The sequence below is a fragment of the Mytilus galloprovincialis genome, chromosome 9 (assembly GCF_965363235.1).
Source record: "Mytilus galloprovincialis chromosome 9, xbMytGall1.hap1.1, whole genome shotgun sequence".
NCBI lineage: Eukaryota > Metazoa > Mollusca > Bivalvia > Mytilida > Mytilidae > Mytilus > Mytilus galloprovincialis.
Genome location: NC_134846.1, coordinates 43,681,997 through 43,754,085, shown reverse-complemented (window position 1 = coordinate 43,754,085; position 72,089 = coordinate 43,681,997). Strand labels below are relative to the sequence as shown.

Here is a 72,089-nt window from a genome sequence, read left to right as displayed (position 1 = left end):
ATGGCGGAAGACAATTTAACGATGGCGCAAGATAATTTAACGATGGCGCGAGTCATTTGACGATGGCGCAAGACATTTGAACGATGGCGGGGCGCCATCGTTAAACAGGCCATGGAGATCCCTGGAATCATTTAAAAAATGGATCCTAACCTCCAAGTGATGAATACTCAATGAGATTCAACCTATTGAGACTCTTAAGGATTCAACGCAAGCAAAATAACTTAAAACCGATAAAAAAATATTGCGTTTTGCATCTTCTACTTAACCAATAGGGTTATTGCACCTAAAATCAATCCCAAACATTTTTTTTCCTTTTTCAGCTTTTTATTGTTAAACTTTTTGGACCATGACTCTTTATAGCAATCACAACTTTACTTTGAAGTATGGAACCTGGTAGTAAAATTTCATCGAAATCCATACTATATCTAATACACACATTAGTGTTCTGAAACATGCAAAATTAACGTTTTTTTTATCCCTTTTTGGTCTTTAATTACTACACAAAACTGTGTGTTTAAATTTAATACAGATCTTTACAGCAATACTCAAGTTATTGTCTGTGAATCTCATATTTTTATAGCTTAGACCGTTGCATTTGCTGTTTGAATGGTTGTGCACTAGTGATATTTGAGGCCCTTTATAGCTTGCTGTTCGGTTTGGGCCAATGCTCTGTGTTGAAAGCTGTACTTTGACCTATCATGGTTTTGATTTTGCCATTTGATTTCTATTTTGAATTTTCCTTTGAGTTGGTTATTTTGTGATTTTACTTTTTACCTTTACAAATTGTGACTTGGATGGAGAGTTGCCTCCTTGGTATTCATACTACATCTTCTTACATCAATAGGCCCTTTATTCCCGAGCAGCTACTATAATAACCCCCAAAAAATCCCAACCTCTCTATGGAGCCGTGTGCTAAAGTTAAATAGAGACCCATACACTTATACTTAAGTTATTGCCTGCAAACCAGAAAAAAGTTGTTTTCATCCCATTTTTATTAAACAGTATAGGCCATGACCAAATATAATCATTCAAAACTGTACTTTTGAAGTACTGCACCTTGGGGTAAAATTTAAGACAAATATTTACTCTTAAGCCCAATAATTATCCTGAAATACGAGAAATGTTTGTCTTTTATTCCTTTTTGGCCCCTAATTCCTAAACAGCTACTTCAATAAATCCTAAAATTAATCACAATCTTCTTATTGTGGTGTGGACCCTTGTGATAACATTTTGAAAAAAGAAATATCTCAAATAATTATCTTAAAACCTGATAAATAATTTTTTATCCCTTTCTGGCTCCTTATTGAGTTATGAAACCTTGATCTACAATTTCATAAATATCCATGAACTTATACCCAAGATATTGTCTGCGAATCAAAATGTCTGCAAACGCACACGCAAACAACACCATCACATAACACTACCGCAAATAAAACTTTACGGTCGTATACAAATTAAAGATACACAAACCATGATGTACTGTGGACTATGTGAAAATTTCCTTTCAAAATAATTTGTGGTTTTAGACTAGTGAACAAATAGTACATATTCGATATATTATGCATACACTATTTGTGAAGAAAAATAAAAGATTAATAATTGTATTATGAATAAATGATTAAATGAAACACTTATTAAGATCAAGCAAAATGAACTGTGGACATAAACTGTCTACTTTCTTCTATAGAAATGATAAACTCGATGTTGTGAAAAATAAACTAAAAATGTGTACAAAGTTTCGTACGAGAAATTCAACAAGAAGTGTACACTTGCATTTGTTAAAAAACAATCTTTAAGTTTTATCATTCTTTAAATCAAGCGCGTGATTGACGAGAAATTACAAACACCTGTTAAGATATTTCGATACTTTGAACCTCCCTTATCACGAAAATATACTTAATATTTTCGTGATAATTTTCGTGATAATTTTCGTAAATATAGCTCTACATGCAGACTTCTAATACTTTCAGGTATTTCACATCCAATTTTTTATGGAAATATTCTTTATAAAGCACAAAGGTGTCAGTATTCACCTCAGAAACTTACAAAACCTTTGAATAGACTTATTAAGAAGGGATATAATTACGATACTGTTGTCAAGTCATTAAAGATTGCATATTTTGGCGTTAATATTGAGTCACTGATAAGGTCTTTGCATCGGAACTAAACACATTTATTCTAAAAACAGTTGTTGGCATGACACGGATTATGTTCTTCTCATATATGTTATGATGGTATGATACTAAACCCCTAACGGGAAGGATTGTGCCTGATGTTCATATGATGAAATCATAATCTTTCAGTCAGTTTAATTGAAGTCTGGAGCTGGCATGTCAGTTAACTGCTAGTAGTCTGTTGTTATTTATGTATTGTTGTCATTTTGTTTATTTTCTTTGGTTACATCTTCTGACATCAGACTCGGACTTCTCTTGAACTGAATTTTAATGTGCGTATTGTTATGCGTTTACTTTTCTACATTGGTTAGAGGTATAGGGGGAGGGTTGAGATCTCACAAACATGTTTAACCCCGCCGCATTTTTGCGCCTGTCCCAAGTCAGGAGCCTCTGGCCTTTGTTAGTCTTGTATTATTTTAATTTCAGTTTCTTGTGTACAATTTGGAAATTAGTATGGCGTTCATTATCACTGGACTAGTATATATTTGTTTAGGGGCCAGCTGAGGGACGCCTCCGGGTGCGGGAATTTCTCGCTGCATTGAAGACCTGTTGGTGACCCTCTGCTGTTGTTTTTTATTTGGTCATGTTGTTGTCTCTTTGACACATTCCCCATTTCCATTCTCAATTTTATTAACAAGGTTTTCAAAATGAAGTCTTGCTAAAGAAAATATTGGAGGCACGTATTTGATCATATGGTACTACATGTTTGAATGTTTATTGGAACATGGTCACCGGTGATAGGAAGTCAAATAAGTATCACTTTAGACTTACCTATTTACTTTTTTGTGTCCACACAATTTGAGTCTTACCTTCGTCTTTTAACTTTGATCTATACCAATGATATATATCAATCAGTTAAATTTAAACTATAATCGCACCTAGATACTATCTTACCTGATATAGGTAAACAATTCCTACGTCATCGCTGCAGTTTTATTTATAGATCTGAGATGGAAATTTCCACTGAAAATTAACATGAATTATACTTTCATTGATTATATTGAAAAAAGACAAGACAAACAAAATCAAAAGTTATGTTCATATTCATAACAAGCATTCTATTATGAACTTACATCTGAAAGAAAAGACACTATGCCAACTTATCATCATTTTGTATTTAAGAATTGAATGCTTCTTTTTGTAACTTCATTCGGGTGTAAAAGCGTTGACCCAAGTACATTTTTCCGAGCTTCATACTAAACATGTGCGCACGGTCAACGCTTTTACAACCCTATGAAGTTACAAAAAGAAGCATTCAATACTTATAATTACATTTTTTAGCTATAATCATGAAAACACGAATTTTATAATTGTTTTATTTAATTCAGCTGTGCACTTTATTGTGGAACCACGTGTTATCATGAATGAAAAGTTTTATTGAGTAATTCAATTGCTTAAGGAATAACACGTGATGTGCAGTTAGTCAATGAGAATGAAGTATTATAATGAAACATACATCTAATGTAATTATGTCATATTAATAGATTTAGTGGAGAAGTTTGATCTAATTAACGATCATTCCAAATTGTCTGATATTCGAAATGTTTAAACTGCATTAACCAAAAAGTATGCCCTTATCATACAATAAGTTATGTGCACTCATAATCAATTATGACAAACAAAATTTGTCTGTCCCTCTGTTATTTTTCGCCTCTCTCTCTTACGGTACAAATACTCTAATAAGAAAAAAATATGAAAAAAATTAACACGCTCAATAACTTTACAATTATAAATTCCAATTTCACGCAAATAAGAATAAAACTTGTTATATATAATAAATCGTTCATACCTGTCTATTAATGTACAAGAACCATCAGGTGATAGTTACCTAACAATATCGATTGGTACACATTTAAAATGTACAAACTAGTTTTGAACAAGTCAAACTTAAATTCAATCATTTTACCAATCAGTTGCGTCAATAGTCAAAAGAAGTTTATTTATCAAACATATATATGGGGTGACTTATCTTGCATACTTTTACGACATAAGCATTGATAAGAGGGGCAACATATACCAGTGGGACAGTCAAACTCATAGATCGAAAATAAACTGACAACGCCATGGCTAAAAAGAAAAAGACTAACAGACAAATAATAGTACACATGACACAACATAGCAAACTAAAGACTACGCAACAAGAACACCACCAAAAAATGTGGGTGATCTCAGGTGCTCAGGTACTAATATTGTTTTTGAATATTTTCAGAAACTTTTAATTGAGATTAATTAGCAGAAGACATATGTATTCAAACCTTATCGATATTCATTTTACGATTGAGACCTTGAAATTATTTTCATTATCCTGCTAAAGTGTTTAAAAACACACTTGGAGGTTTGTTAACAGTCACTGATTTTTGTTGTTGTTAATTGTTCAATCCTGACAATGGATGTTCTAGAAATAGAATAAAATAAGAATAAAATAAGAAAATAATCTTACCGTTTCAATTTAGAAATGCTAGTTGAAATGTAAATATGAACTCATCAACATTTTAAATTGACCTGTTAAACTGAAAATGGTAATTTTACACATAGCTTTGTCACGAAGCTCCCAAAAAATTATTTGTAAACAATCAAAATCTTTGATATTTATGATATCATGTAGACTGATACTATATATATAAGCTTAAATCTTAGGCAATAAGCTAACGCCTAGGCAATTAGGCTATTGCCTAAATAATGCTTGGATTTTAACTTTAATCTTGAAAATGTTAAGGCCTAAAATGAAAATGAGAGCATATATAAAGAAATTAAGTTAGAATGCATTTTTTACATAATGAAATGACAACTGAGTTTTGAATATCAATGACATGAAATATAATCAGAATTCGAATATTGATTTTAAATATCATTGAATGAACCTCTTAAGATATATGTAAACTTGTTGGATAGTTGTCTCATTAGCAATCGTCCTACATCTCCTTATTTTTTTTTAATTAATATTACAGTTATTCCTTAAAGATTTACGCTTAATGCCTAATTTCATTTTTTACTGCTAACATATATATAGGACATAAAAAATCATTCAAATAAAAAAATTAGGTACAAGGTGATACATTTAAATCAAGATAGTCATTGAAAAAAGAACAAGTACATAGATGATCAAAAAGTTCCAAAATACTTTTGTATAAATAAACTCAAAGTAGTAATTTTATAATGCTTTCAAGTTCTCCGAGACTTGCATTTCAATCAGGTGAATTGATCAAGAGGAATTTCATATAAAATGTACATAATTACAAAACAAGTTTATGTTATGTAAAGGAATTACTTATTCCATTCACTGGAGTAAGTATTTTAAACACTATGCATAGAATCATCTAGTGTCTGGAATCTTTCCTTTATTTAGACGATAATTTAAATTATGGTTTAATAAATAATCTCTGATATTCGGTTGAATCACCCTATGTGAAAATTCCCTTGAAGATCAATATAAAGTATAATACTTTTATTGATGAAAATGACTGAGGCATATCAATTTCCTCCAACATAATTTCTATTCACTTCTTATTTTTTACACATTAAAAATCTATACACCCTATAAAAAAAATAAACAGTTTTAGTCATTCATTAGATCTTTGAATTGTATTATTCAATTTTATATATTTGAACAATGTTGACAGTATTTTCATATAGACTTGATTCAATTATGAAAACGTTTGTTTGACATAAGTTGAGTGCAAAACACCTTATATGGCCGACAATTTATGCGCAGAAAGTAGAGACGAAAGGAACAAAAGTGAAAACAAAATAAAAAAAACCAGCAAAACGCAAATGTTGAATAGCCATACATATTTTTCATACTTAAACGATGATTATTTAAATGTATATGAATTTAAAGTTATATAACTAAATTGTACCGTACCTGTGCATGTCACTATCAAATTATTGTAATGTCATTTCATTGACATACTTGCAGATTTTCAGAAAATTGTTTGGACACGTCATAGGTGGAGTTAGAAATTTAAAAAAAATCGATTGGCAGAACAGTTAACACACAGAATATATCAGAAATTATCATTAAAATCAGATGAAAAGATTAATTTATTTTACAAACATAATGAAAGTTTTCGGATAAGTAAAATTGTTTTTTTTTATTTAAAAAAATGGTGGTTTGTTTTCGGAGACGTCTAAGTTTGTACAATCTTCCAGTTCTTGTGTTCGATGAATGGGGTTTCCTTCGCAAACAGTTCAAATTTTTGTTTTGAATTGTTGTTAAATTTTCCCGTTCGTATATTCTTGTTTTAAATCTTCAATCAGTATCAATATCAAGGAATATTCCAAGATAAGATACAAACCTTCTAGCTTGTTGAGTTTCCTCAATCTCAAGCGAACTTAGTGATTGAAGAGGCGATCAATTACTGAAATGAGGATAATTGGATAAAAGGACATCAATATGTTATGAAAGTAACATCAAAACTATTGTCTTTTGTCTTTGAGAAGCATTCGTATGAGATCTGCTTCGTGTGAGTACAAAAACAAATCAGACAGTATTAGAATACCGATTACATATTAGAATATCAATGAAACAAAATTTAATATCACGCATTTTTAAATCATCCTTGATGTATTTGTTGTTGCAATGAATATGACTCTTTACAAAGTAAGATTTGTATGCCTTTAACACGGAATATTTATTTATTGTATAGAAAATTACAGATTATTGAGAAGGTGTAGTATATATTTGATTCAATATGAGGATTTAAAGTACAATCCATACTGCAAAATTGTGATGGAAAATGTTATCTTTATAGGTATTTGAATTTTGAACAATCCAAATGTTATTGACAAAATAAAATAAATATAAATCATAGTAAAATATATACAAGCCGTATTACTGTTACTGTATAATGAATGTTAATAAAAACTCAGTAGAAAGATTGTTAGTCATAAGTATACGATCCCGGCTGTTTAACTATGTTATTCTCGTCTCATTTTCTTGTATGTATGAAAATCCTTTTTGGAATCATTTACAAACACACGTTTCCAATTCCATTGCCGATTATGTGTGTCTTACCATGTATATTTATATTTTTTATTCTAGCTTAAGGATAAATTTATGTTGAGGAATAAAGGCAACTTGAAGTGTTCTCTTTAAAATTCAGTTTAAAAATGTCGTCATTTTTAACAAGTTCTTTACACTGTTTTGCTGCAAAAATTGATATAAAATGAGAAAATGGGACAAGCAGGGCTTTTGATCTCCACTTTCAGACGGGGATGGCCATAATTCAACTTCTGTCATGGCATGAATACTTTATTTTCGCTACCTTGCTCATTTTGTAGATTTGTTTTGAGACTGTGAATACATATGTGAGATATTTTTAGGGAAACACGGTCGTTTGAAAAGTGGTAATACGATGAACACTAATATGAATGCGTCGTTCTGCTTTTGATGTTATGTGTTACAAGATATATAAGTACAATGCTTAGTTCTTTACATTCATGCTTTTTTATATAATGAACTAGTTAAATAAAAGATATACGTTAGTTAGACATATTATAAGAAATAACTTACTTTACAACTGGATGGTTTTTATATTAAATATCGTTAGATTATTCTTAACGCATTGATTTTTTAATTTTTAGTTTCCATTTTTCCGTAATATATAAATATAACTGAATGTGGAAACTTCCAATATAAATCTTCTAATTGGAGACCTTTCAACAAATTAAAAGCAATGCATACATTGAACAAAAGAAAACAAAAACACAATGAAATAACAAAAAGCAAAATAACAAAATTACCGAACTCCTTGGAAAAATTATAAACTGGCAGCTCCTAAGCAAGTGACAAAATAAAAGGCTGGAACACATCAACAGAATGGATAACAACTGTCATATTTCTAACTTGGTACAGGCATTTTCTTATGTCGAAAATGGGTGGATTAAACCTGGTTTTAGAGCTAGCTAAACCTCTGACTTGTATGACAGTCGTATAAAAGTCAATGGGTAATTCTGTATAAGTCATGTTTGATATAATAAAAAGACATATGCTGAAATGACAGAGACAATTCCCCTAAGAAAAACACAATCGATCAAGAAGTATATAATAAACATTGCACAGGAGAAACACAAGGTAAACAAACATGTAGTACGGTAGTTATAAATAGAGAGGAATGTTACAGAAAAGAGAGTGCAGGATAAGGGCACAATAGCGAGCAGTTAATTTAGGAAAGGAAGAATATAATTCTATTGAAGAATGATCAGTTATTTCATGGATACCAACCGTGGGTTCAAAATATTGACTTATATGAGTACATTTTCAGAAAATGTTGTAATCACATTTTTTTTTAAGAAATACTTACAATCTATCATGCGATAGTTATTGACGTTCTGAGGCATAACTATATATATTTATAATCATAACAAATATATACTGTCCCGTTGTCACTCAATGTGACCAAACATTCATACGATGCGTAATATTTTGACTTTTCTATGTCTCAACTACTTGAAAAGGGACTTCAGTTAATTGAAGGAATCAGTAGATGACTACTTCAGAAAAATGGTACATTGTGATCCAGATTATCCTAACCATGCATTCAGAAGTACTTCAAAGTCTACGATGTACCATGAGCACACGGTTTTCTGACACTTAAAAAACAACCCGGTACCGATGATGTATCCTCTCTCCACGACACATATGGTGAATTTTTACAACTGACAAAGCCTCAAACATTATTATATCTATAATCAAAAACCAAATATATAGAAAGTCTAAGATCTCGAATCCTAAACCAAAAAAACAAAACAAAAAACAAACAAAACACGATCATGAATTATCCTTTAATTGCAACCGTGATGCAAATCAAATGTTTTATCTAATACTAGTATAATGAATTTTCCTCTATAATTAAAGTCTTAGGAGAACATTAAACCATTTTGAAAAATGTTGTCGTCAAAATACTGCCTTCCAATGCATTTGAGGTATAAATGGAAAATAAGTGATTCACTGACAGACAATTCAAAGTAGGTCTATTGACTTAGTCGCAGTAAAACCACTGCCAGTGTTATTTATTTCCTTTTAAAATTGACTCAATTACTAACATCTTCTGTCATCTAACTATAAAGAAATCTTTTTCATGTTATATTCTGCATTTTTTTTAACAAAAATATATTACATGTCATGTGTTGAACAGAAAATGATAATCCGGTGCTGAGTTTATCTGTCCTATTGGTTTGGTTAGCTTCTTTTCTCTCTCTCCTGGTATTGGGTTATTCTGAAAGCAGAAAATACTTGCTGAAGGTTATTATTATAGTATTAATGAATGGGTGATTTTATAACGGGCCCTGTTATATGTCCAAGGTCTGTAATAATAGCCGAGGAAGTCTGTAATGGCCCGAGGCAACGCCGAGAGCCATTACAGACATCCGAGGCCATTATTACTGACCGAGGACATATAACAGGGCTATTATAAAAACACCCATTTCTTAATAAATTTATTAACCAACGGAACAAAAGTGTATGTGTTGCTGCCAACTTGATGTACTTTCTACTCTTTTAATGACAGTTTAGTTTGAAAAAAATAATTTGTACTTCACCATCATAAACTTTTGACAGAAGTTATGTGTTGAAAAACAGGATAAACCGGATCCCTATATTTGAAAGTCGGCGGCCATGTTAAATTTATTATATTTGATATTAACACAGTTTTTCTGTAATGGCCCTGTTTTTTTCTGTAACGGCCCTGTTTTTCTGTAGTGACCCTGTTTTTCTGTAATGGCGCTGTTTTTCTGTAATGGCCCAGTTTTCCCTGTAATGGCCCTGTATTAATGTCCAGTTTATCTGCAGTAAGCCCAGTTAGGGTTTATAATAAACAGTCATATTTGGCATTAATGTACTTAGTTGGTTAATAGTACATTATACGAATATATTGGAATTAGAATTGTTACAGGGTTTGTACTTAAATGAGCAACATGAATGGAGCCAGGATCTCCTTACCATTCCAGAGCACCAGTTTTTGTTAAGGTTCGTGTTGTTAGGTCTTTAGTTTTCTATGCTGTGTTTTGTGTACTATTGTTTGTTTGTCTGTCTCTTTGTTTTTTTACTTTATTATTCATGGCATTGTCATTTTTGTTTTCGATTTCGGAGTTTAAATGCCCCTCTTGTTTCTTTCACTCCTCTTTTATAATTAAAAGAAATATAATGTCATTTAAAAGATATGTGCGGTATTTTTCAATGAGAAAACCCAACTACATACTAATACCACATTCCCACTAGGCAACGACCTCACTACGATATTTAAAAAAAAATCAAATTTTGACGATCGAAGCGCAATCATGTAGGTCGCAGTGAGGTCGTAATACGGTCGTGGTGAGGACTTAAAGATTGTGATGAGCGTGGCCAACTTTGAACATGTTCAAAACAATCATGAATAGGGTCGGGGTGAATTAAGCTCGTAGTAGAAGCGTATTTAGAGCGCAGTAAGGTCGTGGTAAGATCGCAAAGGTTACTGTACCATCGTAGCGAGAGTGTAGCGAAAGCGTGATTCTTTTTGAAGATACTGCGCTTCGATCTCACAACAACGTTACTACGACCTTACTACGACCATCACATTCTCACCTCGATCCATCAATGCTTCCATTACGACTATACCACGTTTACACCACGTTGTTCAAGACCATACTTCGATTCTGGCACGCCCATGCTGTCCTCATCACGCTCTTCTTAAGACCTGACTACGTTCATACTACCACCATTATGCTCAGTATAATTTCATATGAAATATATAAAAGCTCTTCAGGTTTAGTTTTTCTGTATGTTATTTTGACCTCTCGTCCTTTGTCTCCAACGGCTATAAAAAGTCCGACATTTCTGCTAGATCTAGATTCGTTACAATCATAGCTCCCTCTGCCTCTACATCTACTCGAACCACTACGCCCACGTGATCTGGTAGATTTGGTGGCATGGCTGTGTTGTTTCCGAGAAATCTACGTCTTAATCGGAAATATAAGGAATGGAACAGTATATATATGGAATACGGTGTTGACGTTATTGCTGAGAACGTAGTAAGATCGCGGTATAAGCGTAGTATAATCGTGGTAATAACGTGCTATAATCGCAGAAGCGTGGTAAGATCAAGTTGCACTTGGATATCTCGTCGTACGGTCGTCACGAGAACGTGATGAGCGTAGTAAGATCATGATAATCGTAGAAAAAGCATTGTGAGAACGTGGTTTAATCGTAGCGGGATCGTTGTAGCAGCGTAATGAAGACGTAGAATCATCGTGAAATCAGCGAAAATTAACATTTTCATGCCGCTCATACCGCGACCTCACCACGATTTTGATTAATTTAAGATCACATTGAGCGTGGTACGATCGTGGTCTAGTGGGACTGGGTCTTAACTTAAAGACATTTAAAGATCAACATAAATTAGTCTTTCCTTTTCATTCCTTTATTTTAATACGTGAAGTTTCAGAGTTGTAAATTTGTCTTCTTATATGTTCGAAACACTTTAGTGTTGAGATGCTGGAATATGATTCGACAACGGTTAAATGAAATATTAACGCCATTAGAAGTGCTACGTCTGACTTCCGGCAAAATTTTGATGTCTTGGTTATGCTACTTCAATAGAGAAATCCATTCAAATGAAGCGATATCTGATGAAACAAAAGAAAATACAGATATAATATTGTGTGGCTATGTTTGCAGTGTCCGTTGCAAAAGTTATATGTGTCACTTTACCTCAGATCGTTGTAAGCATATATACGACTGTCATACAAGTGAGAGGTTTAGTTAGCTACAAAACCAGGTTCAATCCACCATTTTCTAAATAAGAAAATGCCTGTACTAAGTCAGGAATATGACAGTTGTTAGTTGTTATCCATTCGTTTGATGTGTTTGAGCTTTTTATTTTGCCATTTGAGTAGGGACTTTCCGTTTCGAGTTTTTCACAGAGTTCAGTATTTTGTTGATTTTTTATTTTTCATATTATATATACGCTTTTTTGTATTTATTCATTTAGGTGCCATTAAAACAATCAAGTTTTACTCATTCATTAGGGACAATGAATATTTTTTATACCTTTTTCCGTAAAAAAACTGACACAACACAGTTTCGTGTAAAAATAATAATTAAAAAAAATATATATATTAGGATACGCTGTAAAAAAAATCAAAAATCTGTCGGTTGGAGATGATTAGCACAATATATCTTCAATTCTTGTGGTTTTAATAAAATTGTAATACATTATAACTTAAAACATTAGGTTCTTTTTTTATATATATATTTATCTTACAATACAAGGCTAGTAAATTATTTGATACATGTGCAAGTGGTTAATGTCAGATATAATAGGGAATTCTGTTTTATTGTATTTTACTTTTAATACTCACCACATGATATAAGATAAGATCTGCTAAAGTTGCATGTTTGAATTCAAATGGATCAGAGGGGATCTGATATCCGTTCTCTATTCTATCAACTATGTAGTGCCTACATCCTTCTGATGCTTTATACGATATTACATAACCCCAAACTTTATCACTTAGTCTAACTAAGTAACTTCCCATGGGTTCACTTATTAGTATATTTCCAGCGTTCTTTCTATGAACAATACCTGAAAGTATAATGACAAAAAATATTTCAGTTTGTCACAGCCATGTGGGATTCATTCTGTGAGTAGAATATTCTTTATATTTATGGAACATGCTTGCAAACATACATAAGAAAACTTTAAATCGATTTGTGTAAGCGACTGTTGGTTGTTTATCACCCAGTTACAAATATGTTATCCATTTGCAAGGTGAAATAATCAAATCGTCAGATTCTGAAAAGTGGTATGATTCTATTGCAGAGGACTAATTTTGATTGTCACTTAAAATGAGTGATTAAAGATGTAGGCATCAATTTTGTCTTTCAACTACATAGGTTGTTACAAATGTTTGTTAACTGTGCAGATAAACTCAACATAGATACTAGGATTACAATTTTGTATTTGAGCCATACAAGCGTTTCGATCACAAAAGACTCATCAGTAACGCTCGATTTAAAAAAAAAGTTAAAATGGCCACATATATATACGAAGTTGAGAAGCATTGAGGACCAAAAATTTCTAAATGTTTTGCCAAAAACAGCTAAGGTTATCTTTTACTGAGGTAGAAAAGCCTTAGTACAATCAGTTTTAAGGAGATAGATGATACAGAATTTGTACTGTCTCAATATGCAGATGATACATCATTGATATAAGATGGCTCGCCAGAATCGCTCAATGCATCTCTTCGGGTTCTCCAATTGTATGCTGAAATCGTGGGACTTAAGATTAATATAGAAAAGACAAGTGTAATATGGATAGGTAACAAAAAACATAGCCAGGATAAAATTTGTGTAAAGTGGGGATTAAAATGGGGCTCCAGTATATTCAAATTGCTTGGAATTACTTTTTCGGACCTAGATAGAATGATTTATTCAAATTATAGGCCAGTTTTAGATAATATAGACAACACTTTGAAAAAATGGTCAAAACAGTATCCCACCCCCCTTTGGAAAGATTACTATTTTAAAAATTTTGGTCATATCTAAATTAAATCATCTGTTTCTATCCATCCCTAGTCCAGATGAGAATATGTTACGTAATTTAAAAAATGAAATGTATGCTTTTATCTGGGATAATACACCAGGTCAAGATCTTTTATGTCAAGATTATTATAAGGGTGGGTTAAAAATGCTAAATTTAAAAGCATTTATACAGGGACTAAAACTTACATGGGTAAGACGGCTGTATAATTTGAATTCAAAGTGGGTAAGATTAGTCTCTATTGTGGAGCAAATACATTTTATTGAAATAAGTTATATTTGGCCGATGAAAAGGTCATCAAATAATTTTGGCAAGAGGTTTATGATGCTTTGAAAACCCTTAATCAAATTAGAAAACCAAGATGTATTGATGGAATGCTATTGTATTCTTTATGGAAGGTAGAAAACATTGAAATTGGTGGTTCAAGAGTCTACTATAAAAACTGGGCAAATGCTGGAATTTGGATCTTAGATGACTAGGGCAAAATTATGTCATTTCAAAATTTCCAACAATTATATCAATTAAGGCCAAATATTTTACATTATTATTGAATAGCACACTCGCTTAATGAGTGGTTAAACACGATCAATATTAAGTAAAGGAGAAAATTCAAGCAATACTACCTTTTAACATAAGTATTTTTTTTAATCAAAAAAGGTTGAAAGGACATTTACAAAGTATTGAATGAGAAATATATTACTTTTGTTGCAAGGAAAATGGGAGAACCATGTTAATATGACTGGTATTAACTGGAAAAAAATATACACTTCGTGTGCAAAATATACTAAAAGCACTAAGCTTGGCTGTGTCCAATATAGAATTATCCATAGAATTTTGGGAACTAATTCACTACTTTACAAGATGTAAATATATAGAAGCAACATATGTACATTTTGTAAAGTAGGACCAGAGACCATCAAACATTTATTTTGGATCTGTCCGATGGACGCCAGTCTCTGGCATGCACTAAGCATCTGGATATTTGAAATCACAAATATTGAACTGCCTTTGAATATTAGGATTATTCTATTTGGTATCTACGAAACTGTTTAAAATTGAATTTTGTTAAAAATAAGATTATTATACTTTTAAAATACTATATTTACCTAACAAAACTACAAGAAGTTTTGCCAAATTTAAATGCTTTAAAAAACTATTTAAAGGACACATGAATTTAGAAAAATCCATTTCATTTAAAAACTTCTTTGTAGAGGAATATAACAAATACTGGAATCCCTATGCCCCTATTAAAGAAGGTTAAATTTTGATATCTACCACTTCTAGATATTGCAAGAACAATTAAGATTCCAATGTGATAAGATTATTATTCATTTTCAACCTATTATTGCACCATCATATATATCCAATTGTTGTTTTATTATTTAATACTGCCTTTATGTAAAAATGCCAATCTGTATACCTTTGTTCATACATGTTGTGCTAGTCTATTTGTTACAATAAAGAAAATTCGTTATGAAAAAATAAAAAATAAACAATTAATTTCATTTTTTTTTGTAACAAGTTAATTTCCTAAATATGCCAATATCAAGGATAATTCATGTCAACACAGAAGTACTAACTACTGGACTAGCGAAAGAAAGCCGCTATACCTACATCTCAGTCAAAATAGTCAGTACCTCAGCATGTGTTTTACTGTTTCAGGAAGTAGTACAGACGACCATATCAAAAAAAGGAGTAAAAATTTAAGTAGAGTGGTTCCCTGTCCTTTATTTGATTGTCTCAGAAACCTGTTTATTGCAAAGCAGATAGCCCGTCTTAATAAATGTGTGTCAAACTAACCAATTTTAATATAAATCTATCAGTGTTTTTATAGTTTTGAACATGTGAATATGACTATTACTATATATAGGTATTTATTAGCTTGGTGCACGTTTCTCAAAAAAATTAACCCATCTCCAAGTAATAATTTAAAGATAACAGAAGAAAAAAAGTTCATATCTCAAACGATTGAAAATTATACAAATCCTGCACGTGGATAGGGATAAACAGATTATTGTAAATACATGTGTACATTAATTAGTAAAACGTTAAAATAAGAAAATAGATTATTATTGCAATTTTAGTAAATGGTGCATACAGATTATGCTATAATATTTTTAAAATGAGGTTTTTAATTTTTGCAAAACTTCAGACATCTAATATTTTCAGTTCACTTAATATGGAACTCAATGCAATTTTTTATATGCTTAAAGTGAACATGTTCTGTGTACCATGAAACCATTCTGCAGGTTCATTAGTTTGTGGATCTAAAACTGCACTCCGGTTTTTTTTCTTCATCACGAAACCAAGCAATAATTGCATCTTTGTGTTGAGGTCGAAATGGACGACCTATCCTTTTATGTTCCTTAATTTGCTCTGCCTTTCTGTAACAAAAATAGTATTCATCCATTTAAAGTATATCAAAACTATTCTAGTCAATCTAACTAAAGCACAAAGATATGTTGATATGTCCAATTACACTACATTGTGTCTGATCTTTATAGATATATTTATATTTATTCAAAGGGAAACTTAAAAACGTAAAAAACACATAAAAAGAAGTATATGTATATAACTTATCATAGATATCAGTATTAAACTTGTGTACGCCAGACGCACGTTTTGTCTACAACCTACTCAGTGACGCTTGAATAAAAAAATTCAAAATACCAAAAAAAGAACGAAGTTGAAGACCACTGAAACCTCTACCTGCAGTGGCATAGACGCAGTAGTTGTATATAAAATCACCTTATAAACCAGGATTTGGAATTTGAAGTCGAACACGCGTTGCGTTAACAAATGTGAGGCTCTAAAAAAATGTCAAATAATGTACGAAGTTAAAGAGCATTTGGGACCCGGAATTTCTAAAGGTTTTGTCTAAGGATGTTAAGGTAATCTATTCCATTGGTAAACAATCCTTATCAGTTTGTAAAATTCAAAGTTTTGTAAACAGTTAATTTTTTAATAGGACCATATCAATGATAATTCATGTAAATACAGAAGTACTGACGACTGGGCTGGTGATAACCGCGTGGATAACCACCATCAGTAGTGGCATTGACCGTACTTTATATATAATCATATAATTAATACTTTTTGTAATTCCATAGTTTTACGTAAATGTTGAAAACGAAATAAAAGTATTAAAACCTGTGAGAACTGCTGAACTCTGAGGAAAATTCAAATCGGAAAATCCATAATCAAATGGAAAAATTGAAAGCTCAAACACACTGACATAACCACAAACTAATACATTAAAGACACCGCCGATTCAGAAGCATCACGCCGGTTAAGCTATGTTGAAAATCTTGCACATGAACATCAAATACAGGACATTTTAAGAACAAATGATGGGTTGAATCTGGTTTATGGCAAGACAAACATTCCTCTTATATTTGATGTGTTTCTCTCGGTTTTAGCTTTTTTCTAATTTGATTTATAACTTTTCAAAACCGGAATACTATTGTTGCTTTTATTTATATGACAATGTTAAAAATATAAATCGTCCATACCTGTCTATCAATGTCTATTAATATGCAAAAATTCGTCAAATTATCACATTATTATAGAAACTATAAACTGAATAGAGGAAGTGTATTTAGCATATGTACATACCGTTTAAAAATTTAGTCACACACCTGTGTCAGTTGCTAAATTACAATAAAACGTACTAGAAAGTTTTTAAATCACATGTATAGTCATTTATTTTACATTGGTTCATTGATTTAGTTTAAATGTTTTTATTTCACTTTTTGTTAACTGTTTAATCAACGAATGCAGCTATATTTTGAAAGATTGTATGAATAGTTTCTGAGAAAAGTCTTATGGAGTGAGTGATAAAGCATATGGAGATTGGTCAACATTTCTTATTTCAGAAAAAAAAATCTATATCTTTTTAATTGTGAAGGTTTGAGCATGTTACTGAAATTAAATGTGAAAGTCTTTTTGCAGCAAATAAATGTGGACTTAAGATGCATCGAAAAGGGAGTGAAAGAAATCGTGGTGCGATTTTTAAAACCTGACAGATTACGAAAATGATGCATATCGTAATTAATATACATGTATAACTGGTTGAGGGAAGGATAACCATTTGAACTGTACTGCAATATGTTACAAAAAATGAAAACAACACTGTATTAACTGCATGCGTCTGAATCGAGATGTATAATTTTACAATATTATATTAATAATTCGTATATTTCAACTCATTTGATTCGTTCAGGAATAGTCACATGTTAAATTATATTTCCGAAGGTAGATAGAAAACGGCGGATAGCAAAAAACATATTGCATAGCCAAAAGCAAATTGCATGGCAAAAACCATATTGCACGGTTATTTTTAGAATATCTAAAAACCTATATACTTTGTGACGTCATGTATGAATTCATGCTATAGTTAAAAGATTTAGAAAAAGATATCTATGATCCATTATTTGAAGTAAAAGAAATCTTCAAATACATATGATGTAAAAAAAAAACCCACTCCAAAACATAAAAAGTAAATGAAATAACAACTAATATGTTGTTATTGTATAGGACAAATTATGATATCTATAAAATATTCCAACAAAATCAAATTACAATTTTGATATCAATATGGTCGGATATTAATGATATAACAATCATAGCCTATGTATGAGGTCAACACAGAATATTTCGACCCAAAGAATTATTTCGACATCGGACTTTGTCCACAGTCAATATACTTCTTTCAGGTCAATATATCCTTGTATTGATCTCAAACAAAAGGCTATAATTGTATAATATTCAGCCGAATATATGAAATCCAAAGATACCGAAACATTTGAAGAGCTATATGACCAAAATGGACCTAACAATGGCCAAATCCGTTTAAGTTCAGGGTCAGATGAAACGTTAGTTTATTTGTAGTTCCAAAATTATCAAAGCACAATTTTAGAAACGTTTGAACGGACACTACACATTTTGTCCAAAAGAATAACAGCTTAAAAGAAATATTCCTGGTGCAGAAAAAATTGTTACCGTTTATGTTAGTACTACCACTGGGTGGATGTCTCTCCTCGTTGGATGATAGTCGCCGAGGGTATCCCCATCCCAGTAGCTAGCACTTTGGTAATGGTATGAACATACATATGTTGTTTTATTAAAATTTGCTTTTGTAAAATATTCAAAATTAAGGAATGTATCTCCCTCATAAAAAACTCTGATTCCTTTCCTTTTTGACCTTTTTGGTTTATAGCTCTTAATACTTTTAATAAGCTTTGCATTTTCAAATATTTTTGGCTCGAGCATTATGGAAGAGACATTGATTGTCGAAATGCGCATCTGGTGCAAAAAATATGGTACCGTTTATGTTATCAACAATGCGTACCTTAAGAGCGATAAATAATTCAGATCAGTCTGAAAATTTGAAATATTATCCAGATTCGAAACAAATTCAAGGAAAAGAGGCCCATTTATGACAGATGGCAGATAAACATGCCGAAATATCAATTCAAAAAAATTTGTGAGTTTGAAAGGGGCCGCATTGCAAATTTCGAGATTACAAAGCAGGGGAGCACAATACAAAAACCGAAGTAAAAAAAAAATAAAAACGAATTCAACGGCATGAATTTTTTTTCGAAATCCTTGCATTATAACTCACTCTTTCATTTTTGGGTCTACTCCGTCACGGCGAGGGAGAGGACACTACTTCCCACTAGTATCTTAGAAAAGTAGGCACCCTTACATTCATTAGGTTAGGGTACAATTTATGAAGTCTGTTTAACTAACCTTTTTTTTCGAAGAAAATAATGTACGTAGTGGTATTTAATAATTTTATGTCTTGCATTTAAGCCTTTTTTCTAAATATCTTCATTAGTTTTCTTTCATTTTATGTTGAAAGTTGATCTTTTAGTATATTTTTTTTCAACTTTTTTTTATTTTTTTCAAATTTTGATTATTTCATTAATGTTATATATGTGTAACTCAAATAATGGGGAAAAAACAATCTGCTCACGTATACCCAGTATAAATGAACATTCTCACCATCTTACTTTTAATTTTAGTTTACTCATTTCCTTATATAACTTGGAAACATATCTAGCAATATGAGATAAAATGAAACACTTCAAATATACTCGAAACTGTTGAAAACATCTTTTTTTTTTACATATCAACTTTACCAAACCGAATTAGACAAATATAATGTTACCGCTGTGTTCATGCATATAATGCTTCATGTTTTGATTTAGTATTTTATGATGTTGAAGAACCGGTTGAAAGGGTTGTGGCTTAAAGACACATTTTATACATCCACCAATTAATGTTAAAGATTGCTTAATATTGAATGAAAATCAATATCCTGGCTAAATACACATTATCACTATATCATGCCCTGTATTATTTTAAAGTTTTAGTTGTATGAGGAGTAAGACGGACAATCCTTGTACCAACCAGCATTATTCAACATTGTGTCAATTGAAAAAAAAATAATAAAGACAGAACATCTACTTGTTAATGTCTGTGTCATTTGGTCTCTTGTGGAGAGATGTCTCATTGGCAATCATACCACATCTTCTTTTTTATATCTCGAGAAATTGTTAAGTAAAGCAAAATCTTTATAATACGCACACCTTTAGTAAAATGATAGTATACCCTACATAAAATACCTTTTAATGTTAGACCGTTGAACCTTTTAATGTGAGACCGTTGAACAGACATGTGTATGATAGATAAGAATAACCACGATAGCTATTGATTTTATTTTTTACATATTAATTGATGTCTGCTCCTGCATGCTTTTTTTTATACATATAATCATAGACAGAAGCAAAGATTTGTATTTAAATGCATGTTTAAAAATTTAAATGTAGGATTTCGTTAATTAAGATAAAATGCATGTATACATCATGATATCTCAAATGTTAAGAGCATAAGCTATGATTACTATATTTAATTAATTTATTAATTTTACCATTTCGGTTGCATCGAACCTCCATGAAAATGATGCGTGCCAATACAACAATTCTTTTTTGTCGATATCTACATTCTTTTTGAGTAGAAGCAATATGAAATGATTGTCAGAGTTAGGAATATGACATTGACCCCATTTTCTTAGTTTGGACACACGTACCTCAAATAAAAGGACTGTAGGTATCACCAGCCAAGTAGTCAACACCGAACACTTCGGTGTTGACATGAATATCAGAAATGTGGTAATTTTTATAAATTTCCTGTTTACAAAACTTTGAATTTTTCGAAAAACTAAGGATTTTCTCATTCCAGGCATAGATTACCTTAGCCGTATTTGGCACAACTTTTTGGAATTTTGAATCCTCAATGCTCTTCAACTTTGTACTTGCTTGTCTTTATAAATATTTTGATATGAGCGTCACTGATGATATTTATGTAGACGAAACGCGCGTCTGGCGTACTTAGTTATAATCCTTGTACCTTTGATAACTATTTACACCAAGTGGTCGATGTCACTGCTGGTGGACGTTTCGTTCCCGAGGGTATCACCAGCCCAGTAGTCAACACTTCGGTGTTGACATGAATATTAATAATGTGGTCATTTTTATAAATTTATCCTGTTTACAAAACTTTGAATTTTCGAAAAACTAAGGATTTTCTTATCCAAGGCATAGATTACCTAGAGCGTCACTGATGAGTCTTATATGTAGACGAAACGCGCGTCTGGCGTACTTAATTATAATCCTGGTACCTTTGATAACTATTTATACGGATTATGGTTTATGAGTTACAAAAATAAACCGACAAATTTATTTGGTAAAAGTATATAACTCCTGTAAGATTTCACCGGATTGCTTCGATCCAAATCAGCCCAAAATAAGAAAAAGAATTTTGTCGATATGATCATGATTATGGAGGATCTGCACATGATACACAGTAGACAGGGAGGTAACTTGTTCACGGAAAATTGATTGGCTAAATGGGGTCAAATTTAAAAGCGCATAAACTGTATGATAAAATAAATGAAATAGCTGAGCGACATATATTGCACGTAGAAAGGTAATGCTTATTGGAGATACGTTGAAAAGGACATAATAAGCTAATCTCAAGATTTGTAGAAATGTCGGAAAGCTTTGCCTTTATAATATATATGTAAATATAACACTGGATTTATTTTTATTTTTTATTATTTTATTTATTTTTTACATTTTAGTTTATTTTTCTATCTTTCCCATTGGATCCTGGGAGCATTTTTTATATTCGTTTCAAAGCAGTTAGCTTAAATTATGCTTTTTGCTGCTTAAGACATGTTTAACTTTCATTACTCTAATGTTATATTTGTAATTTGTGTTAATTTGTTACGTGTAATACATTGTTTCACCCAATGCTCGTTTTATAGTAGGTTCATAGTAAATGGAAATTATTATCTTCAAATTTATCCATCAAAAAATGTATTGCTTGGTTTTAAGTACATGCATTGTGTACCTATTGACTGACGATATCTATAAATTTTAAATATAGATTTACGATCTTATCATCCAGTATTTCTTTAAAAAAAAATATCATTTAAACAATTTAACACCAAATTAATAATCTATGTAGTTACTGTTCTTGACAAAAGTATGCTATGCAACTAAAAAAAGCTTGGTTTTATATTTTGAAATTTTTATATAGAAAAAAGTTCATAATTTGTTGGAAAAATATCTATGAAATGATGAAAAATCTATTTTGATTTTTAATTGAAGTACAAGTGCAGAGATTCATGCCAGTGATTATATATACTTGAAAAAAATGAGTTTTCGAGGAAATTCAAGAAATGCGACAAGAAAAACAGAAATCTATACCTATTATACACGATATATCATTTTTAGTATTTCATGAGTTTACAAAATTATAATTGGAGTCTCGATATAAAAGCATACTGAAATTAAAGATGTGAATATATTTAAAATACATGTGTAAATGGTGGTCGTGCGTTTTTGTTGTTGTGCAGTATATACATATACGCGAACATATGATCTGTTTTTACAGGTAATGATATATTTTCTATAAAAACTATTTAAAAAAGTAGAACGAATTTAAATGATTATTCGGAACCTAAAAGATACAATAACATTGCGTTCTTTTAAACTTCCGCTTATGCTAGATTATGACTGAATGGTATTTTGGAAGAGAGAGATAGGTAGGAGTATGTGGTTCATAAAATTTTGTTCATACTAAAAACACTTTAAATAATTCTTCAATTTCACTAAATTGATGGTGTTAGAAATGGTAAGGATGACACATAACCGAAAGAAGCATAGCTGATATTAATGTACATTGCTTTGTTTTTGTTGTTTCCTGTTTGATACGCTTCGATGCTACTGTTTAAGAAAATATCATATACAAACCTTGTCCTTGTCTTACCTCCAGAAAAAATATGTTGTTGACCCCGCAGATCAAGCTCCAAACAACATTTGTTGTTGTTTTAAAACACATTAAATAAATGAGGCATTGACATTTCATTAAGAAGCTCATCATATACCCCCATGACACTTACATGTACAAAAGAGAAAATCGTAGATATTCATAGGTCGTCTTTAGAATTTGAACCAAAGATGAAGAATTTGATCTCTCATCACTGTATTGGATACCTTAACCATAAAGGTATCCTTTCAATTCTTGGTCTACATTTCTGAGTCTTTCAAGTGCTCCATGAAACCTCTTCCAAGGCTAAACTATAAACATCAATATTATCAGCAATCAAAGCCGGGCTTCAAAGTTTTTTTTTTTATTCAACAACAATATTGCTCGCTGTTAACAATTACTTCACTGACACAGCTATCTCAGTGAAGGTCCCTGTTTCATTAGTACCAGAAGTTCAGGTATTCTTCAGGTAGATAAACTGCATATTGTTAGTCGTTAACAAAATATTGTAAATATTACATCAATAGATAAATAATGCTATTCTAATTATATTAAAGTATTTATATCATCTGGCGTTATTTTCGGAATTTCATAGTTCATTTGAGTTTGGGATGACTTCTATCAGTTTCCATGTGTTTCCGGATAACGGTTTTTTTCAATCAATATCGAAAAAGATTGTAATTATCTTTTATCTACATCATTATTCAGGTAAGACAGCTATAATTTGAAAGAATAATAGTCGTACAGTAATCAAAGAACAACTATGCTTGTTTTTTTTTTTGTAATGTATAATGCCTCGTACCAGATTTTAATATAAATATTGTAATAACTGTCTATCAAGCATCATAAATAAATACAAAATTAGATAATAAATTAATTAATACACAATGATAACATTACAAACCATGTTATCAGTTCAAACAATTCAAATACACTTAAATATTTTTCCTAATTTTCCTTTTCTTTCATGGTTAAAAAAATTGTTTTGTAGAACGAGCCTATTTCTAAGCTCAGTTTTAAAAACAGAAAATACATTTATATTCTTTGTTCTAAACTCTGACAAATAGTGGATTTTGTGAATTGAAAATATAATAACTGTAAGAAAAAAATTAATATCATTTATTTTGTAACCCCAAATCAAATGTTTTAGTGTTAAAATGTGTTTTCCAAGTTTAACTTTTTCTAACAGATTAAATATGTCTTTCCAAAATTTATCAAGAAAGTGGCATGTAATAAAAAAGTGTTCATAATCTTCTGTAATATTACAGTGATTACAGTCTGAGTTTTGGCATATTTTCCATTGTTTTGATAAAACTTTGTTTGGAAGAATAAAATGTAATAGTTTCCATCTGAACATTTTTAATTTATTTTCTTTCAAATAATTATGAACAAATTTTAGTATGTTTTGAGCTTTATTTTCTATGTTCTCAAAATTTAGTAGTCTCTTCCATTTGTAAAAGCCAATGGTATTTCTTTATCTTGTTCTAATAATATTTTGTATATTTTACTTGTTTCTAATTTATTCATATTTTGTTTAAAGTTATCTTTGTTATAAATATACACAACATTATCTGTTAGTACATTAGTTGTTCTTGAACATTTTTCAGCTAATATTTTAACCCATTCTTTTGGTATAGCTTTTTTTTTAATTTTAAAAATTCAGTAATCCAGTTTGTCTTTTTATTAAGCTTTTGTCTAATAAATCTTTCTGTTATATTTCCAGATTCATCTATGATATCATTTATGTATATTATGTTGCTATCTATCCAGTTTTGGAATGATAATGTTTTTTCTTGAAATTTTAATATTTCTTCAAAGGTTATATTATGAAACTACATGTTTTTAAGGTGGCGTGATGTGGATACTTTAAAAAATCAAAAAGATATTTTAGAGTGCATACAATTTAAGACTCTTTCGTCAATAAATCCTCCGGGTGCGGGAATTTCTCGCTACATTGAAGACCTGTTGGTGACCCTCTGCTGTTGTTTTTTATTTGGTCGGGTTGTTGTCTCTTTGACACATTCCCCATTTCCATTCTCAATTTTAATAGTATTAAAACATTTGAATTTTCTACACTTTACACAAATATTCCGCATCAAAACTAAAAGACCAATTGAAAGAGTTGGTCCTGCTTTGTTTTATACAAAATGGCAAACATAGATACAGTTATAAATCTAGTCTTACGGGGGGATACATCCGACTTTGTAAAAAATCACTCTGATTCAAACAAAAAATTCTCTTAATCTGACGCTTTATTTCTTGATTGACAACTTATCTATTACGTTTTTGAGGACGCGTTTTTCAACAAACAATGACTATGGAAACCAACTGTGCCCCTCTTCTTGCCAACTTGTTCCTTAATTCACACTGGGCTGACTTAATACAGGAACTTCTGAAGCAAAAGGGAAGAAGTAAGCAGCATCCATTAACTTTACTTGCCACTATATAGAAAATGTTATGTCACGAAATCATTTGTTGACCAATTTGAACGCAGCTATCCCATCGAACTTGAGATAACGGATACAACAGATACAGTTAATAAGCCAGATGTCTTGATTAAATCTAGAAATTTACAACAGGGTCGGTTAAAAACAAGACAATTGTGAACTTTCCATTTATATATAGCAACATTCTAGCAGTGCCTGCATACTGAGTATACATCTTCAAGTCGCTACGATATTCGAAGGCTTTTTGTCCTACCATGCTTTCTTTAAGAGAGGATTGCTGTTAACAAAGAAGCTATTAAATCAACAATTCCAAGTAGAGAAATTGAAATCATTCCATCGCAAATTCTTACTCTTTTCACGAATGTGACCTACCGAATTTGACTTATTTACGATTTTCTACTAACATGTGGACCAGGATATAGTTACCTTTCTAGAGAACTTGAAGTCATCTCCAGGTTTAGGTAGAGATTCTTTTGTTCAGTCTTTAGTTATAGGTACATTAATGTTACCTGATAATACAGATTCAATAAAAGTTTTAATTCCGTATTTGTTCTTGAGCCCCTCTTTTTTAGTGACCTTTTCACTGTGTGACTTTCATGCGTCACGTTTAGAATTTTCTAACGTTCAATAAGAAAGCTTGCTAAAAAATTTCGACAATAGATCATTTTCCTTTTTAGCCATGGCGTTTTCAGTTTGTTTTTGACTTATGAGTTTGAATGCCTCATCTGATATCTTTAGCCACTCTTTTAATGATAATTTGTCTAGTATAAACAGACAAAAGGGATTAAGATAATGAAATTTGCTTTTAGAAATGTTTACCTGTGTTAATTGTAAATATGTCATTGTATAATGGAGAAAGTAAACAGATTGATAAGCATTTCGTATACGTCTTTGTCCTTCTGGTTTCTGGTTGTTTAGGGTTGTCAATTGCAGTATGGAAGTCTTACAGGCATGTAATTGTGTGAATAAATTACTTTGTTTGTTTATCGTGGTTATTTGTGATCACTTAAATTGTTAAATTCGTGATGACTAGAAAGAAATCTAAAACTAAAAGGCTTTTTGTTACATTACTTAGATGTCTTATAATTCCTGTTTGATTGACAGACAAAAATTAAGTTGTATAAATTTCTAAATAAAATTAGGAGATTCGGTATTAATTCTAATACTTCCTATCAATCAAAGATACGAATGCAAACAACTTAACCGTGCAATCATTTTAAGAACGAATCGCGCCTGTGTTTCACACATGATTTACATTGGTCAACGATTTAACGATATAAACAATGTGGACAAAGACAAAAACTTTTTAAATAACGCAAATATAAATAAACTGTTAAATTTGAGGAGTCAAACATTTATTAAAACGTAGTCTTATTGATAAAAGTACACTAATACTACAATTTTCTTATTTGCCATCATACGTTTAACACATAATGTGTCCTTTTTGTCGTTTACCTCCTCCAGTGGACAATTTCTAACATACCACCATTTTGTTTTCTTATCTTTAGCATATAATCTAAACGAGAATGTCCAGTAACTCAAATTACCTTCTCGTAGCTGCTATTGATTTTGGAACAACATATTCTGGTTATGCATTTTCCTTGAAAGATACATTCAATAATGATCCGATGACTATCCATACGAATCAGGCCTGGAATGCAGGAGGAAAACAACTGCTATCATTAAAAACACCAACATGTTTGCTGTTAGATTCTAACAAACAGTTTGACTCTTTTGGATACGAAGCTGAGGAGAAGTATGCAGAAATTGTGATGGATAACGACCAAGACAACTATTATTATTTCCACAGATTTAAGATGTGCTTGCACACAAATAAGGTAGTGTTGAATTTTAATTCTATTTGAGAAAATATTTGGGGAAATACTTTAAACTAGGCAAAAGTGAGAAAACTCCTAATAGTATTTAATTCTATGAAATAAGTCATAAATAAATCGCATGCTTCGAAAGCATTTATTCTGGATTTATCTTCATCAGGAAAGCTAAAACCAAAAAAAGTCCGAATGGTATTAAGAACTAACACAACGGTTATGACAGAAAGTATGAAGTCTTAATACAATGGATTTACTACAAAATTACCATTATTAATCTAAGCACTTGTAAGGAAAGGCTTGGTTGTGAACATCTTACATTATAAAATGTTGTCTTATGTCTGATGTGTCTCCCGTCTGTAGTTGAAGGCTGGTGTTAAAGATGCAAAAACAAGCGTCAATAATTTTTGTAACAAAGAATCTGACAATATAATATTCAAGACTTTGTATGTCCGTCAACTAGAATTTGTTTTTACATTCCAAGGGAATTTAAAGTGCGATACTTCATTCTACCAACGCTAAACTTTCAGATTATACCACCAGTACCAAGCGGTTACGTTATAATCTTTTGATCTCAAAAGAGTACCATGACAGAGAACCACATTTATACAATTTATACTAAACATATTTAAAGAAAAAGAACACTATTTTTCAGTACGTGTGTTGTTTATTTCAGAAGATCTCATTGGAAATGTTACTAGAGGACATAACAGGGAAATCTATATCAGCAATTGATGTTTTTGCATTATCTATAATGGCACTGAAAAATCATCTAATGGCATCACTAGAAACGCAAGGTACAGGAGTAGAGTCGAATGATATTAGATGGGTTTTGACTGTTCCTGCCATTTGGACAGATAATGCAAAGCAATTTATGAGAGAAAGTGCAGAAAGGGTAATACATGATGTACTGTTGTATATTTTTCATATGATAAAGAAAATGTGGCATGAGTGCCAATGAGACAACTCTCCATTAAAGTCAAAATTACGATTTTCAACACAGACCCTTGGCTCACACCAAACAGCAAGATATAAAGTTTGTGTGACTGAAAGTCATAGTTATGTTTTTTGAAGTTGACTTTATAGTCTATATGTATTGTAGTATGACAATGACTTGTTATATTATTACATATATGTAGGACTCTAAAGTGCGATGATCACGCTAAAGTGGGATGGTTGTTAGTTCGCTAAAGTACGATGGTATATCACGCTAAAATGCGATGGATCAAAAGGGTGAGATTCGAGGGATTAAAATATCGAGGTAAAAAAAAGTCTTTTTACAAATGATTATTGGTGTAGATTGCCGTCCGTTCGTCCGTCTCTCCCGCTTCAGATTTAAGTTTTTGGTCAAGGTAGTTTTTGATGAAGTTTAAGTCCAATCAACTTGAAACTTAGTACACATGTTCTCTATGAAATGATATTTTTAAATTTAATGCCAAATTATGGTTTAGACCTCAATTTTAAGGTCAATTTAACACAGAAAATGATAGTCTAAGTTTCAGGTTAAAGTTTTTGGTCAAGGTAGTTTTTGATGAAGTTGAAGTTCAATCAACTTGAAACTTAGTACACATGTTTTCTATGATATGATATTTTTAAATTTAATGCCAAATTATGGTTTAGACCTCAATTTTAAGGTCAATTTAACACAGAAAATGATAGTCTAAGTTTCAGGTTAAAGTTTTTGGTCAAGGTAGTTTTTGATGAAGTTGAAGTTCAATCAACTTGAAACTTAGTACACATGTTTTCTATGATATGATCTTTCTAAATTTAATGCCAAATTATAGTTTTGACCCCAATTTCACGGTCAACTGAACACAGAAAATGATAGTTCAAGTTTTAGGTTAAAGTTTTTGGTTAAAGTTTTTGGTCAAAGTAGTTTTTGATGAAGTTGAAGTCCATTCACCTTGAAACTTAGTATACATGTTCCCTATGACATGATCTTTCTAATTTTAATGCCAAATTAGAGTTTTTATCCCAATTTTACGGTCCATTAAACAAAGAACATGATAGTGCGAGTGGGGCATCTGTGTACTATGGACACATTCTTGTTTTAAGCTTTTATCTAAACGAGAGAGAGAAATGCGATGTTCGCTGACTTTTCTTCTTTTTCATAGTGACCGAACAAACATGTTATATTTTCCTTCAATATACAAACTAATGTTTTAGCGGACTAAATCAAATTATAATTTATGCATGAAAACAAGTACTTTTATTTTACCGACGTTACTTTGCAATGAAATCGACAATATGTTAACGGGAACTGCAAATTAAGCTGCAACATAAATAATGATTCAAATGTATCTGTTTGCTTTCAACAAAAGCAGGATACATGATATCTATGCGAATACTATTTTGTATTTATATATTAGTAGTAAAATGGTTGACTGCAGGATACAAGATCTTTCAACTACATATATTACATATTTAATTGAAAACACGCTGCCAGTAAACTGAATCTATTTGATGTTTATATATAATATTGGTTAAAGTGTAGCTGTAATTTTAGGTGCACTCTGTCAATTAAAGTCAGAAATAGAATATAGTAAAAAAAGTTTTGTCTTTTTAAGTTTTCAGTTGTAGGTTTTTCCAAAGGTGTACAGGCAAATTTGTTTTAATAGAAGGACTTGTAGAACTCTGCTGGATGATTATCTCTTTGGCAATAATACTCAATCTCCTTTTTTAAAGGAATCATGATACCTCGAATCGATAGGCAAATCTGATCGATATTTAATTATTTGACCAATTACAGTAAAATAAAATTTCACAGCAATTATTCTTTTCTTTGAAAGGCTGGTATACCAAAGGCTAATCTCCTCCTCGCATTAGAACCAGAAGCTGCTTCCATATATTGTCAATACCTACCTACAGACAAACTGGTTGGTATAGAACCAGGATTCACAATGTCAGAAATAGGGACCAAGTATATGATTGTAGATCTTGGAGGTGCTTATAAAGTTTCATATTATATTTTGTTACCACTTTCACGTTTATTTGTACTGACGGAATTAAAAACAAAATATAAATCAAATACAATCATTTTTAATATTTTCAATAAAATAAAATCAAGAAAAAAATCAACGAAAAAAACTAAAAAACTTAAAATCTAACAAACTAAACGCAACACAAAAAAAACCCAAGCAGAAACAACAATATTAACAACAATTTGACTATAATCATCGTCTTACGTATATACATTGTACAAATGTCGACAACTTCTTTAAACGAGGGTTTCTTGAGTTTTTGTCTATGAACTTTTACCGAGTCTCAGAATCTAAAGCTTTTTGTTACGCCCAATTTCTGATAACAAATGTGTTGAGTAAATATTAAATGTGTATATATTTACAGATCATAAAATTGTGTTTCTTTAATGAGCGATATTGATGAAAACGGTTGTGAACGAATCTTCATAATTTTAGGTGGAACAGCAGACATCACAGTACATGAGAAATTGTCAGACGGTTGTTTGAAAGAGTTATGCCGTGCTACAGGTGGCGACTGTGGTGGAACTTGTGTTGATTTAGAATACATACAAGTTTTAATTAAGATAGTTGGTGCTCCTCTCATTGAATTGATGAAACTAGAAAACCCTGAATCATACCTGGACTTTCTTAGAGAATTTGAAACAGCAAAAAGAAACAAACCTACAGACAATAAAAAAGTGAACATGATTATACCATTTACTACTTTAAATACGCTTTGTAGAACGCATCTGAAAGAAGACTTCAAAACTGCCATTGTATCATCACCGTTTTCAGATTCCATAGTTATAAGGGGTGATAAAATACGTATTGATGTTAATGTCTTCAAGAAAATGTTTGCAAAAACAGTTGAAAATATTCTCGCACTTATTCAGGACATTTTTCAAATGGAAATCGCACGTTCAATCAATCAAATTCTTCTTGTTGGTGGATTTTCTAACTGCGTTCTTGTTCAGGAAGCTGTGCGACGAGAATTTTCCAATTGCCGAGTTGTAATCCCATTTGACCCAGGTTTGTCAGTTTTGAAGGGAGCTGTTTTATTCGGTCATAAATCAGACGTAATTTCATCTCGCATAAGTAGATTTACTTATGGAATATCATTCAATCCTAAATTCGACCCAACGGTTCACGACAAAATACATCGTCGATTATCAGATGGCGTTTGGCGATGCAAAGACGCATTCGATAAGATATTAGAAAAGGATTCCGTTATTCCAATTGGAACAACAATACGAAGAAAATATACAACACAAACAAATGTCAGTAGAATATGGTTTAGGGTTTTTGCAAGCGAAAATTATAATCCGGTTCATACCACCGATGATGGTTGTTCTTTCCTTGGTGACATTGCTATTGACATTTCTGATTCGTCAAGTCGCCAAGTTTTAGAAGTAGGATTTACATTCGGAAACACTGAACTTAGTTTGACTGTGATTCAATCTGCCACTGGAATCAAATGTGATGCACAGTTTACATTGGTTTAAATGCTTTACATTAGTAGAATGAATATTTTTCTAAAAACAGTCATTTTGATTTCAATATTATTTCAAATAGATAAATAGATAACAATTAACATTTTTCTGTCGTTTAGAGCATAAGTTTTGTAAGATACTTTTTTGGAGGTTAATTCAACATGGTTTAGACTTACAATGACTTCAGTACTGCTAAGTCATTTTTGAGACTATTCGGAGCTCATTGATTTGATGAATAAAACGCAACTTATAAAATCTCTTATAATAGACTGAAAAGATCATAAATAAACTCCTTTTTTTATCATTACAAAATTAACAACATTGGATGTTATTGAAAATGATATGGAAGGATAAGCATAAATGTACAATATTAGGTCAATGAAAGAAAAATGTAAACTTTTTGTATGAGGCTGAAACGGGGGAAGGGCAAGGTTCTACTGAGCACAGTTTTGCGCCGAGTACATTTTTTTTTACATTGATCTAATAGTGTTTTTATACTGCAACTTATACTAATACATTGATAGGTTATTAAATCATAACACAATTGTCAATTTTATTTGCATCCCTTAATAAACCCCTGATTGCGGAGAAAGTGTCAATGATGAAATTGACATTATACAAAATATAGCTATGTTACTATATTTAGGAAATAAACACAACTAGTTGCTGTATAATCGATAATATTTGCTATTACTACTACTACTACTTCTACTACTACTACTACTACTACTACTACTACTACGACTACTACTATTACTACTACTACTACTACTACTATTAATGATAATAATAATTCAACATGAATTATTTAGTTTTTTTAAGTACTAAATAAAGAACTAAATAGAAAGCGATGTTTGAACACCTCCCTGGCACACATTCACAAAAGGACTTTCTATCCTAGGAATATATATGGGAATATAAATTCTCATATTCTTTTAAATCGTTTCTTTGGCCTTTGTATTTTATTTATTTCAGCATTACTGATGAGTCTCTGACACGCGTCTTGCGTTCATAATTTAGCCACGGTATTTACCATAGGTTTATACACAAGGAAAATATTGAATTTTAACATAGCTTTGAAGAGATCTGTTATTTATTAGATTGGTTCATTTTTGTTATTATGTTTTGCTCAATTTCAAGTGCATGTCACACAACGGGTGCCACATGTGGAGAAGGATCTGATTACCCTTCCGGAGCACCTGAGATCACCCCTAGTTTTTGGTGGGGTTCCAGTTGTTTATTCTTGAGTTTTTTATGTTGTGTCATGTGTACTATTGTTTGTCTACTTGTTCTTTTCATTTTTAGCCATGGCGTTGTCAGTTTATTTTCGATTTATAAGTTTGACTGTCCCTCTGGTATCCTTCGTCCCTCTTTCATAAGGAATCTAGAATTAATTTTAATAATTACACATGGCACTCATAATTAATAAAGATGAATTTCTGAATTTTGGTTAATTTAGAAAGGATGATTGCATCTGAAATTGAAGAGGTTGAAAATAGGAGTGGTTAGTGGCTGTGGTTGACAATGGTCATAAAACGAATCGAGTGTTTCAGGAAAATTGAGCCTTTGCCATTCGTAAAGCTATCAAATGCTAGATGGTAAATTGGAACAAAATGATTCAAACCATAATATAATTTGCATAATTTTTCAATATATTTTTATTGAATGCAATTCCATTTGATATTTTTTTGGGGTCGCTAAAAAGCGCGGAACACTAAATATATAAATAGGTAGAATTTTGAATCTTTTGACTACTTTTTTTCTATTAAAAGAGGGAAGAAAGATACCAAAGGGACAGTCAAACTCATAAATCTAAAACAAACTGACAACGCCATGGCTAAAAATGAAAAAGACAAACAGAAAAACAATAGTACACATGACACAACATAGAAAACTAAAGAATAAACAACACGAACCCCACCAAAAACTAGGGGTGATCTCAGGTGTTCCGGAAGGGTAAGCAGATCCTGCTCCACATGCGGCACCCGTCGTGTTGCTTATGTGATAACAAATCCGGTAAATAGTCTAATTCGGTAGGTCACATTCAGGAAAGGGAAGGGGATTGTAGTTACGACGTAAGGAACATATCCGATATCATTTGTGATACGGTTATTCCATAACGGTCAACCAACTCGTGATGGTGTCCGTAAAATTTACGAAGGGATGATTTCAACTTCACCATTTGGAACTCTTGGTTTAATAGCTTCCTTGTGAGCAGCAACCCTCTATTAAAGTATTCATATTGATCAAAAATGAGAATTGCTTGTATGACAATTCTAAAATGCTAATCCCTAAACACAACCATTATATTAAACCTTTCATTTTCACATCATCATGTGGCGTTTTGACAGGAGTTACAGGTCACTTGAAGAACAAAACTACTTATCCTGTCGAATTTACACTCAATTTTTGTATGATTATAAGTATGTCTATTTTACTTTAATCATTGATTCTTAATCCCCTTCTAAAAAAACAGTTATCACACTATCTTCTCATTATTGTCGAATATATTGTTTTGACAAAGAACTAAAACTATTTAAATACTATTGTGACAAAAATTTATTAAAGAACTTGAACTAAAGTGTGTATCCTTGTGTTTGTGCTGTGTTGTTGGGTGTCCAAGTTTCAGGTTGTGCCTTTCACTCGTGCACGCACGACAAAAGCCATGTATACTCTTCAACAGGGTTACCCTAGAAACCTACTGGTAGCGTGATTAAGGGTATCCGTGTCACATAAGTAAATAAATGGATCCTTGTGCAGTCTGAACGAAGTCATGTAAGTGAACATGAACACGTTCTTATTATTAAAATCACACGACTATCGTTACAAGTATAACAAATGTACATCTTACTCCAGGCTCAACACTACGGGTCTCATATCTACTCTTCAAACGTAACTGTCCTCTCCTCACTATAAATGCTTTCCTCTTATCTCAAACTCTCTCTTTTATATAGCTCCTACAAGCCCGGATACAAATATAGACTATCAGTGGAACTTAACTCCGGGTATAACGTGCTTTCGGAATCTCGGAGGTCCGGTAATGCAGGCTCGTAGTGCTCCGTACTCCTTACATAAATTTACTAGGGCACCATATGCAAATCAAACTTGTCAAACAAAGAAATTTAAATATAACTCTTAATTAATATCTCTGATTACCTCTAACTGTATTAAATGGCAATTTGTGAAAATAAAGATGTATGTTAACCTGATACAATTACATAGCACACTTGAACATGGTTGACCTAACATATAAAAATGTTACAATATTTTATATGATTTTTTGAAAACATAGTGTTCATGTGAAAACTAAGGAGTGTACAGGTAAAAATCATCTTAATTCTTTTATTGACCCAGTTCTAAATATAGATAATTATCTGCATTTAAAATTATAGTAAACAACTTTGTTTAAAGCGTCGCCGCAGTGGTGTCTAAGGGTAAACTACTCTGAATTTAAACCGAAAGTAAAGTAGTACGCATTATTTTGGTTTGTCTTTTTCAGCATGAAAGGAATATCGAATACTCAGCAATATAGATAAAGTGGAAAATTCGAATTCAGCTTTTATGTTATTTTTGGATATCAGCAAAATTTGTTTTCTTATACTAAGGGATATTAACACGTACACAACAATATGGCGCAATATATTACTGAAGACGATTGCTACCTAATTGTAGCAGCAATTGACTTTGGAACTACCTATTCTGGGTATGCGTTTTCGACCCGAAGTGATTTCAAGAAAAATCCTCTACAGATACAAGCTAATCATGCATGGAATGCCGGGAGCAGACAACTCTTGTCACTAAAAGCACCAACCTGTCTTTTACTTGATTCAGACAAGAATCCGGTAGCTTTTGGATACGAAGCAGAAAACAAATATGCTGAACTTGTCATGGATGAAGAGCATCATGATTATTACTATTTCCACAGATTCAAAATGAACCTCTACAATGCAAAGGTACTGGGCAGCAAAAATAATTTATCCACTAATTTTTAGTCTGAACAAAGATTTTAACGTACCTTGTTGAAGCACACAGACACGAACAAATTTTGAATGAGTATGAAGTTAAGAAATATTTTTAATCATATATCAATAAAAAAAATATACTGCTAAACATTATAAATATTTAAATTATTGTGACAAAGTAAATAAATAACGACAACAGTAGTATAACGCTGATCAATAGTTAATAATCGATTAAAAGCAAAAACATAAATTTGAGTCATAAACCAAAACCGATGGAAAACATCAACCTTAAGGAGAAATCAACACCCTAAAAAAATAGGCCTATGCAGGAATACAATATAATTCACACAATAGAAATATTACATTCATTCTATTTCTGTTATTTCGGAAACTTGATTTTTTTTATCAAAAAATATATTGCTTAACGTTTTTACTCGGTCTATATAATAGTTCAACGACATTTGATACGTTGACTTATCTAATATATGAATGATAATTGCAATCAATAAAAAGATATATGTACCTTTGATATGAAATGACCAACTGATGAGGAACAACTTCTTTAAGTTCAAAATGTCGTCAGCATATGTAGCAAAAATTGGAATTTTGTATTTATCAAAAGCCTACACACAAAATACAATTGATGCTGGTTAAGCAATGACAATTAATTGCATTTAGAATACAGCCAGTATGTTAACCATCTGAAAGTTACTCCTAAACAATAAAAAAACAAAACGTTTTGAAAGCACTAATAAACAATGATCGATGTTTGTTCCCTGTGAAATATTCCGGAATACTCGAACCTAGTAGTCTTTGTCAAACTGATGCCATCAGAGATATGAAGGTATTTGCCTTTTGATTTTGGAAAAATAAATGTCAAACCAAAATGACTTCTCATGATTTTTTAAAAGGGTTTATAATGACCCCTTCTGTAGCCATTTTTTGTAAGAATTTTTCAAACTTCTATTGTATCAAAACTACAGATATAACGAATAATAGAGATAGGCCATTTTGTACATACACCAAGGGGAAACTTGATGCAAAACATTATTATTTACTGTTTCATATCATTTAATAGAAAAAGAGTTTTTGTGGCAAATAAACCAAGATTTTTATAGAAAATCCACAGCCTTTAGTACAGAGATTTTTGTTATAAAATTTGAAACATAGATTACTCACTTGCTTTTCTATGATGTGCTCGTGTTTACAAAAAGTTCAAACCAACCTGTAAATTCCAAAATACCTCGTGCTGAGTCACTAAAGTCGAGCACACTCTAAAAGTGTACTTGATTTGGTCCATATTTTTATTTGTTTTAACCAATAACTACATTAATAAACGCGTTTTAAGGAAATCAATGCTAGAACTGCATGCAATAATCCTATATCTATCCGTCATCAAATTGCCAAATATGAGAGTGCCAGGATAAAGGCTGTGGATTTTCTATAATATTTCCATATGCTTAGCATTGAATCAACACAAGGGTACATAATCCTTAAGTATATATTCATATAATATATATATTTATATTTGACAGAATGTAAGCAAAGAATTGATCATAGAAGATATAACTGGAAAGAGCGCCTCAGCTTTAGACATATTCTCTTTGTCAATAAAAGCTCTAAAAGACCATCTACTTAATTCTATTAGACAGCAGCTTGTTGATATACAAATGGACGATATCCGTTGGGTTCTTACTGTTCCTGCCATATGGTCTGATGGTGCCAAGCAGTTTATGAGAAGGGGCGCTGAAATGGTATAATGAATTTCATATTTTTTTTATGAATAACTATTAAGATTTTACATATGCACATTTCATATCAGGTTAATGTGCTTTTTTTTTTTAGACTTTTGCTGGTGCCTGAGCATATTAGTCAATAATTGAAAGATATCAAAAAGACATTTAAGGAATGACTGTTATATTTTTTCTGTCTATGAAGAAATAACATAAAAAATTTGGTGCACACTGAATAACGCGCGTAGCGGGTTATTTAACAGTGTGCACAACATTTTTTATGTTATTTCGAATAGACAGAAAACATATTGCAGTCATTTTTTACAATTTAATTCTAAATTCCATTTTAAACCGTAGAAAACCATGAAAAAACGTTGATTATGTCACGGTCACATGACTAAATTATGTCTATGGGCTCATAACAGAATAACGTCAGCCAATCAGAGGACGCGTTACATCCAAAATTAAATTATTCAAAAATATCAGTCGAAAATAAACTGACAACGTCATAGCTACAACGATAACCCGAAAACCCAGACAAACAACAGTACACAAAACATAACATAGAAAACTTTACTACTGAGCTAAATATATAAACATTTGAAAACAGTTACTTTACTTATAAATGAATCCAATTGTTCAACATATATGTTAGAAGGATTGACAAATGCAAAAAAAAAGAAACAAAAAAAAAAAAAAACAGAACAAACAATATCCTTTCATTCACATTCAGATAAATGGCAATTGTTGATAAAATTATAAACTTGAACTTGATATGAAAAATAGGATATTATGTTTCCCATAGCATTTGGCAGACAAAGCAATATGACGTGGTCTGTAATATGATAAAAACAATATTATATAATTCAAAAATTTTGAATTGTAACATTATCATTCACGTAATCTCAAATTTTAACAACCAAATCACTTTTATGTTTGAGTTTTATAAAAGGCAGAAGACAGCATGGGAAATTCATTCGAGAAAAACTGACAACGCCATGACAATGAAAACCGGAAGACGACTAAAAGACAAAACGTTCACAAAACAATCAATAAATTATTAAAGATTGAGAAATACGAATCCAATTTAATTCTGGTGGTGTTTTTTTTTTAATATTTCTATTTAGGTTTTAAATAACTCTTTACTGTCGTGACAATGCATCATTTCAATGAAATTCTAAAAGAAAGAAAACTCTAAATGTATTTGCTATTGTATGCGACTACATTGATTTTTGTATGAAATTATTTTCTTTTGATTTGTGCAGCGTTTGAAGGACGTTTGCTCTTCTTGTTTGTAAATTTTTGTCAGATATTAGACATTATCCATGTAGTGTTGTTTAAAACAAATTTCCCGCTAACTCCTTTCTCTTTTCATGATTTTATTACATATAGTTAAACTGCCATATTTGAAAATCATATAAAATTATTGTTAATTTTTGGCATATCTTTAAAAGAAAAGGTGCCAATGTTGAATGTTTGAAAAGTCTAGAGAGAATTATTTCCCGCTGATTGTTTAATGGCTTATATCTACAAAAGAAGCAAACAGATCCTTCATTTTTTATGCTTATTTAGTTACTTTATTCATATACTATCCATTCAAAACATTTTTTTAAAGCGTATTATTAGGAAAAGAGCAGTGAAAAACCTTAAGCAATATTCGTAACAGATAATATGATCTTATAACTCTAAGGATGCTAACTGAATCATTATCAAATTCATTTACAGGCGGGGATATCATCGAATAAACTACGAATAGCCCTTGAACCTGAAGCTGCATCGATATACTGTCAACATTTGCCTACAGAAAAACTAGAAGGAGCAAAAGGATTTGCAGTCGCTACCGTTGGGACAAAATACATGGTTGTTGATTTAGGAGGTAACTACATGAAGTAATAACTGTCAAATTTTTTTTTTAAACAATGAACGGATAAATCTGATCTATGACACAATGTAAATACAATATCAATGCAAAAGGGTTAGATGTAAAACAATATCAGAAAGACAACTATAACCTTGTACAAAATGGCATTAAATTAAATTACATTCACAGGTAAATATACTGACCGGCTTTGGAAACGTAGCACTTTCTTTTCCATTTTCCAATATGCAATATTATTAATTTGGTATACACTGCACCATCTGATTTGGTCTTTGTGCAACTCATTACAGTGTGTGTTGGAAATTATGCGGGTGACAATTTATGGCTTTGGATGTTTTTCTGCAGTCGATTCTTTGGCATTTCACTTTGTGGTAAACATTTATGGCATGAATCTGTGTGCAATGGCATTCGGCAATTGGGTTTCTAGTAGACATTGCGGTCGTAAATATGATGATAATCTGTCGCAAATGACGTTGCGTAATCATATTATATTGACATTACATTTTCACTAAATGTTGATTTAGTCATTGGTGATCATCAACAAATCCCGTAAGCAGGCATCGTTGACGAAAGAACAGTAAGACGAGTTTCTGACGTAAAATTGTCTAGAAGCAGCACGTTAACGTTTTTTTCTGTATGGGCTAAATTAGTTTTTTTATTCCTCAGTCTTGGAAATATGGAGAGGTGTGGTCATGGATTGAAATAACTGTTTCACGAAGAAGAAAAAACTGATTGTTTTTTATGGGTGCCAAATTTCGCACCATGAAATGCGTGCGACTTCAATTATCTAGTATGTTCAATAACCACAGGAAAGTCAGATGTTGAGTTTATCTTAAAAGGAAGAAGTAGAGTAAGCATGAATAGTAGTTGAACGATGATTACCCATGATTTGGTTAAAAGATCAACAAAATGAGTGTTGCGTTCTTAACGTCAGTCTGTATATAATAATTCGAATTCGTTGTAAGTATAACATTGAGTACAGAAATATTTGTAGCAAAACAAATAAATTGCTACATATTCAGGAGGACATCTTTATCCAAAGGCCAACACATTGAAAAGGGGAGTCAAAAGGTTCCAAAGGGACATCCGAACTTGTATATCGTAAACAAACTGACATTGCAATGGCTAAAAACGAAAAACAACCAAAAGACAAACAACGGTACACAAAACACAACGTAGAAAACTAGAGACTTAACAACACGAACCTAACCAAACCTCGTGGGTGATCTCAGGTGTTACGGAAGGGTACACGAACCCTGCTCAACATTGGCTCCAGTCGTGTTTCTCATGTAAGACCAAACCTTGTGATAAGTTTCATCCGCTTCCACCACCATACTCAATATGACCTCCATTCTTTTGAAAATATGCTGAAGTGATGTAATCCCAAAAACGAAAAACTTATTAAATAGTAGATCGAACATCATACCATGTCTTTTCGTAAATATGTGTTATGCTTTTGGGTATTATATATTGTTGAAATTGATACTTAAAATGTATGTTCCAGTTTTAAAGGTTTAAAAACGAAAAAAAGGTATAATTAAAAAAAATAATGAGTGTATTATAATTTGTTTTAGGAGGGACGGTTGATATTACAGTTCACGAAAAAAGAAACGACGAAACCCTTAAAGAGATTTGTCGTGCCTCAGGTGGGGAATATGGAGGAACAAGTGTTGACCGAGAATTCATGAAAATGATAGAGAATATCATTGGTACTGAAGCGATGGAAGCTTTCAAAAGAGAAAGTCTTGACTCCTACCTCGACTTATCCAGAGAGTTTGAAAGCAGAAAAAGAAATCTTTGTTTTAGAAAATCGGGGACAATAAACATGACGATCCCGTTTACAGTTTTAGATCAACTTTGTGAAGAACACCTGAATAAAAATTTTCAATCCGCTATTGAGTCGTCCAAGTTTAGTTCAGATATTTCAATAATTTCTGACAAAATACGTATAAAGGAAGATACTTTTCTTTCCTCATTTCAACCAACTGTTGCCGGCGTACTCGAAATAATTGATAAAATTTTAAAGAGAGAAGGTGTTGATGGTCTTTCACAAATTATTCTTGTTGGAGGTTTTGCTGAATGTACCCTTCTTCAAAAAGCAGTACAATCTACTTTTCCAGATCAAGATGTAATTGTTCCAACAAATAGTGAGATGGCTGTTTTAAAAGGAGCCGTAATATTTGGTCATCAACCCAACGCCATTTCTGAAAGAATTGCTAAGTATACCTATGGATTCAGTAAACGGAAAAAGTTTGATCCACTGAAGTATGACCGGAGTCATTTAGAAATAATAAACGGAGAGGAGAAATGCAGTCGTGTATTCGATTCAGTAGTGAAACGCAATGAAATACTTCCTTTAGGCAAAAAAGTAACTTCAACAGCAAAATGTAAACAAGAAGACAACGGATTGTTTACACTTAATATCTATCAAACAGAAAGAGAAAATCCCATGTACACTGACGAAGACGGTTGTTCGGTATTAGGAACAATAACAGTACAATTAACAGGCACTGGTACAGGTGACACAATCAAAGTCGAGTTGATTTTCGGAGAAACCGAGATAAGAGTTAAAATCAAGGAAACAGCCACTCATAAAAAGTGCGAGGCGACAATAGAAATGATATAACGAGTATTTTGAATTAAAGAGAAACAGGCAAATAATGGTAGTATCAATGAAAAAAATAATACAAAAGAAACAAAACTTGTTTTAAACTTATTGTTTTTCTCTCACATTTGTTTCGACATACTCAAACATGTATTTGCTCTGAACGTCATTGAAAATTTACAAGCTTTGAATTTGATAATTTTTGGATGTGTTTTACATTTACTATAAACATCAATGATGTGTGAATAAATTTGATATACAAGATGCTGAATATACAAACGGGTCATAAAAAATGAAAAAGTCGAAGACAAACCGATAACTTAATGACAAATAAACCCGCGATAAACGAAAAAAAAGACTGAAAGTTATGTGTACAACTTAATCATCTAAAGACTGAAAATTACTAAACCAACTAAAACTATGATTGTTTTCTTATGCTCTGTCAATCGAGGAAGGCAGAATTTACTTCACATATGTCATCAATCGTATTCCTCATTGTAGGCGACATTTTGGTGATGCATCTAATTAAGTGATTTCACAATCAAGGAAAAATACATAGGCATACCTAATTAACGCAACAGAAGTATACCGGTATTCAAAGTCATAAATCGATTGTGAGAAAATAAATCTGGGTTACAATCCAAAACCAAAAAAACGGTGATATAAACCATATATAGCCCAAAAACATGTATTATAACTATATCACCTAAACAGGCTATTTATTAAAGATATTTTGGACAGGTTTTTGTGATACAACTATATACAAGGTCGAGTAAAAGCTGAAATATCTGTATAAAAGAAACCAAATGACAAAGAAGTAAACAACTTTGGGTCACTACACGTAATACAACTGCAATATACGACTTTGTATATTTATTCAAGCACCTGATTAAATATACATAATGCAGTTACTCTTTTTATTAAATATTAATTATTTTTTTACTATAAAAATGTCACAGCATATACCTTGATGACACATGTCAAATTAGTAAAACGCTACCAAATAATTTAAAATATTAATAAAAATTTGGTTTCAATATTTTGCTAAATTGACCAACAGCTATACTAAATTCTAGGAAAAGCTCAACATATGGATAAGTAACTTGCCTTCTGTTAAACATCTTTTTAAATCTATTGATGCCTTTTTTTGTTTAAAATGATGTTGGGTTGCTGCTTTAGTATATCCTAATTTCAATCACTACCGTTTGCGCCATTTAAAACACGAATGAAATTATTAATCTTATTTGATAGAAAGAGGGATTTAGGATTTCCGGTCTGCGCGTGCATCTTTCATTCATTTGTCCGTCTCGTTTAGAATAATATTTTGCTGTTTGAAAGGTGAAGTGTTTTGTTAGGGAATTTACAATGAAGATTTGGTTAAAAAAAACTTGAAAACTAATACGCATGTCAAGTATGATATAAACATTATTTGTAAAGTTAATGTTTCGAACCAGATTTCAATATTTACTGTTCAGGAATTGTGATACTGATGTAGCTCTGCTGGTGTTCTATTGTTTTCTCTAATATTTGCACAGATTTAGTCTTGGAATGGCAAAAACGTTTTCCTATCGTTGTCGACGTTGTTGTATGAAAATCATTGGTGTTACAATGAGAGCATTTACAAAAAATGCTTTCAAATGCATCTTTTGTGGATGTATCGGCTTTTTTGCTCGATAAAACGCATGCCCTCAGTGAACTCCTTTTCTTCAAGAACGTGTTTTTACTAACTAATAATAACTATTTCAAATACACTTTGGTGCACTTAAAAGTTAGATTTGAAAGAGAAAAAAAAAAAAACGAATTGATATACTTTACAGACTGATACCAAGTTGAAATTCGGCAAACGAATTGGAACTCTTTTGCATCTACTGTACGTGTTTTTACTTAAATTATGGTATGGTGCTTCGAGATATGTGTAAATTTTTAAATTATAGACAAATTTTCATAAAAAAGTAGATTGTGGAAGGTGCAATTACAAAAGGATCTTATTTTTGCATAAGCATAAATACCGAAGCGGGAGACGAGAACAAATGTAATTTAATCCTAGTATCTGTGATGAGTTATCTACAGAGAGACAGTTTTTTTCATCGAAATTAACCAATTCAAGTTCACCATTTTTATATTTGGACGTGTTTGAGTTAACTGTTTTGTCTTGAAATCGTATAACAAAATAATGTTTGATACATCATCTCGGTTCAGATTCTATTATTCTTATGTATTTAGGCTATATGTTGATTTGATAACATAACAAATCATAGCACTAAAAATGAAATATATGAATCACGTGAAATACCTGTCTAAAGCAGCAATCACAGTAAGTGCGTTCGAAAAACAAATATTTACTGAAAGTACTTGACGACAGGCTTTCCAAGCGGATTTTAAAAATGTAAAACTTAATAGACTAAAACCTCATAACAAATTAGTCTACGAAATATTCATTTCGTTTTTTTAATTTTTTGAACTTTCAAAATTTCTGCATGACTACCGATTAAACACAAGTTTTTAGTTGACTAAATGCAGAAAAGAACTTGATATGATGGCCAGGAGCTAACTAGTAGAGACAGTTGTCTTTAAAATGCAACTGGCGAACAAGGATTGTAATCCCGATCGTCCAAGGGCTGTATAGCCAATCAAAATCGTTAAAAACTTCCATATGTTGGATCGTAATGGTGCAATGTAGATAAATCTATCTTTCAAGAGCTAAATTATCAGCAGGCTATCTCTACAAGGGCTTACATTTTTACTATAACTAAGTTGCCATAATTCATGGGGAGTTAATTACGACGAAGTAGAATCCTGATTGCCTTAAATCTTTTCTTTGTGACTTGTTTCTAATGCTGATTGTTTTTCAGTGAATATACGAAGACATTTATTGAAGCTGTTCTACCTCAGAAATAGATTACTGATTTGCCTAGGTCATATATTCACGGATAACCTCGACGGATCCACTACGGATTAAATCTTCGTACTGTATTTGACCTTTTCAACTGTTATGTTTTGTTTAGATTCGAGTGTCACTGATGAGTATTTTGTAGACTAAACGCCCGTCTGGCTCAAATACAAAATTTCAAACCTGGTATCTCTGTTGAGTTTATTAATGGTATAATACAGAGTTGACCATGAAAACATGAAAATGCAAAACTAAATGATATCAGATTTCTCGTTTATCTGTAATCTTCTAATTGGATTTGCGTCACGATCGTATATTGATGCCAAAACTATATTACGGGTACCCCACGACAAATCTGATATGAGTCAGTGTTAGCACATAGTATACGCGTACCAAATTTAGTCATAAAACAAATTCAAAATCAGGATTATTTTATGTAATATATGTTTCTCTTATATAGAAATGAGTCTCATATTAAGAAGTGACAAAAGTGAAAGATATGTAAAGAAATCTTTTGTCTATAATACCTCGTACATATAATTGGATTATTTACAACAAAGTATTAGATTTTCTTAAATATGTCTACGCTTCGATGATTTTTAATTAGATTTAAATTGGCTAAAGTGGAAAACAATAATAACAGTGATTGTTTTGTTTGTATTTTATTCGATGTATGCTTAGGAAGTATTGACGATTAGCATTCTGTAAGTGTTGTTTAAATAGTCTTAGTGGGTTTCACATCTTTTATTTTGGCTCACGAAACAGATATAACAAGCCACACTCATAAGGCGTATGTTCGAACATTCCATTAATTTAGTCAAGTAACTCTATTTAATCGTTTGTAGGCCAACAAACTCACACAAGTCTCTATATAGATAACTATTTCGAAATAAAAAATGTCTTTTTAATATAAAAAGAAGATGTGGTATGAATATCCAAGAAACAATTCTCAAGAAAAAAACAATAATACATACTCATACATTTCCACATAACGTCTTTTAATACCAGTGCTACTGAAAGTAATATACAATTTCAAATTAACAAAAAAATATGCATATGTTTTTTTTCTATAACTAAATGGCTTTTTTTAATAAAAAAAAAACAACTTATGTACATAAAACTTTTTCTGAACAAAATTATCTAATTTGTCCGCATATTTAAGAAACTTTCTTTTGTTGACGTCCAGATACCAATTTGCCGACTTGTTTTTCGTATGCAGATACATAAGCATGACCTTTCTCGTAAAAATGCGGTGATAGCAATTCGTTAGTGCTCAGGGAAAAACCAAAGTGGCAGAGAGAGTCAACAAACGAAACATCGCTCCGTCATCGAATTAAACTATATACATGTTATATTTGGGCTTACCAGACTATCAATTTGCTGATTGTTTACACAGGCGACACTCGGTAAAGTTCGGCTTCAAAACACAACCGTTATTTAGCTGCCATATTTTCATAACACTGACCGAGTGAAATATTTTCTTGAAGAATATATACGAAATTGATGCGTGAAAAGGAAAAAAATCGTACACAGGAGATTAAGTTTATGAGTTATATGCATTCAAAACTTGAATTTACATTATTTTTCAACAGTCACTCGTTTCATATTACTTTAATATACGATTCTATTTATATTTTTGTTTACCAGGTATTACATTAAAATGGCCATGAATCCAAATTACATACTTGTAGCCGCTATTGATTTTGGCACAACGTATTCCGGCTATGCATTTTCGATGAGACACTCGTTTAAAAATCAACCAATGACAATTCATACGAATCAGTGCTGGAATGCTGGATCACAACAACTGATATCATTAAAAACACCAACATGTCTGTTATTAGATGCAAACAAACAGTTTGACTCGTTTGGATACGAAGCTGAAAACAAGTATGCAGAAATTGTGATGGAAAAAGAACAACACAATTACTATTATTTTCACAGATTTAAAATGTGTTTGCACAAACATAAGGTATATGTAAAATGTCTTAGACAATACGGAAATTAGATAACCAAGTCACATTTACTTTATAGTATTACATGTGTAGGATTGTATGATTGATTGCTTGGTGTTTGAACGCCACTTTCAATACTATTGTGTAATTCGTGTCGGTCATTCGTTTTCGGTAGGACAATTTAGTCAATTAAGGTTGCAGTCGAGTATACCTGCCCCGTTCAGGACTCCAACTCATTACCTAAGTCTAAACAGGATAGCTATACAGTAGTTCGACAACTTAAACCACTCGACCACGAATAATAATAGTTAATAGTTATCAAAAGTCATTAACATATGATATGATGAGAAGAAGCAAGAAGCGTAAATGAAAAATAAATTAACAGAATGACCTTCCTCACGACTGCTTTTTTTTTTTTTTTTTTAGATAACTACGAATGTACGATGCCATTGTATAAAAGTCTGTCGTAAGTTGATTATTAAGTTTTTCAAATTTGTTTTTCAGGATGTCTCAATGGAACTGTTACTAGAAGACATAACAGGAAAACCAATGCCAACAATTGATGTGTTTACATTATCCATAATGGCCATGAAAGATCATCTGATGTCATATTTGATAAAGCAAGGCACTAAATTAGAATTGAATGATATTCGATGGGTTTTATCTGTCCCTGCAATTTGGACAGATATTTCAAAACAATTTATGAGAGAAAGTGCAGTAAAGGTAAAACTATGTATAATGATGAATATGTTTTACTTATAAAAAGCATATTCCCCCTTGTTTTATTGATTTTGTATTTACATTGCATCATAGATCAAATTTATTCGTTCAATAAAATTGAGAATGGAAATGGGGAATGTGTCAAAGAGACAACAACCCGCCCAAATAAAAAACAACAGCAGAGGGTCACCAACAGGTCTTCAATGTAACGAGAAATTCCCACACCCGGAGGCGTCCTTCAGCTGGCCCCTAAACAAATATATACTAGTCCAGTGATAATGAACGCCATACTAATTTCCAAATTGTACACAAGAAACTAAAATTAAAATAATACAAGACTAACAAAGGCCAGAGGCTCCTGACTTGGGACAGGCGCAAAAATGCGGCGGGGTTAAACATGTTTGTGAGATCTCAACCCTCCCCTTATACCTCTAACCAATGTAGTAAAGTAAACGCATAACAATACGCACATTAAAATTCAGTTCAAAAGAAATCCGAGTCTGATGTCAGAAGATGTAACCAAAGAAAATAAACAAAATGACAATAATACATAAATAACAACAGACTACTAGCAGTTAACTGACATGCCAGCTCCAGACTTCAACTAAACTGACTGAAAGATTATGATTTCATCATATGAACATCAGGCACAATCCTTCCCGTTAGGGGTTTAGTATCATACCATCATAACATATATGAGAAGAACATAACCCGTGTCATGCCAACAACTGTTTTTAGAATAAATGTGTTTAGTTCCGATGCAAAGACTTTATCAGTGACTCAATATTAACGCCAAAATATGCAATCTTTAATGACTTGACAACAGTATCGTAGTTATATCCCTTCTTAATAAGTCTATTCAAAGGTTTTGTAAGTTTCTGAGGTGAATACTGACACCTTTGTGCTTTATAAAGAATATTACCATAAAAAATTGGATGTGAAATACCTGAACGTATTAAAAGTCTGCATGTTGAGCTATATTTACGAATAATGTCTTTATACCGATGATAAAATTTAGTAAATGTTTTGACTAGTTTGTGATATCGAAAACCCTGGTGTAATAATTTTTCAGTAATACATAAATTTCTCTCGTTAAAATCTAAAACATTGTTACATACACGAGCGAATCGTACAAGTTGAGATATATAAACACCGTAAGATGGTGACAAGGGAACGTCACCATCTAAAAACGGATAATTAACGATAGGAAATGAAAAATCATCCCTTTTATCATAAATTTTAGTATTCAGCTTTCCATTAGTGATATAGATATCAAGATCGAGAAAAGGGCAGTGGTCATTGTTAGTATTAGCTTTATTTAAAGTAAGTTCAACAGGATAAATTTCATTAATATACATACTGAAGTCGTCATTATTGAGAGCCAAAATATCATCCAAATATCTAAAAGTATTATTAAATTTGTTTATCAGATGTTGTTTCGATGGGTCTTTGCTTATTTTTGTCATAAATTGTAACTCATAACAATACAAAAACAGGTCCGCAATAAGTGGTGCACAGTTAGTCCCCATTGGAATTCCGATAATCTGACGATATACGGAATCCCCAAAGCGAACAAAAATGTTATCTAGTAAAAATTCAAGGGCATATATAGTATCAAAGCATGTCCAATTAACATAGTTTTTTTGTTTATTGCTACTAAAAAATGACCTAAAAGAGTTTGAACATATATATTCACATTCTGATTTTTTGAATATATGTTCACTTGTGTTAAAAGTGATCTTTTGTTTAGACGAGTTGTATATACATTATGTACACAGCCATGTATCACCATCATTGATGGCGATCCGATGGATACATCTGTTGTAGGGTTGTCACTGACTCAGACGTATATATATATATATATATACAACTCGTCAAAACATCAACCCAACAATGCTAGATCTGTAAATTTGCTTTTGCAATTTTTTTGTTCTTCCCTCGCCGGGATTCGAACCCATGCTACTGAGATATCATGACACCAAATCGCCTGCACTGTAGCCGTCCCGCTAGACCACACGACCACCTGGGCTTCACAAAAATAAAGCTTTCGGTGGCCGTGTGTTACCTTTTATATATATGAGTCTAAAAGATTGTGTAACACAATCTTTTAGACTCATATAATTGTTCCTGTTTGTGTAGTATTGTCAACTCTGATGATCCAATACCTATTAAGTTTACTGGTTGGTAGATTTTTATAGATATATATATATATAATTTTATTCTGTTTAGTATTAAATTTATATTAAGATCCATTTTGTTACATCTTATGATCAATTTTACTTGGCAATCGCCAATGGCAGTCAGCAGGGTTAAAGAACATCAGTTGTTCGACCTGTTAGTCAAATGCGTTTTGTTTAAATATACTTTTTCACTTTTTTGGTCTTTTGGAAAATGTTGTTTGTGCTGTTTTTATACCCTTCTACAACGAAATTTGTTTTACATGCACACGTATAAAAATTGCGGTTTTTATCCAACGCAATCATAGGTTTGAACGTAGTTTTCGATTTAGACTCGTTTATATGTATATATATATATATATATATTAGAACTGACGTGGAAAGGTAACACACGGCCAGCGAAAGCTCTATTTTTAAGAACCCAGGTGGTCGTGTGGTCTAGCGGGACGGCTGCAGTGCAGGCGATTTGGTGTCACGATATCACAGTAGCATGGGTTCGAATCCCGGCGAGGGAAGAACCAAAAATTTGCGAAAGCAAATTTACAGATCTAACATTGTTGGGTTGATGTTTAGACGAGTTATATATATTATATATATAAAAGTCTATAAAAAGCACCAACCAGCAAATTTACTATGTACCGGATCGTCTAGAATAGGTGATACTATGCAGATAAGGAAAAAATAATATCAGTCTAAAAATTTGCACAACGGTACTGATATAAGGTGTTATAATACGAAAATGTTGTTATTAAATCGTGTTGACAAATATTTCGGCTCAACAAATGGCCTTCTTCAAGTGTCACAAGTTTTAACAATACTGATACATAATGTATAAGGTGTAAAAATAGATCAGTAATAATACAGGTAAGTTTTAGTCGATTAATTTTAATCCAAAATCCTGAATATCATAATATAAACAAAACACTATAATTCAATATACGAGACTGTGTATATTAACAATAAAAATGAGTGAAAAACAAAACTGTTAGTATTTCTTATTGATGCCGTTTGGATGATGTACATTAAGTTCCTTTATCCAAAAGCTTTCCCGGACCTGTCGCTGGGCATCACTCCAGTATATGTTCTGTTCAATTACTAGAATTTGTATGTGGTTAAAGTCATCAGGTTTGTGACCCGACTGTATGAAGTGCTGAGAAACTGGGAGAAGTGACTTCTTAGAGATATCACTCCTATGGCCATTGAGTCGTTTGTGAAAAGGCTGCTTAGACTCACCAACATATTGGAGGCCACAAACCGAACATTCTAGTATGTAAATAACATTCATACTTTTGCAGGTAACATTGCAAACTATCTTATAGTTACTTTCGGTTGCCTTACTGTGAAATGTTGATGAATGCTGCATCTGTAGGCAGCATTTGCAGCGTTTTTCTTCACACGAACGACATTCTCCAGAAGTTCTTCTATTATCAGACACTTCAGCCCGCACAGTCGGGTCACAAACCTGATGACTTTAACCGCATGAAAATTCTAGTAATTGAACAGAACATATACTGGAGTGATGCCCAGCGACATATAACTCGTCTTAAACATCAACCCAACAATGTTAGATCTGTAAATTTGCTTTCGCAAATTTTTTGTTCTTCCCTCGCTGGGATTCGAACGCTACTGAGATATCGTGACACCAAATCGCCTGCACTGTAGCCATCCCGATTTACATTTGGCTATGCAATGTAATTGTGTTTTTTAGAGTATAATAACAATTCATCGTAAAAAATGTAGGATTCTTCCAAAATATTTTAGATAAATTTAACATACTAATTTCAAGACTATTAGACTACACACATGATTCAGAACCTTATTCATTTTGCTTCTTACTTCTTAGCGGTATGCATGAAATGATTATGAAAGAATTTTTAAATGCTGATGATTTGTGAAATTCCGGTTTTCGGAAATTATTCTGGTTATATCACAAACAAATGTTCATTTTGTGATTGATGTTTCTTTATATTGAAGTAAAAGGATATTAAACAGCAAATATTGACTTTTTGACAGGTTGGTATATCAAAGAGTAATCTACTCCTGTGCTTAGAACCAGAAGCTGCTTCTATATATTGCCAATACCTACCTACAGACAAACTGACTGGTATAGAACCAGGATTCACAATGGCAAAACCGGGGACCAAGTATATGATTGTAGATCTTGGAGGTACTTATTAAGTTTCACTATTTGTTTTATACACGATTTTAAATAGTTAACAAGATACACTAAATCACTTGGGTCTGTTTTCGTTGAATTTAGTCTAGGAGGCATTATTTTTATATTATTCATTGATTCTGGCATCTTACTAGATGTCAGTATCTACGGGTACTCTGAAATCCTACATTCATGTTAATTTGACCTGATGATATAGTTTGTAATGCATTTTGGTCATTCAATGTTTCCTTGTTTTGTGTTATATTGTATTTTAATGACGATAAATTATTACTTCTGTCCTAGTACTCGTACTGCATGTTCTCCTTACAACGAAATCTTTATATTTACCTGTGTACGTTATTTGAATAAACGCCATTTTGTCCAAGGTCATAGTTGTCTTTTTAATATTGTGTTACATCTCATCCCCCTTCATATTCATAATATACAAACTTTGTGCCATATATCATATTTATTCGTTCACTTTGTGTTACTTGTTTTTGTTAAAATGTCATTTGATTGAGTAAAGCCATTTCAGTTGATATGTTATAGTGTGTCTCTCTGTTGTGATGATACAATCATGTTACGATGAAGGATGGCACCTGTTAAAACGTTTACACCCGCTGAATTTGTTGGTTCAATGGTTGTAGTTTGTTGTCAATTGTTGATGTGGTTCAAATCGTTACTCGTTTCTCTATTTTTGTTGTGGATTAGACCGCTGTTTTAACCTTTGAATATTTTTACACTTGTCATTTGTGTGGCCCTTTATAGCTTACAGTTCATTGTGAGCAAAACTTTAGGCTCTGTGTTGCAGTCATGACTTTGACCTATAATTTTTACTTTTTACAAATTGTGCCTTGTATGGGGGGTTGAATCATTGTCACTAATACCATATTGATTAATATCAATCTCTCTGCACCGAACACTTTGATGCACTTTAGTGTTCTCACTGTTAATAACAACCATTCAAACATAAAGTTGTCAATATTTCCGAAAAATGAGGTATTGTGTTTTAAATATGAGTGATATTGATGCCAAAAACAGACTGAACTTTGATTGAAAGATTGATATTTAAGTTTGTGGACAAAATCCCTACTCTGACAGGCACACGGTTTAATCGATTTTAACTTTTAGGAATTTTGGATCTCAATGCTCTTCAACTTTGTTCTTTATTTGGCTTTTTTTTTTTTTAACTTTTTTGGATTCGAGCGCCACTGATGAGTCTTTTGTAGACGAAACGCGTGTCTGGCGTATATACAAAATTTAGTCCTGGTATCTATGATGAGTTTATTTAAATTAACCTTTTAATTTTAGGTGGAACAGCAGATATCACGGTACACGAAAAAATGTTAGGTGGTCATTTGAAGGAATTATGTCGAGCTACCGGTGGCGACTGTGGCGGAACTTGTGTTGATGCCGAATATATTCAGTTACTGATAAAGATTGTCGGTGCCCCTATCCTCAAAATCATGAAACAAGAATATCTTGAATCATATCTAGACTTACTACGAGATTTTGAAACAACAAAGAGAACAATTAAACCAGGCTCAAAAAAGGTCAGAATAGTAATACCATTTTCAACACTGAACACACTTTGTGAAATGCATCTAAAAGAAAACTTTCGAAGTGTCATAAAATCATCATCATTTTCAGATTCCATTGTTATTCGTGGTGATAAAGTGCATATAGATGCTAATGTTTTAAGGAAACTGTTCGACAAAACAATTGCAAATATCCTATTGCTTATCAAAGAAACACTTCAAATGGAAAGTGCAAGATCCTTAAATAAAATTATCCTTGTTGGTGGATTTTCGAACTGCGTTCTTGTTCAAGAAGCTGTGAGACGAGAATTTCCAAACTGTACAGTAATTATACCGTTTGATCCTGGTTTGTCTGTCTTACAAGGTGCTGTTCTGTTTGGTCATAAATCGGACGTCATTTCATCTAGGATTAGTAGATTCACGTATGGAATATCGTTTAATCCAAAATTTGACCCAGCTATCCACGATGAAAAATATCGTTTTTTATCAGATGGGGTTTGGCGATGTAAAAATGCTTTTGATAAAATATTAGAAAAGGATTCGGTAATTCCAATTGGAACTGTAATACACAGAAAGTATAACACAAAAATTAATGTGAATAAAATAGGGCTTAAACTATTTGCAAGTGAACAACATAATCCAGTTTATACAGCAGATGATGATTGCTTTTCTCTTGGTAATATTGGCATTGATGTCTCGGATTCGTCGAGGTGCCAAGTTTTAGAAGTCGGGTTCATTTTTGGGAACACTGAACTGAGTTTGACTGTGATAGAAGCTGCATCGGGTAACAAATGTATGGCACAATTTACATTAGAATAGCAATTTTTCGTAATAAACAAACATTTTGATGCGATCATCTTCTAGAATAATTCTATAACAAATAACTCTTGTAATGTTAACTACCATTTTAAAATGTACTATAAATCTTTAAACACATTTTGAAAAACTTGTTTATATCGGATTTTATTTTTTATAAAATAAGAAGACGCACAACTTTTTTCACTCTCACTGAGGTAGGTCTAATATTAACAAATAGATTTACCATCATGTTAATAAAAGGTGTAAAACCAATATCTTGGTAATTTTGGTATCAAATGAAAAGTGAATAATTGGTGATCATTAGAGAACACTGTTTAAATTTTAGTTTTAGATAATGAAAGAAAAATGATGAATTTGAAATTAGTGGGTACATTTTTTCTGTTTGTACGATCTTAAGTACCTGTTTTTGGTAAATCAAAAGTTCCGGGAATTAGTTCTCTCGTATGCCCAGTTGAAGGTATGTTTATTTTTTTCAGTACGATTCACCATAATGTGTTGCTTTGGCATGCAATGATCGTCACATTATTTGAACTTAAGAAAAAATGGCTGTGTTTTTTTTTTTTAAATTGAGGAATTTAATATAGATAGAAAATGGGTCGTGAATTAATGGTTTACTGCTAATGTGTTAGAGAGTAGAGAAATTAACGATGGGTACTGCAGTTCAGGTGGCTGGTTCACCATTCTTTGGGAAAGTTTAAAATGTGTTCATGTCTATCTTTTGCATTTTAATGACAAGTTATGTTAATGACAATAGAAAGGATGTGTGATTCTGATAAATTCTTTGCCTAAAAATGACGGATTTTAAATACATAGCGAATAATACATGGCAAAATACGTCTCATATGTCGTATCATCCCGAGACACCAATATCAGTCCAAGGGCCTTTAGGCCCGAGGGATGATATTGGTCGAGGGCGATACGGCATGTGATACAGATTTGCCATGTTTTATACGATTTATCATATATTTCAACAGAAGAGTATTATATTATATGAACTGTTTTCTGATCCATAGCACTGGGTTACCTTCAGTTATACTTTTGTTTTGTTTCAAAGGCCTTTAAAGAACTGCTCAATTACTTATCCAAAGCACCTAGGTTATCTTACAATTTGCGTGCTGTTGTTTTAAAAATATTTTGTTTATTGTTGTATTTTTTTGAGTGTTTTTGTTTTGTATTCTTTATAGTTCCGTTTAGTGTGCCCAAAAATATGAAAACTTGACGTTCGTGAAGTCACATACCAAACAATGACGTCATTCAATAAATTGCGTCACGTCCGAATGACCGTTCTATTGGACCTATTTTGAGGAAAAACTTTCTTAAGCAAAAAAAAAAAACAACAAAAAACTGACTTTATGTAAAAAAAAAAGGTAGGGGTGTGATAAAGGGTATGCGATAAAGGGTAGGGATGTGATAAAGGGTATGCGATAAAGGGTAGGAGTGTGATAAAAGGTATGCGATAAAGGATGCGCATCAAAGTTGCGCGATATGGATTAAACAGCAGGCTATTTATCAAATATGCAAAACTACTGTACTTACTACTAAACATATGAAAAATTATTTTTATCGAGATTTTATATCAACTCTGCTTAGTATTCATTCACAAACAAATATTCATAATAACGTTCAAGACGCCCGACCACCCGTAAAAAGGAGAGCACTCTTCTTTCTGCATAATCAAGTCGTAAACATGTTTGTTTGTGAAGAGAGGCTAACATTCTGAAGAATTGGAAAATATGTGATCACTTAGAAGATAGAAAGAAGTTAAATTAAAATATTGCGAACTTAAACAGTTAAGTGTCGTGATCTAATGCCAAACAAAAATAAATGGTAAAATTTTGTCAAGTGGTGTTTTTCTAATTCCAAATTATATGACCAATTTATTTCGTCCGTATAATGTAAAAGCTGTCTTAGTTTTACTTGATTTTGAAATTTTGGTACGTTGTTGTCATCGTCGTCCATGAAATAAGACGAGTCATATCATCTCGTAATACATATTATGCTTACATTAACATACTGTTCACCTTTTTTAAAAATCTACAATACAATATGAATGAGTTTATTTTTTTCATTTAAAATCTTTCCGAAATTGCGTCAACAAGAAGAAGAAGCCTATTATATTTCAAATAAATACGACCATATGGAACAATACACCATAAACAATTACACAATAAAACAATAACAAAACATTAAAGACAGAGAGATATAATTACCTGATTGATGATATGATATAAATGCACAAAATTGTTTTATATACCAATAACAAATACCTTAAAATACATTATAACTTATCTATTCATTACAATTTCACGGGGCTAAGAACTGGTTATAAACAGAGGTGCTAGTCTTGTACAGAATTTTGATTTAATAGTCGTCTCTCGCCCTTTATGATTTATGTAGGTATTTATTCATATATTATGAATAAAAAACCCATGTATGTCCCTTTTTATTATATTTAGGTATTCATTCATATAATACGAATAAATATATCCCATATATGTCCCTTTCCATTTCATTTAGGTATTCATTCTAATATTAAGAATAAAAGAGAAACAAAAAACATATCTGAAAACTTTCGGAGCATTATTATTATTTTGCTATACCGGTATCGCATAACCTTTGATGATGATTACGAAATTGATGTAATACACGTACTTTGAGGATCAGAACATACAAATTAAGATAATACAATTAACACGGCAACTACTTAAAAGGTAGATACTATCTGAGGATTTTGACTATTCAGCTATACAATTTACTATTTCTGGCACAATTGTTTTGCATTTGTTACAAGGGAATTAAGATAGTTAATCAAACTTAGTATTAGGCATAAGATTCATTGCGTTTAATAATGATAGGGATAGATAAAATAACTATTTTTATGCCCCATTTATGGGCATTATGTTTTCTGGTCTGTGCGTCCGTTCGTCCGTCTGTTCGTTCGTCCGTTCGTTCGTCCGTTCGTCCGTCTGTCCCGCTTCAGGTTAAAGTTTTTGGTCGAGGTAGTTTTTGATGAAGTTGAAGTCCAATCAACTTGAAACTTAGTATACATGTGCCCTATGATATGATCTTTCTAATTTAAATGCCAAATTAGAGTTTTGACCCCAATTTTACGGTTCACTGAACATAGAAAATGATAGTACAAATTTCAGGTTAAAGTTTTTGGCTTCAGGTTAAAGTTTTTGGTCAAGGTAGTTTTTGATGAAGTTGAAGTCCAATCAACTTGAAACTTAGTATACATGTGCCCTATGATATGATCTTTCTAATTTAAATGCCAAATTAGAGTTTTGACCCCAATTTTACGGTTCACTGAACATAGAAAATGATAGTGCAAATTTCAGGTTAAAGTTTTTGGCTTCAGGTTAAAGTTTTTGGTCAAGGTAGTTTTTGATGAAGTTGAAGTCCAATCAACTTGAAACTTAGTATACATGTGCCCTATGATATGATCTTTCTAATTTAAATGCCAAATTAGAGTTTTGACCCCAATTTTACGGTTCACTGAACATAGAAAATGATAGTGCAAATTTCAGGTTAAAGTTTTTGGCTTCAGGTTAAAGTTTTTGGTCAAGGTAGTTTTTGATGAAGTTGAAGTCCAATCAACTTGAAACTTAGTATACATGTGCCCTATGATATGATCTTTCTAATTTAAATGCCAAATTAGAGTTTTGACCCCAATTTTACGGTTCACTGAACATAGAAAATGATAGTGCAAATTTCAGGTTAAAGTTTTTGGCTTCAGGTTAAAGTTTTTGGTCAAGGTAGTTTTTGATGAAGTTGAAGTCCAATCAACTTGAAACTTAGTATACATGTGCCCTATGATATGATCTTTCTAATTTAAATGCCAAATTAGAGTTTTGACCCCAATTTTACGGTTCACTGAACATAGAAAATGATAGTGCAAATTTCAGGTTAAAGTTTTTGGCTTCAGGTTAAAGTTTTTGGTCAAGGTAGTTTTTGATGAAGTTGAAGTCCAATCAACTTGAAACTTAGTATACATGTGCCCTATGATATGATCTTTCTAATTTAAATGCCAAATTAGAGTTTTGACCCCAATTTTACGGTTCACTGAACATAGAAAATGATAGTGCAAATTTCAGGTTAAAGTTTTTGGCTTCAGGTTAAAGTTTTTGGTCAAGGTAGTTTTTGATGAAGTTGAAGTCCAATCAACTTGAAACTTAGTATACATGTGCCCGATGATATGATCTTTCTTATTTTAATGCCAAATTAGATTTTTACCCTATTTCACGGTCCATGGAACATGGAAAATGATTGAGTGGGGCATCCGTGTACTTTGGACACATTCTTGTTGCTATTTAAGATGGTGTGCGTTGGTATTCGAGTGACCAGCGTCTCCTTTTTGTCTTTTATCACCATAGGTAAACGTTTCGGCAAATAAGCTTCCGAGTATAACAAAATAAATTCGTAATTAGAGTTCTAAGAAGTCAATCATAGATAATAGTGTAAAATTGCGTAAATGGTATTTTGATCAGAATTATTCAAAATGAGTTATTCCTTCCAAGCAATGTTATTTGCCTTCTTCACAAAAACTTCTTCTAGAACAAATATAATTTTCAATAATGATGGCGTTCGAAGATCTCTAGATAATTTCAATCACCATAATGCTACAAAATCTCTATGACGAAGTTAAGTAGCAACGAACGACTTTAAAAAGGTTTTGAATGATTACCGTAGCTTTCTTCAATTGTCGATATTAAAAAAGGATATGCTAATTGTTCCTGTATTATTTGTCTCTAAAAGAAATATCTACTCCTGTTTCAACTGTAATGCTAATGAGTGTATATAATATGCTTAACAATTTGCACATAATATTAACTCAAAACGACATTCAACTTCATTTCTGCTGCTTGAGAAATTAAGATACAAAATTTAAACATTTGATTTTTTGTCAAAGAGAAACCAAATTATAATCCTGGTACCTTTGTTAACTATCGTCAAATTTTTAACGAATGACGATACTATATTTTTTTTACCCCAAATGAATAATTTGAATAACAAATGAATAATTTGTATCTTTCCTTACATTCGAATATATATTAAGTATAATATGTGTACTTAAGGATTATTACAATGATATGGTTTGTTTCTATACAGACAACCAAATGGTATCTGAAAATAGCCATAACTGAAACCAAAACAATACTCCCCCTAGAAGTGGAGATTTTTGTAAAAGCACTTCAGTGAAATTAAATCAGGAGAAATTGGCATTACTTCTTTATTCTGATTCCTCTCATGTATAACAACCGACACAATTTTTCAGTATATAAATGACTAGTCACTGTGTCTCTTCATTAAAGCTGGAGATGGAAGAAACAACATCTCCAAACAACCTAATAAAAAACACTGAACCGGTAAAACAAAACAAAAAAAAAGTTTAACTCAAACAAAGAATCAAAGCTTTATTTTATCTAATATACTTTCCAAAATTTTGTAAAAACAAAACTAACCAATTTATATAAACTGCAACGGTATGTCACGGTTCTTCACAATAAAACACCTATATAATAACTTATCTAATTTTAAATACAGAAAATTGTAAACGAGTGATCGAACAAACCATTTAATCGGGAATGTGCAACGCACATGAGTTAATTATCGGTGTTGTTCGGTCACTTTGTATTACATTGACCCTAAAACATTTTAATAAAATAAAGTACAAAATGAAAGGAAAGGAAATGTATCTAGTTCTCATTTGTGTTTATACCATGTCATCGACAACGCCATGAAATCACTAACTGCTGTATATTGCGGATGAGTGAAATGATCGGATTTATTTAACATGTAAAATTATCGGGTTTTTTCATTGGAAACAACGGTTATTAAACACAATCAATTTACTATAAATAGATATTTGTGTATTTGACTAACCTAATGTTTATGCGAAACAGGAAAATGAGATAAATTTAGACGAAACGCGCGTCTGGTGTATTAAATTATAATCCTGGTACCTTTGATAAACATTTACACCACTGGGCGATGTCATTGTCGGTGAACGTTTCGTCACTGATGGTATCACCAGCCCAGTCAATACTTCGGTGTTGACATGAATATCAATGATATGGGCATTCTAATAAATTTCCTGTTACAAAACTTTGAATTTTTAGGAAAACCAAGGATTTTCATTTCCCAGGAATAGATTGTCTTAGACGTATTTGCATAACCTTTTTTCAATTTTGGTTCCTCAATGCTCTACAAATTTTCACTCGTTTGTCTTTTTAACACTTTTGATATCTGAGCGTCACTGGCGAGTCCTATGTAGTCGAAACGCGTGTCTGGCGTATTAAATTATAATCCTGCTACCTTTGATAACTATTGACTCGAAATTTTAACAAAAACGCTTCTTTTTGTATTGAAAAACATTGATGCGTGTATGACAAAATAAAATCGTTCAAATACCATCATAGTTTAACAGCCCAGTAGTCAGCACTTCTGTGTTGACAGGAATTGTCATTGATATAGTCATAATTATAAATTAGCTGTTTACAAAACTTTTTCAAACGTTAAGGATTATTTACTCCAGGAACAGATTACCTAAGTTGTACTTGGCAAAACCGTAAGGATGAGTCTAGTGTAGACATAATGAGTACCTAGCATTCAAAATGATAATTTTGTATCGATGATGAAAACATTTAACAAATATGGTATTTGAAAATACATGTCAGTAGATGGGGAAAAAGGAAGAAATTATTTTGAAAGTTACAGATGAATATCCTTTAATTGAATTTTAATTTACAAAAAGAACTTTTATTCAATTATAAGAAGCAGGAAGAAGAAATTGGTATTTTTATGACCGATCAATTTCACACAATGTATCTTATAATGAAGAGCAAAATAATAAAAAAAAAAAAAAAAAAAGAAGTAGTATTTCCCCCCATTTTAAGGAAGGTTGCGTGCTTCAATCTTTAAAAATTACAAAAAATATATTGAATATGATACTTTAATTTTATACGATTGCAATTTAGATAGCTGCAGGAAGCATATATCATTCATTTTTCACATTATTGTTTGTTACACATCGGTTTAGTGAGGAGTTTATAATGGTTTGTGTGTTAAGATTTTATTTTGTGATTTATCTAATCGATGGAGCTACATGTTGTTTCACAAATTTCTGTCATTGCAGTCGAAAAAGCTTAAAGACATCGTGTTTTTCATTAACATTCATTCCAAATATTCCAGAATATTCTCTAACACTACTGCTAAAGTCAAATACTTTCTTACATCTGGACAAGGATACGTTTTATAATGTAACCGATAATAACATCAGACATTTTTTACTGCAAAATAATGGGATTGTGACGGTAGCAAATGACACGTTTAAATATTTGAATACCATGAGAACACTTGAAATTTCATATGAAGAGGAACTTGATTCATCGACTCTTGAAACCTCACTTCGAAGCGTAAACTTGTCTACAATTGAAACATTGAAATTCGAAAATAATGGATGGGAAAAAATTCCAGATACTCTTTTCAAAAATTTAGCTGGAGCTAATATTTCTACACTTTCTTTGAACTTCAACATTCTATTGACTTTTGATGCATCATTTTTGAGGCCTTTTAATCTAGTTGGAAAAATTACATGCAGAAATAATCGAATTGAACGTTTGGTTATAACGAATGATTTCGAAAAAGTGAAAGAATTGGATCTAACTGCAAATCAAATAGTGATTATTCCGAAATTTTGTTCCGCAAATGAATCAACACTTGCCCCAAGTCTTGAAAAGTTGACTTTATTTGACAACGCTATTAGATCGCTTTCATCCAGATCTTTCAGGTGTTTGAACAAATTACGGGAATTGATACTTGACAATAATAGAATAATTGAGATCGGCAATGATATATTTTTACCATTGACAAGTCTAGAAAGGCTTTCAGTTAGTCATTTGAAACTAAGAAAACTTGAAAGTCGTGCTTTCAATTGTATTTCTTTACAAAAGTTACAGTTTATTCAAAATGATTTCAAGTTTACCGACTTGGACAGATTTGATTCAAAGTCAATTTTCCAATTCTTGCATAACCTCACTAACCTTGACTTGACGAGGAACTATTTGCCAAAAAACGAAACTATTTTTCTCCAAATGTTTGAACCTTTGGACAATTTACAGAAATTAGTTTTGCAAAAGACTTTTTTCTCAACCCTGCCAGACATGTTTTTCCAAAAGAAACCATTTCTTCGTATTTTGATATTACAAGGAAATAGTATAAGCAAATGGGATCGTACACTTTTCCACAATGTGACATCACTCAAAATTTTAAACTTCAATGGAAATGCAATTAATCTAATCAATGAAACGTCATTTCCCGAGAGTGTTTTTGCATCTTTGGAAAGTTTAGATTTATCATACAATCCATTTTGGTGTACTTGCAATCATAAATGGTTTGTAGATTACCTCCGTGCTTCAAATTTATCTACAAAACTGGTAAAGTGGCCTGACAACTACTTGTGTTCATTTCCAGAGAAACTAAAGGACACTAAAATAGTTGACTATTTGCCAACAGAAGAGACTTGCAGTGAATCAGACCCTTCTGACATTTTTATTGGGTCTGTTTTATTCTGTGCTGTATCAATTATTTTGATAGGAAGTGTGACTTTGAAATGTCAAAACAATATCCGCAATGCGTTATACCTTTATCATCTCTATAGACGTCGCCAGCGAAGATCTATTCGGTCGGATTTACCGGGAACTTACGAATTTGATGTCTATGTTGTTTACTGCGAGAAAGATCGTAAATGGGTTCACGAGGTTCTTTTGAAACGCCTAGAAGACGAAGAATTTAAAGTTTGTATACATTGTAGAGATTTTCCGGTAGGCGAAGATATTGTCGACAATATTGAAGAGTTTATGAATAAAAGCTGGAAGTTTATCGTCATTATGTCCAATAACTTTGCTAAAAGTGAATGGTGTCAATGGGAAGTTAACCTTGTTCAAGCAAGGAGACGCCGACGAGGAAAAAATGCGATGGTCCTGATAATGCTTAAACAGATTGACTCAAAACATATGACAAGTGCGCTTCGTACATTACTCTATACAACGCCATATCTATCGTACATAAAAGGAATTGGAAAAAGATTATTCTGGACTGCTGTGATTAACGGTGTTAAAAAGTCGTATGATAACTCTCCTGTTGCAGTTTCCTTTATTTCATAATTTTCCGACATACTTACTGTTTAGCTAAGTTATACAATTCTTACTTGTCTTTCTTTATTGCATTTGCCCTTAAGGAAATGCTCCTTTTTATAATGCTTATTATATTTATTTAGAAATAGAATGAACTTAGGATGAAACACGATTGCTTAGTTTACAGTTAGTGACAGTTAAACAAATTAATCCTGTTAAACACAAATCTTTGATTGACATATATAGTTATCAAAGGTACCAGGCTTATAATTTTATACGCCAAACGCGCGTTTCGTTTACATAAGACTCATCAGTGACGCTCAGATAAAAATAGTTATGAAGCAAACAAGTACAAAGTTGAAGAGCATAGAGGACCCAAAATTCCAAAAAAATTGTGCCAAATACGGCTTAGCAAATCTATGCTTGGAATAAGAAAATCCTTAGTATTTTGAAAAAATCATGGTTTGTAAACAGGAAATTTATTAAAATTACCATAGAATTGATATTCATGTCTTCACCGAAGTGCTGACTACTGGGCTGGTGATACCCTCGGGGACGAAATGTCCACCAGAAATGGCATCGACCCAGTGGTGTAAATAGTTATCAAAGGTACCAGGCTTGTATACGGGATACAAAAAAGGGCAAATTTAAACTTTTGTGCAAGTTCTTAGCCATTGTCCTAATTTAGGAAATTGGTTTGATAGCAAAAGATAAAAATTTATAAGGGTTTCGAGTTTTGTAAAAATTCTGGATGGTTTATGAATCTAATAAATGTTTTGAAAACTTTAACTGCATACTGTATGTAATGTAAACTGGGGGGTTGGGGGAAATAAGTCTATTTATAAGTAATACATCGAAAAACAGGAAATATTTTTATACATTTTTTACAAATTTCCTTTTAGATACTGTAGTCCGGCCGATCGGTGAAAATGATTGCTCAAATAATGAGGAAAGCACCAATTCTTGCATGATTGTACATTTTTGTGTACTGAGAAATATAAGCTATGGACCCACCCTCAAAATTCAATATGGCGGCTTATTTCAAAATGGCTGCCGTACGTTCTAACATATTTTCCAGTATTGCACAAACCACAGTGGATTTGATGCTGGAAGCAAAAAATCAACATATTTGATTGACTTTGAATACTTAGCAAGATTTTGTTTTGATCTATCTTTGAAGTACAAAATGGCGGCTATTTTCAAAATGGCCGCCTTGAAAAATAAGCAAATTTTCATTATTGAGAATTGACCTGAATATAAGCATTTTATTGATGTATAGTGTCATTAAGTATCTGTCCCAGTTCTGTCCTTTTTTATTTTGCCTTGCTTGTCATTTCATACACAAAGTAGTAGCTTTCATAAAAAGCTGCAGTAGAAGCTTTCATTAAAAGCTGCACTATTTGTTGTCTAGGGTCACACATAAAAGCTGTGATTTGGGATTTATCTGCCTTAAAATATTATTCAGTGCCTATCTTATTTCTTGGGTCGCAATATTTTGCAATTTGAGATATTAAAAACTTTGAATGAAGAATCATTCAAACCCATGTCAGTGAAATGGCAGGAATTGAGGACAACAAGGACAAGAACATTGAAATGGCAGAAACTGAATCACTTTGGCATATGGAGAAACCCACAGCTGAAGACGCTTAAACAGAGGACAGCTCAGAAATGACTATTAAACAATTGTACCAAGAATGTTTAGCAGATAGAAAATCTAATGCTCAACGAACAGATGAGAGCAATATCTCAGCAACTTCAGCAGTCTAAAGACAGGATAGACCACAAGGCTAGTAATACTTGCTTGGTGGAATTGATGGTCAGACCAATAAGATATTCAATGGTGTGGTGAGACGAATGGACAAGCTGACAACAACTGACGACTGACACAGTTCAATTTAAAAGTGCATTTGAACAGCAGGGTACCTTCCAACAACTGGCATCTGTTGTAAATGAATTAGTGGACAATCGAAATAAAGAAGTTAAAATTTCTGCAATGGACACATCATCTAAGCAAAAATTTGACCTTAGCCAGTACAACGCAAGTTTCAAAAAGTACACAACAAAATCCATGCCTTGGGTCTTTCCCCAATTGTAGTTCGCATGGACCATCAACCGCACCAATTCTGTTGAAGGTGTCTTCACCTAAAGTCAAAAGTCCTATGTCCGGGCCCTTGGCCGTGCATGAGACAGTTCAAATTATTCAACAACAATCTCTATTTAAGAACATACTATAATCCTCTAGTACTAATCAAGGATACCAGCAAAATGCTTATGTGTCTTCTTACGCACACTTACCATCTACTATGAGTCAATAATATTTGGTTCAGAGCAGCAAACCATTACAGAAACAATTGGCTGCAAGTGGATTCTATCAAGTTTCTCCAATGCTGAATGCAGTGCCTACTTAAGGTATCATCCCCGTCGAGTCAATGGCAAATCCCACATTTATTACTCCAATTATGACAACCTCGTCAGCTCCTGGAGCTCTAACAGGCTTTCCATAAGAGGAAATTGACTCCACTGGCCGATCAAGGAAAGGGCAGAGGAAACCAAAAGAGTGTGGCAACACCTCTTCTTCAAAATATACCCGATGGCAAGAAAATCTTGGTGCAAGGGACCGGAGCCGAAGCCCACAGCTCCCAAAAATGCAAACGGGAAGGATTGTGCCTGATATTCATATGATTAAATCATAATCTTTTAATCAGTTTAATTGAAGTCTGGAGCTGGTATGTCAGTAAACTGCTAGTAGTCTGTTATTATTTATGTATTATTGTCATTTTGTTTATTTTCTTTGGTTACATCTTCTGACATCAGACTCGGACTTCTCTTGAACTGAATTTTAATATGCGTATTGTTATGTGTTTACTTTTCTACATTGGCTGGGGGTATAGGGGGAGTTGGAGATCTCATAAACATGTTTAACCCCGCCGCATTTTTTTGCGCCTGTCCCAAGTCAGGAGCCTCTGGTCTTTTTTAGTCTTGTATTATTTTAATTTTAGTTTCTTGTGTACAATTTGGAGTTTAGTATGGCGTTCATTATCACTGAACTAGTATATATTTGTTTAGGGGCCAGCTGAAGGACGCCTCCGGGTGCTGAAATTTCTCGCTACATTGAAGACCTGTTGGTGACCTTCTGATGTTGTATTTTCTATGGTCGGGTTGTTGTCTCTTTGACACATTCCCCATTTCCATTCTCCATTTTATAAAAACTCAATCGAAGAGGATCCATGACTTGGTAGGTGTTCATTTACCAATTTGAACGAACTGCCGTTAGATGACAATCGCAAAACAGGAAAAATGTGTGTAGGCCCCAGATTGCCAGGCCGATGTTGGCTTTCAATACACTCTTAAGGTAAACGCAGATTATGATTCCAAGGCCTTACAAAAAAGCATTCATTTGTAGCAGCGCTTCAGCAAGAAAAACGATCAAACCAGATTGGAACCGAAGCATACCGTCGAGGATGTAAAGACAAAGATTCTTCAAGGCATGTACTAGAGAGGAACCAAGAAACATTCAACAAGGCGTTAAAACAATTGAAAAACCTCAATAGAATACCAGATGGCGATATATGGACCAAAAAGTGCCAATTATGACCATCGACAAGTCTACTTTGCTGATGGCGCAATATCACCGACCGATAAAGAAAATATGAGCAGTCCTTTGGTTAATGAGGTGCATAACCTTACACAAATTTTCACAAAACTACCTGATGTTATGCTTTCAACTAATCAGCATAACCGTGGATTGGCCGATCAATATAACCTCGGTTCTTCTGATCCAATAATCATGGAAGATCACAAGTTCAATAGAAGATCACCTGATCAATATACACGTGGAAGATCTCCTGAGCAATACAATCGCGTATGATCGCCAGATAGAAATACACCAAAGCTTAATGCCTATCGATCAGCAACACCCCCACTACGCTAGAGATCATATAGACCCTAAAGACAACGGTTAACATCTCCGCGGACAAACTCCAGAAATCCCAGTTATTTCAGACAACGGTCACCTTCACCAGGATACGGAGCAAATCATAGTACAACCCCAACAATGGAGTCTTTAAACAGCAAGTAGGCCAACGCACGATTCCAAAGTATATTGGCAAAGTCACATCACCTCATCGCAAAATCGATGAACCATTTGAAAGAGCTTAGCAGTACGAAGTACTATACATGACCAGAATGTAAGCATGATTGTGGACACTGCTATAATGATAACATTAGTAAATGAGAAATTAATTTCGGCAGAAAATGGAGATTTGGAGAACGTAACGCTACGTGGTTTGGGTTAACAGCTTGTTATTGAGAAGATTATAAAGAACGACTCTCGACATTAATAGAATTAACATACAATGGGATGTGTGCAAAGAGCCATTAACAGACGATGTTATACTTAGACTTCGGACATACTGAGCGCAGTGATAAACCTGAATACTCCCACAATTACCACCAACAATACAGTGATAAATGCGGCATTTGTTAACAGTGGAAACGTGATTTCAATAAAACGAACCATCACAGTTCCGCCAAACTCAAAAATAACTGTTACCATTAAAACTAATAACAGTGCTGGCCAGGAGTGCATTTTAGGACCATGCTCTCTGAATAGTTGCGAATTTGCTTCGCACGTAGTTGGAAAAGGAAATAGTTGCCCTTTAACCATTTTAAATGATGGCAATCGTCTAATCCGCCTGAAGAAAGGTACACCTATGGATTACATAGAATAATTTGACGATGTAGTGAGTACGGCAGATGAAAACGCGATAAGTGACGTAAGACGTGACATTGAAGAGACACATACAAGGTGCCCTCGGCACTGCCTCAAAGTTCAGATGAGTAACCTACTATTCCACCACATTTAACCGACCTATATTACCGTTCAATCGACTCGTGTCAACCTATTTAATTCCAACCATTACAATTACAGAACAATTACATATTGATTAACATTTTTGAATTTCACTATATTTTTTTGCATATGCAGCCATATTTGCAAATGTATGTGTTATAGAAATAAGCAAATTATTTTTTTTTTTATATTTTAAAACTAATTGATAACAAATTCAAGAACATGAAGTCCATTTTTAAAGAATCAGTAGTTTATTTTCCGAAATTATAAAGAATACCTTAAGGACAATCTTGATATTTATACCGTTTTTCCGCCATCTTGAAAATGGCAGTCATATTGGATTTTTCAGAGTGGGTCCATAGCTGAAATCAAAGGGTATATAACCAAGAACTAATATGCAAAGTTTCATGCTTTCCTCATCAAGTGAGCAATTCTGTTCTATATCTGCACCAATCGGCCGGACTACTAGCTTTTGGTCAATAACAAACTTCTGTTACAAGTTTGGTAGAAATCCAGGATAGTTATAACAATTTCAAAAACTTTAACCACAGAGTGAATATTTGAGGACGCCACCAACGACGACGACGACGACGACGGATCACTATGTCTCGCTTTTTCGACAAAAGTAGCAGCCTGGACAAACATCAGTTGGACAGGACTTTACTCTTCAGATCGACACCAATCCCAAAACCAAATTACCAAACAACCAAAAGACAAAGTACACATATCTAAAAGTTCAATATCAAAATTTCAAGTTGCTTTCTTCTTGAAAAACAACACTGATTACAAATACAAATAAACAGAGGATGGTATCTTTAAAATGTTGAATGTGGTTTTCCAATGGGTACTTGACCGAAATGCTTGTACTCTTATGAAATAGAATTCTGAAAAATTCTTTCTTAAAACCAAGCCGGAAAAAATTTTCCAGCTGAGAGGCAAAAGATACAAAGGGACATTAAAAACTCATAAGTCGAAATAATCTGCCAATTCATGTTTAAAAGAAAATATCAACAGACAAAACATTGTGCTTCTTCTTAAAAATACGTTGAACAGTATCCAATGATATGGTATTACAAAATAGCGGATTGGTAATTGATATATAAAAAAGAAGATGTGGTATGATTGTCAATGAGACAACTGTCTTCAAAGGACCAAAATGACACAGAAATTAACAACTATAGGTCACCCTACGGCCTTTAACAATGAGCAAAGTCCATACCGCATAGTCAGCTATAAAAGGCCCCGAAATGACAATGTAAAACAATTCAAACAAGAAAACTAACGGCCTTATGTATGTTAAAAAAATGAACGAAAAACAAATATGTAACACATAAACAAACAACAACCACTGGATTACAGGCTCCTGACTTGGGACAGACACATACATACATAATGTGGCGGGGTTAAACATGATAGCGGGATCTCAACCCTCCCCTTACCTAGAACGGTGGTATAACAGTACAACATAAGAACGAACTATAAAAATCAGTTGAAAAAGGCTTAACTCATCAGATGGACAAAAATATAAGTGGACGTGGCCGGGTACTTATACATCCCAACAACAAAAAGACACTAGTAACAGATCTGAGCGTACTTGCAGTTATCTGGCAGCTAGTTCAAAGCCTCTAACAACTAATAAAAAAATCATGCATCTAAGACTAAATTATCAATCCGCACACATCCACATCCAATGGATTTAGTGTAAAGACTTCATAAACAGTCAGAGAAAATAGTTATCAAAGGTACCAGGATTATAATTTAGTACGCCAGACGCGCGTTTCGTCTACATCAGACTCATCAGTGACGCTCATATCAAAATATTTAGAAAGCCAAACAAGAACAAAGTTGAAGAGCATTGAGGATCCAAAATTCCGAAAAGTGGTGCCAAATACGGCTAAGGTAATCTATGCCTAGGATAAGAAAATCCTTAGTTTTTCGTAAAAGTCAAAGTTTTGTAAACACCGGTATAAAAAGTAAAATTAATAAATATTCAGAACAACTCCGATGAAAATTCAAACCAAAAATTCCCTTATCAAATCGCAAAATCAAAAATATGGAAAATTACAGATTAAACATTGTTTAAAGGTTTTTAATTTGCTTCTTTTCTATAACATAAATCTTAAACTTATGGCAAACACTCTTTAGTTAAACATTGATATAAACATTCTTTAGTTAAATCAGTTTATCTTTAAATGATGAATAGAACATTATGTAATTTTGCCAGTACTTCGGTACTGGCTTGATTTAAAACAACCCTTTCTAAAATTGCCTGTTATTAATTTAGAAATCATAAAAAAAACTAGGATCTCAACTCGCAAAGGCAAAGTTGACGTTGGATGAATTTGCCTATTTAAGGTACTTTTTGATTATTTAGCTCTTCCAGTGTGTCTGCCTGTTCTTATAGACACTTCAGTTACAAAGTCCTTGGCCGTTACATTCGTTTATCTTATTCGTCGTTTTGATTCGTGATACCATTCGAAATAAAAACGACCCGGGCCATGTCATATGTTATATAGCTCGAATGCATTTTTCTTTCATAATACATCCTTATTCGTATGATTGAACGAAATTATGTTGACTGCAACTCACACCCTACAACTGGTTATTTTTACAGCAGATGTAATAGGTACAAATGTTATAATCTGTCGTTCATGTCAGTTTTTTTTTATAAATAGCAATCGATCTGCAAGAAAACAGACCCAGTTGTATCTGGCATGAAAATACTAGTAGTCTGTTGTAACACGTCCAACTGATAGCCAGGCGTGTTCTATGTGAAATCAATCTCAAATATGACATATGAAACATTGGGGAAAATATTGAAAAGTCTAACTGATATATGGTTATCTTCAATTGGATTTAACGGTACTTTTATTTACCTTATTCATAGATTTTTTTTAAAAACAAAATCGGTAAATCTATGGGAAACAAATCTCATGGAACATGTGAAACAGGGATATTGTTTTTGTTTCTCATATTCGTCAAGTATTATAGATAACCGGTTATTCACAGTTTGTGTCAGAACTGTGTATAACTATTTGCATACGAATAGTTTTCTTTATTTATGACAATTGATACATTTTGTTCCTTGATTGTAACATCACCAAATTGTGTACTAAACATGAGCAGTACAATGGATGTCATTACTGGATTAGCATCTCCTCACTCTCTCCCCTCTTCCATAGCACCTCGTATCATCCCCATTTTTTTTTATAAGGTTTGTGTTGCACAATCGTTAGTTTTTAAACAAATTTGTAAACTTGCTTATCTTTTCGTCATCTTTTGTTAGAAGTTAATGCGTTCTCTGCGACTTTTGTTGAAAAGATACGTGGTCGTTTTGAGAGACATCATTGAGAGAAAGTGATGTATATTAACGATAAGCAAGACTGCGTCTACGTCAATAAAGGCAACAGTAGTATACTGCTGTTTCATAACCACTATTCGATTAAACGAAAAGAAATCAGAGTTGCAAACTAAACCGAGAGAACCAAATCAACTATAAAAGAAAAACAACGGAACAACAGAACCGAATTAAACCATAAGCAAGTAGCAAACAACCTGTAGTTCAAAGGTTTTCAGCGTGTCCATGATAGTCATATGCTCAATATATTAGAGTTGAAAATATCCATTCCTTTCACTGAGTAACAGAAAGGATAAGATACGATATCTCTAACTACCCTGTTAGAAAACTGAAGTTGTAACTCCCCAAAAGAAGATGGACCTCAAACTTTTTTACCGTTATGCTAAGGCTATAAGATTCTTTAATTCTCTCACAGGTTTACTATTTTAATGTTGCCAAACTTTAGATATGTAGCGAACCTGATGATGGTCTATACCAGAAACTCAGTTGTGCGCATGCCATAATACCTTACGATTATTGTATTTGAAAGACAATTTTCTCTTTGACCCTTGTCATAT

The 72,089-nt window shown here is 32.3% G+C and overlaps 4 protein-coding genes across 4 annotated transcripts; all 4 read left to right on the top strand.

Moving 5' to 3' along the window:
* Positions 1-22,764: 22,764 nt before the first annotated feature.
* LOC143045055 (heat shock 70 kDa protein 12A-like) lies at positions 22,765-31,860 on the top strand. The gene is made up of 5 exons (XM_076217344.1): positions 22,765-22,805; positions 26,985-27,314; positions 27,982-28,200; positions 30,095-30,248; positions 30,722-31,860. Exons 2-5 carry the CDS (start codon positions 27,003-27,005, stop codon positions 31,765-31,767), a joined length of 1,731 nt encoding a protein of 576 aa, XP_076073459.1. The 5' UTR covers positions 22,765-22,805; positions 26,985-27,002; the 3' UTR covers positions 31,768-31,860.
* A 3,307-nt stretch (positions 31,861-35,167) lies between these two features.
* LOC143045053 (heat shock 70 kDa protein 12B-like) lies at positions 35,168-42,176 on the top strand. The gene is made up of 4 exons (XM_076217343.1): positions 35,168-35,708; positions 37,253-37,471; positions 39,176-39,326; positions 40,904-42,176. Exons 1-4 carry the CDS (start codon positions 35,385-35,387, stop codon positions 41,953-41,955), a joined length of 1,746 nt encoding a protein of 581 aa, XP_076073458.1. The 5' UTR covers positions 35,168-35,384; the 3' UTR covers positions 41,956-42,176.
* A 4,301-nt stretch (positions 42,177-46,477) lies between these two features.
* Positions 46,478-54,333, top strand: LOC143046904 (heat shock 70 kDa protein 12A-like). Its single transcript, XM_076219957.1, has 4 exons — positions 46,478-46,796; positions 47,284-47,502; positions 51,690-51,843; positions 53,143-54,333. Exons 1-4 carry the CDS (start codon positions 46,485-46,487, stop codon positions 54,186-54,188), a joined length of 1,731 nt encoding a protein of 576 aa, XP_076076072.1. The 5' UTR covers positions 46,478-46,484; the 3' UTR covers positions 54,189-54,333.
* Positions 54,334-61,150: 6,817 nt separating this feature from the next.
* Positions 61,151-63,440, top strand: LOC143046903 (toll-like receptor 2). The gene has a single exon (XM_076219956.1). It carries the CDS (start codon positions 61,241-61,243, stop codon positions 63,350-63,352), a length of 2,112 nt encoding a protein of 703 aa, XP_076076071.1. The 5' UTR covers positions 61,151-61,240; the 3' UTR covers positions 63,353-63,440.
* Positions 63,441-72,089: the final 8,649 nt, after the last annotated feature.

Coding starts and splice junctions, on each gene's coding strand:
- LOC143046904 (XM_076219957.1), top strand. CDS start 46,485: ATGGCCATGAATCCAAATTACATACTTGTAGCCGCTATTGATTTTGGC. Junction 46,797..47,283: donor TGTGTTTGCACAAACATAAG/GTATATGTAAAA, acceptor TTTGTTTTTCAG/GATGTCTCAATGGAACTGTT. Junction 47,503..51,689: donor TGAGAGAAAGTGCAGTAAAG/GTAAAACTATGT, acceptor ACTTTTTGACAG/GTTGGTATATCAAAGAGTAA.
- LOC143046903 (XM_076219956.1), top strand. CDS start 61,241: ATGGTTTGTGTGTTAAGATTTTATTTTGTGATTTATCTAATCGATGGA.
- LOC143045053 (XM_076217343.1), top strand. CDS start 35,385: ATGGCGCAATATATTACTGAAGACGATTGCTACCTAATTGTAGCAGCA. Junction 35,709..37,252: donor TGAACCTCTACAATGCAAAG/GTACTGGGCAGC, acceptor TATATTTGACAG/AATGTAAGCAAAGAATTGAT. Junction 37,472..39,175: donor TGAGAAGGGGCGCTGAAATG/GTATAATGAATT, acceptor ATTCATTTACAG/GCGGGGATATCATCGAATAA.
- LOC143045055 (XM_076217344.1), top strand. CDS start 27,003: ATGTCCAGTAACTCAAATTACCTTCTCGTAGCTGCTATTGATTTTGGA. Junction 28,201..30,094: donor TGAGAGAAAGTGCAGAAAGG/GTAATACATGAT, acceptor TTTCTTTGAAAG/GCTGGTATACCAAAGGCTAA. Junction 30,249..30,721: donor TATGATTGTAGATCTTGGAG/GTGCTTATAAAG, acceptor TCATAATTTTAG/GTGGAACAGCAGACATCACA.